Raw genomic sequence first — 72,089 nt, 5'->3', positions numbered from 1 at the left:
AGGAAAAAGGAAAAAGGAAAGAATGAGAGAATGAGAGAGCCTTCTGGAAGGTGGAGGTGTAGGAAAAAGGAGAGGGTGTGGACAAAAGAGTGTACACGTGTGCGGTGGGATAAAATACAAGAGAAAAAAAAAGAAGAAGGAAAAGGTAACATATGGAGGGGAAAAAAAAAGGAAAAGTATTAGAAATCACAATTTCAAAATATTACCACAATATTTTCCCAATATTTTCACAATAAATTTTAAGTAATTAGTTAATATTGATGAGCAAAAATATAATTTTAGTAATGGGTTCAAATTAGAACTAGTAATAACTTTTCATATAAGATTTTGTTATGATTCTTGTGAAAGTATTGCAAAAAATATTGTGAATGTAACACTTTTTGTTGAAAAATATAATTGTTGAAAATGAATAGAAAAAGAAAAATAAATTTTAAAAAAGAATAAATTTGATTACAAAATTAAAATTAAAAAAGTGGATAGGCAAAAGATAAATGTCATTATTGATTGTCCAAACAGCACAAAAATTTGTCTAACCTGCTGGAGATGCTCTTATATATACATTGTCCTTTTTGGTAATTTATCCCTTAAATTGTTACTTTTATAAGTGCTAGCCAAACACTCAGCTTTTTCAAAAAGCACTTTTTAACAGTTTTTACCAAACACTCAACTTTTTGAAAATGCACTTTTTCAATTATGCACTTTTTGAAAACTCCACTTTTTCATTATGCACTTTTACAAAAAGCTGAACCAAACTCACCCTAAAGTGTGTTGTAATATAATAACTAAACATATTCATTAGTTTGGTTGTGAGTTATAACATTAGAATGAAACTTAACATTTATTTTAAGAAATATCTTACTCATACAATTATATCTCCTTAAAAATTGTTATTTTTAAATTTAAGAGAGATATGTGTTATTTTTTTTTTTTTTTATGATTTTTATAATTTTTATAATTGTTAGTTGTATATGAAAAGTTTTTTTTATTTGGAAATATATTAAATTTAAAAATTATTGCACTTACTAAGGAATAACTAATACCACCTTTTAAAGAAGAATAGTTATTCCTCATTTTGAAGAATAACTATTCATAAGGGATGATTATTCCTTGTAATAAAAATATAACTAAACTAAAGAATAACTAAACTATAGGAATAACTATTATATTACAACGCCTATTACAGTTTACCAAACATGCCCTAAAATGCAACTTTCACACATGTCAAAATCAATGGACTTCAATTCTGGTAGTTTTCCTTTTGACAATAGTATCTTCATCCCTTTCTCACTCATGTGACCAAGTCTGTGGTGCCATAGGCTTGTATCAGTACTTGCATCAGCAACTGCAATTGTGTCTCTTGGACTTGAGGTCATATATAGAGTACCAATCTTCTTTCCACGAGCCAATACCCTAGCTCCTTTTATAACCTTCCAAGTACCACCAATAAACAGTATTGTATGTCCTTTATCATCAAGTTGTCCAACAGAAATCAGATTCTTCCTTAAGTCAGGAATATGTCGAACCCTCTCCAATAACCAAACAGATCCATTGGGTAACAATATTCGGACATCTCCCATACCCACAACATCCAAGGTTGAACCATCAACCAAATACACCTTACCAAAATCACCTGAAACATAATTTTGTATGATTTCTCGGTGTGGAGTGGTATGAAATGAAGCTCCTGAGTCCAAAACCCAATCATTAAGTGGACTGTCTATTGCAAGAAGTAATGTATCCTGTACCTCTTCTGTTACAGCATTAGCGGAGTCATCTACATTCTTCTTCTTAGGACTTTTGCATTGCCTCCTAAAGTGACCTGTTTTCTCACAGTTCCAACATTGTACTTGTTGGCCTGATCTAGATTTGCTTATGTTCCGATTAGAATTTCTGGTTTTTGATTTGCCCCGGTTTGAATTTCTGTCATTACCTTTGCCTCTTGTCTCAAGGTTTAGGACAGAACCAGATCATGAGGTTTTGCCTGCATCTTTTCTGTGAATCTCCTCAGCTAGAATTAAATCTCGGATGTCATTGTACTTTTGCTTTTCCTTTCCCATAGAATTGCTTACTGCTATCCTTATTGCCTCCCAATTGTTTGGCAAAGAAGCCAAAACGATTAATGCACGGATCTCATCATCAAAATCAATTTCTACAGACGACAATTGATTTGTGATAGTGTTAAATTTGTTCAGATGTTGTGCTATTGATGCATTCTCTGCCATCTTCAAATTGAACAGTTTCTTCATCAGATGTGCCTTGTTGTTTGCTGACGGCTTTTCATACATACCGGACAAAGCCTTCGTCAAATTTGCTGTGGTCTTCTCCTTTACAACATTATGTGCAACAGACCTAGACAGTGTTAACTTGATAACTCCAGTACTTGTCTGTCAAGAAGAGCACATTCCTTAGCCTTCATAGCCTCAGGTTTTGTCCCCTAAAGAGGCAGGTGCAATTTCCTCCCATAGAGATAATCTTCAATCTGCATCCTCCAATACGCGAAGTCTGTGCCATCAAACTTTTCTATTCCAGACGCCTTTCCTGCTTCCTCTGCCATTGCTCCCACTTAAACCTAACCCTAGGCTCTGATACCAGTTGAAGGGAATTTAATCGAAATCCCAATCTGTGAGAAAAAAAAAAAAAAAAAATAGAGAAAACACACGCCAAAGAAAGCAATCAAACACACAAGACAATATTTACGTGGTTCGACAATTTGCTTATGTTCACGGAGTTGTAGAGATTTCACTATTATCAGGGAAAAGTACAAAAGTGCAGCTTCAAGATTTTTCACACTAAAAAAACATGGCAACAACCCTATAAAACCCTAATCACCAAAGTTGGTTCCACAATGGGCTAAACAGGCCAAATTTTTTTTTCCTAGGGGCATTGCCCCCGGACCCCTAAGAGGCTTGTCCATGAGCGCTCCGGCTTGGGCCCAAGTCTCAGTAAATCTCCCATTAAAAACCACGCAATATTATTCAAGTCGGGTCGGATCGTCAAACCGGATCAAACAAAACTAGGCTCCACAAAACCCAACAATATATATATATATATATATATATATATATCATTAACCCATGACCAAGTCTAGACTTAGGCCACTTAGATTTCGACCAAAGGCCCCATCATTCAAATTTTACATAAAGGTTTTAAGGTCCGCCATTTAAAAAGCAGAAGACCCAAATTGTACAAAAATTCCTAAAAATGGTAGGATGATAATTAATTCTACTATTAATTTTTAAAAGAAAAAAAAATCAAGCAGGCTTTGTGTTCTTTCCTGACCTTCAAAAAGACCCTAAAATTGTAAGGAAAAAGTTATTGGTTTAAAAAATATTTTTTAAAAACTTTTTATGAGAAAAAAAATGAGAATTAATTGATTTGATATTTTTTTATATTTTCAACAAAAGTGATATTAAAATATAAAAAACTTACTTTATCCGAGTGTGTATCTAAATATTTTTACATCCATGCTATAGTGAGTTGGTAAATATACTAACTACTAAAGCATGGTTGTATAATTTTTTTATTCACTTCTCTCTCCTTCATTTATTCTCTATACATTTTCTCTTCCCCTTTCTCTCTCTCTTTTATAGTTATTTTATTAGATTGTATGTAAAAATAAGAGTTGTGATGTTGAGTGTATTGTTAAATGAGTTAGTAAAATAAATAAAGTAGTACTTTAGAGTGTAAAATAGATATATTTTTACAAACACCATTAACAAAAAAGATGTTAATAAATCTAAAAAAAAAACTTAATTATTAATTTTATATCTCAAAATATAAGAAGATTTTTTTATAAATATAATTTAAATATTTAAATAGAGATTATTTAATTAATATTAAAATATTTCTCTTATGGGTTTCAGGTAGTTCAATTGGTAAAGCGGACGCCATAGATTGAAACTCTCTTAAAAAAAAAAAAAAAAATCTCTCTTAAATTTATTGTCTAAGCCTCAAACTATATTAAAGCGGCCCTGCATTCAATAATCAGCCTCAACGTCTCTAACATTCATGTGCTATTATTTAATTAATATTCCATTGTTCATGTGCTAGTAGAACTTTCACATAAATCATTAAGGTGACCACCTAGCTAGTCAAGGCAAAATTTCTCTGTCAATTGGTAAAAAACTTTAAAGTCCTTTTTATTGTCGATTTGTTTGTAGAACTTGAGATATATGACTAGAGTAATAACTTGTCGATTTGTTTGTAGAACTTGAGATATATGACTAGAGTAATAACTGAAGAGCCGACACACGCAAGACATTTCCCATGGCAAAGTTATGCCATCACACCTCTATCACCCAAGTAGAAAAGTTTATTGTCGAGTTATGAGTGATAGAAGTTATATCATTTTATGTGTTTCTAACATTATTCTTACCCTTATAGCGAGTGTTCCACAGGGTTCAAATCTTATCTTTTCCTAAATATCGAATTATCTTTAAAAAAAAAACTTCAAAAGCAAAGCTTTCGCACTCATTCACTCGGTGTGGCCAGATGTCTTTATCTATTTAATCCTAAATCAATTTGCCCGTGGGAATCCCATCCCATGTCACAAAACAATCTTGTGGCTAATATCCGTTATTCTAATAGCATATTTTCCACTTAATTAAGCCAAAAGCAGCTAGTTAGGGACAGTAAAACCAACAAGTCGTATGCAAGTTATATGTTCAAAAGGGTCTGATCTTTATGCAAAATGCACATGCAGGATCAAATATCTTTAATTCAGATGGCAGGAGTGTACATGCTTCCTAAACTAATCCTACACAGGTAATGAATACTATCAATGCAAAATTCTCTATACCTTTCACCCATTAATTTATAAATTACTGATGCAAAAAACCAATGCTCATCTTCTCATGTTATAATCCCTTGCTTGTACAACTTATCACCACCTTCTACCGGCGAGTAATTCGAAGCCGGTTGCCTTGTGATGTGATCTGCACTATCTGATGCAATCACTGCCTTGGAATTCCAATACCAAGGTTGAATATAAGGTGAAGTGATAGATGAGGAATATGAATAAGGATGAAGTATTACAGAACCCCAATCTCTAGCTCCAAAGTTTGCTTCTTTTAATCTTCTCCTAATTAACAAGCATCCCAAATCGTCCTTCTTGATCTCTGATACACTTCTGAGTATCGAAATGCATAGAAGAAGAACCAATACTGCGTCCTCTTCAGGCAACAGTTCAACTACCAATAGCTTCCAATTTAAAAGAGCTGTTGCTCTTCCAGTTGGGTTCTCCTCTGTGAACCTAACCAGTGTTACAAACCCCTCTTCATCTTCATCTTCCTCTTTCTCTTCTTCTTTTTCATCCTTGCGTCGGCTTTCTTCATCTTTCCAGTCTGACTTAATGTTCTTTACTTGGTACAGCATTTTTCGCCCTTTCAATAGCTTCACCTGTGACTAATGGTTTCGAATCTAATTATTGACCAAAATATTAAGATAAACAAGATTGTAAGAAAGAAATAAATTTCCCCCCTACCGATGGTTCTGGAGACATTTGATTTTTCAGACAGAAACTCAAGCCAGATGTAAATGTAGATGATTCCCACCCTATCATTAGTTCATTCCCAGTTGAAAATTTCCATGCAGCTTTCCATTGTTCTGGTGGTTCTTTTGGCATTGCCGTTCCTACCACTTTCTCTGTACTAGATGGCAACAATGACAGGAAAAAAATGTTTAAAATTTGATGTTAAAGATGAATAGAAGAGAGCATAAACATATTAGATTTCTTAAGAAACCAATGTCAGATGGTTGTCACACACCTTTGGTAAAAGTAACTGAAAAATCTGTTTCTCATGTATTTTTCCTAATAAGAAAAGGCAAAAATTTTATGTTGTCCTTGCGCAAATGTTGTGAATCATATGCATGATGGTTTTTCTAACTCTTTCATTTGTTATAGTTAGTGACTTATAGTCCAGTTGGGTGCTGAGACAGACAAGGAAAGAAAAGAAATAAAAGCTTTGAATCTTCTTTTCCTAGTCTTTTATCTTATCTTTTTTTTAGTGGCTATATAATGATATAAAGCTTATTTGCTGAAAGTTAAATAAAAGTATAGTTGTACATAGAAAAAATTAAGGTAAAAGGATTAGAGCTGTTGCCAAACAGACTGCATTTTTACTCTTCAATTTCAGAAAATCAGATTCTGCTCTTGCATCAGATCTCAGCCAGGTACATGTGATGCACCTTGTTAAAAACTAGTTAACTGAAAATTTTTATACATACCAGGGGCTCTTCCAGTGGAATCAGCAACATAAGACCATGAACCTTCTCGTATCTCTATTATCCTATCCTCCCATTTCACAGCCTTGGGAGCTTCAGCTCCTCTTCTCCAAAACCCTTCTCCCACTCTACAAGTTGTGTTCAAATTGTGTCAATAAGTAACAGACACAATGCCATCATTCATAATATTATCTCAAAAGTACCAAAATTGTCTTCCCAAGAACAAATATAGAAGGTTTGAAAGATTACCTTATTCTAATGACAAAACAGTCTCTCCCTGCATGATCAAGAACAGTCCGAGACAACCAACGCCCTTCTTGAGGCCTATACTTACTCATTCTGAGAATAACATCTGATATCATGGCCCCTGAATCATCAGTGACTCGGTCAGGCACACATTTCAACAAGTATGGCGCTTGAACAGGTGGAGTTATTGAAGCATGTATTCTCAATTGTTGAGCAACTCCTCTTTCCAGAGTTAAATAAGATGCTCTTAGTAAATCATTCCAATGGAATGTAACAGTCTCTTGCAAGCTACTTCCTTTGAAACAGTGGCCACCGCGGTGACGTAGCTCAAGTATGATTCCCTTGGTCCCAAACTCACAATAGAGATGCCAAGCTTTTTGCCATGAATCATACTGAAAGTTGGAGATGGATTTTTCAAGCTTCAACTCCCTGTGACATCTTAACATACCAAGGCGGAGGAATTCACTTGACTGTTCTGTTGCCTTCATCCTAGAGTTGAGCCTTACAAACACACAGACCTGTGTTTAAAATAGCAGTGATGGTTTAAGTAAGACAAACATGAAGTGCTTCTACGTATCTTTTGGTGCCCAAAAAAAAGGCTACTTGGATTGAAATATCTCTAATTTCATAACAAAAACTCAATTGATTGGGGCTGGTTTTTGTTGAAAACATGAATCTCCCTAATAAATAACAAAAGCTCTCATACGAAGCTGGCTTTCCCAAGTGAATTACCTCTAACTAGCTTGCTTATGAAAGTACTTCAAATTAGAAAAATCTTGTTCAATTAAACTGAATTTTACCAAACTTCATTCACCATCTAAAACCCATGGCAACATGTTGAAGTATAGGATTCAATTGCAAGAATCATGAATGTAAGCCCCAACAAAGAAATCCCAAAATTAGCATACCAATATTAAATTAGTTACTATTCTCATAAATTTCCCAATGACGATGAAAATATCTAGAAGATATATATTTTACAACATTGTCAAATTATTAGTAAGAAATATATTTCATTACTTCAGCACTCTTCCATTGAATCAATAAATATTGAAATGTTTGATCTTAAGATTAACTCACTTCATTTTTGTGAAACTGTCAAATCCTTTAATGTGGTTTTATTTTGACCACAACTTATACTGAATGCACTTTCTCTATTGGTTTACTGAATAAAAAGTAGAATTCCTTTTTAGCAAAAAAAAAAAAGTAGAATTCCTTAATTATTGCAGTCAAAAAATTGACCATGATCCTCTTGTAATTCACAGAATGGTGAACTTCATGTAATGGCACCAGCCCAAGCTTACACAAAACTGATGCTGTTTTAGAACAAGTGGCCCATCTAGGAAACCTAAAGCACCTTTCCTTTCTCTAACATTGACATTGAAATGGGGCTTTAAGGGTTGCCATTTATTAGCCCACTATTTTTGGCCATATCCACTGATGGCAAAAAGCCCGCAACCTTCTTTTTTTTTTTTTTGAGAAGAAAAAAGCCCACAACGTGAACATTATAAGAAAAGAAATTACCATTTAAATCCCCATGAATTTAAGTATCTTGTTTTTGTTCTCTCCTAACTAGTATATTAATATTATATGATGTTAAAAGACTTTTTTTTCTGTCCTAAAATATTTTAAATGAGGATAGCCTTTTTATAATGGAATGTCGATTTTGGTTTTTATTTTTTATTTTTAAGTTGGGCCCATTGGTGGCATCAAGTCAATTTGGCTTTTCCTGTAGATGGGTTTTATTTAGTAAAATTAATTATCCCATGATTACCGAATCTTGCTGAATCACCACCATCATGTCAAGATGAGCAATAGATAGGAATAGGAATAGGAATAGTGGAATACCATGTGATGGTTAATAGATTTTTTTTTTTTTTTTTTTGTGAGAATAAGTGATGGTTAATAGATCAAGTGCATAAAATATTGGTACAATAAAAAGAATCTTAAGGTTGCCATGAGTCCTGCCAATCTTGGTCACAGACTACATTATGAAGCAATAACTTTTGGTCTTTTGCCTCACTGTAGAAATTACTTGTAACTTTTTTTTTTTTTTTTTTGATTAAAAGGAATTTCATTAAGAAAGACTAACGAGAAAACAAAAGCTTAGGACAACGCCTGTTTACAACCATCCCCTAGCAATCAGCCATAACAAGAGGCAGCAAGTCCACAGGCGGACAAGAATAAGAAATGAAATCTACAGCTTGACAGCTACCTAAGTTAGCTAAATGATCAGCACACCTATTAGCTTCACGATAGATATGCTTGATACTTAGATGGGGAATCTGAGCAGCTAGATGTCTACAATCATCAAAAAGCAAGGAGACTATAGTATTAGCATATGAAGGATTTTTGAGAGCATCAACCAGATCTTTGGCATCAAGCTCAACCATGATAGCATTAATTTTAAGCTGATTACAAAGGAGGAGACCATCACGCAGAGCCTAAGTTTCAGCTAAGAAGCTGTCAGCTTTACCGATTTTTCTAGTGAAACCCATGATCCAACTACCCCGATCATCTCTAATCAGCCCTCCTCCTCCAGTAGTCCCTGCAGCGATATCCGCAGACCCATCAGTATTGAGCTTGACCTAACCAGTGGTTGGCTTTTCTCATTTGATTTGTTTGATAATCATTTGGCTACTGCACCTTAGCTGAGTAACACAATGCACAAATTCCATTGCTTGCCTAATTATCAAAATGGAGATGTTTGGGTTGACTCCTCTGTTATTGAAGACAACTTGATTCCTTTGCTTCCATAAAGACCATATGGCAAACGAAAAAGGAGTGCTAGGGAATTCCTTTGACAAGGTGAGAAGACTTGCAGTTAGAAGTCAGCCAAAGATTAAAATCTTGAGAGAAGAAATTAGCATTGCAGTTATGAGACCCCAGTTGCTGCCACATCGGTTTCACTAGGCAACAGTCACGAAGGGCATGGGAGATAGATTCAGGTTGCTCTAAGCATAAGGGGCATGAAATGTCTAAAGAAATACCTCTTTTTGCTAAGCACTCCTTTACACCAATGTTGTTGTGTATACACCTCCAAATGAACATTTGGATTCTAGGCAAGGCCTGGAATTTCTAAATCCAAGAACCCGAGAAGGAGTCAGCTTCCATTTGATCTGTGGCGAGAAGGTAAGCACTCTTCATATCAAAACTTCCCTTAGTAGAAATCTTCCAAGCCAATTTATCACTACTTCTAGCAACTACCGGCAAAGGAACCGCTTGAATGTCAGCTTTAATTTATGAGGGAATGTCAAAAGGGATGGTAGCCCAATTCCACCCATATGGAGCACGGAGTTCCTTCAAAGTGAGACTGGCCGAACCTTGGGGAAGGGGGCCTTGAATGTTAGATCTAATGGGACGGGTATTTAACCAACAATCCTCCCAAAAATTGAGATTGTTCTCATAACCTGGCACCCATGTAATCCCTTTTTTGAAAATAGCTTCTCCTTTTTTCAAACCCTTCCAGGTAGAGGAGCTTGGAAGCTTTGACTCATTTCTAGAATTTATTCGTTGGTTTGAGCCGTACTTGAATCTGAGAACTTTGGCCCATTGCGATTCCTTCTTGTTATGAAGTCTCCAGTTGAGTTTAGCTAGGAGAGCCGTGTTTCTCCCTCTTGCAGATTGAAGCCCCAAACCACCTAACTCTTTGGGCTTGGTTACTGTATCCCAGTTGACCCAGTGCATTTTCTTTTTGTGCTCTATTGACCCCCACAGGAAATTCCTATTGACTTTGTCTATGCCGTTCAGGATTTTGTTGGGTAACAAATTACTTTGCATAACATAGCTCGGAATAGCTGAAGTCAATGCTTGAATAAGAACCATTCTACCTGCCATAGAGAGCATGTTGGCCTTCCAACCAGCAAGCTTCTTTTTAACCCTATCCAAAATGGCCCCAAAATCATGCCTTTGCCTCCCTGGATGATTTAAAGGAAACCCTAAATATTTGCCAAGATTGGTGGTTGCACTGAAACCCAAAATGCTAGATAAAGCATCTCTTTGATCCAAGTCAACATTGGGAGAAAAGAAAACACGGGACTTTGCTTTACTAATTTTCTGCCCAGATTTATTACACAATTCTTGGAGAACAGAACTGATGACAGTACAGTTTTCTGGAGTTGCACTAGCAAAAAGAACTAGATCATCTGCAAGAAGAGATGTGAGAAAGTCGGACCACTTCGGGAAGCTTTAACAAAGGTCCATAACTTGGCAGCACATTTTTCCTCAATTAAGTGACCTAGAAACTCCATGCACAAGATGAAAAGGTAGGGAGAGAGGGGGCCGCCTTGCCTAATACCTCTTGAGGGCAGGAAAGGGTTGAGACTGCCACCATTCAAGAGAAGGGAAGTGGACACTGAGGTAATGCAGCTCATGATAAGCTTAATGAGGTTCTCCGGGAAATTAAATAGAGTGAGCATCTCCCTAATAAAGCTCCATTCAATTCTGTCATAGGCTTTTTCTAGATTGATCTTGATGGCCAAGGTCCCTCTACTTCCTTTGGTTCTCCCAATGGTGTGAATTAATTCTTGGACAATGATTGCATTATCAACACCTCTCCTGCCTGGGACGAAAGTTGTTTGGTAAGGGGAGACAAGCTTGTCCAAGTGAGGTCTGATCCTGGCAACTAAAATCTTAGTGAGGATCTTGTAAACTGAATTACATAAGCTGATTGGTTTGTAGTTCCCAATAGTTTTCAGACCTTGAATCTTAGGAATAAGAACAATATGAGTGTTGTTGAGATATTCAGGAACTTTCCTTTCTATGAAGACTTTTTCAACCTCTTTCCTCACTGAGTCTCCAACTATGAGCCAAAACCTTTGAAAGAAATCAGCATGCAACCCATCCGGACCTGGGGCCTTGTAAGGTTTCACGAACCAAAGAGCCTCCTAAATTTCTTCAATGGAAAACATGGTATCGATCAACTGCTTTTCCTCTAAAAGCTGAACATGCCACTGATTCAGACCAGGGGGGTTCCAAGAGATCATCTCTTGGGAAGTAGTGTACAAAGTCTGGAAACCAGCCCTAAAATGCTCCATAACCTCCCTTTCCTAAGTGATCCACAACTCCCTCTCATCTTTGACTGCCGCAATGTGATCTCTTTTCCTTCGGGCAAGGGTAGAAACATGTTAAAAAGAGGTGTTCCTATCCCCATGGATCATCCAGTTCAGCCTAGACTTCAACAACCAGAGATCACGCTCTTGATCCAGAATAGTCTCTAGCTCACCAAGGAGCTGGTTCTCAAGACAAAGAAGAGAGGAGCTAGGATTGTTGGACAACGCCTTCTGGGTACCATGAATTCTAGCCAAAATCCTCCTCTTTTTCTGATGAATGTTGCCAAAGTGGTTTCTATTCCACACTATTGCATCCTTAGAGAAGTAATCAATGGACTCTTCTAACTCCCTATTTCCATTCCAAGCTTTGGACACAATGGTGGGAAAGGAGATGTCGGAAAGCCAAAATTCTTGAAACCTAAACGGCCTGTTGAGCTTTGTACTGACTGGTAGAGCTTCCATGAGAATAGGGTAATGATTAGAGTGGCTCCTAGGGAGGTGGGTTACTTTGGCATTAGGGTACATGATGCACCACTTCGGGTTCATGAAAATATGTCAATCCTTTCAAGAATCAAATTACTGATGTCTCTCTTGTTGGTCCAAGTATATCTAGGACCCGAAAAACCCATATCCACCATTCTACATCTATCAAGGCAATCTTTAAAAGCCAGAGAACAATTGATGTCAACACCTTTACCCCCAAATTTGTCCTCATCAATTAGCGGCTCATTAAAATCTCCAGCCATAACCCACGTCAACTTATGTAATTCTGCAACTTTAGCTAAATTATCCCACAAAATACTTCTTTCCTCACTCCTAGGGCTGGCATAGATAGCAGAAAATAGCCAAGTGAGTCTAGAGTTTCGTACTTGAACTTAAATGTGAATTTCCTGCTTTGTCTTCGCAAGCAGTTCCACCTCCACAAAGTCTGAATTCTAAAGAAGCCATAGACCACCAAAGTATCCGATGGTATTTGTGTGAATGGCACCATCAAAAGGCATTCTGTCAGTAATTGCCTTAGCTCTATCACCCCCCAATTTTGTCTCTATAACCACAAGGATGGCCGGATTATGCTCCTGGACTAAATTACGGATATGTCCCTGAAAATTAGGCTTCAGGGCACCTCTACTGTTCCAAATAATAAAATTCATGATGGACAAGAGGAGTAAGGCCGTGAAACATACTTTAGAGGAAAGGAGTGGCACCACTTCCCTCATCGGACACCATATGATCAACGGCATGACTACCATCATCAGACGAAATTACTTGTAACTTCTAGTATCACATGGCTTGATTTATATATATAAAAGAGCTAGCATGTTGCATTGGTCAAAAAGAAAGTACTCACCCAAGAAAGAAATTATAATTGAGGTTATTGGGTGCACAGAGAAAGTGGCAACAGTACTTAGCCCAACTATAAATTGCCAGATCATACCAGTAATTGTGCTAAGAATCTAAAGTATACAATGGTTAATGCTTGGTAAAAAAATACAAGGTATGTAGTTAATTGTGCTAAGAATCTAAAGACATCTTTAAGCAAGAAGACGGTCTAAGTTCAGTTCACACACTTGGAAAAATTAAAGACTTAAAAGCAAAGAGTCACTGCCCTCTAAATTTATTGACCCAACATGATCCTTTGGTGCTTAGGTCTAATGTAAATTTTGTTGAAAATCTATCTAAGAATAAACATTTGAAAAAAAAGAAAGTTATACTTTAGATCTGAATTGATGGAACTTAAAATAACATGAAAAAAAAAATGAATTGAAGTCTAGGCAAACAGTTGTGGTCCTCAACATGAAAACAATCTTTTAAGAAATAGGAGAACCAAATAAAAGACCAAAAAATAGTGAGTCTGAAACTGACCTCTAGTAAGAACCTTGGTAGCATAGACTTGTATTTGGTGTTGACATCTGTATCTGATACCTCCCAGTAAACTGATGGCTTGACTAAGTTAACCCTATTCAAATCCAACACAACCTCTCCACCAGCTTTCTCATAAGGTTGATCAAATGCTCTCTCCCACAATATCTTTGTCTCTTTCATTTCCTTTTCCTTCACACTTTCCCACACAGTTACTACCTTCCCCATATCACCCTCCATCTCCTTCAAGTCCTCTGCATATACTGTTGGGTAGCTCTAATTTATTCCACCCCACAAATTCAAAATTGTACTCCTATTAGGGATACTTATTTTGACTTCGAAAAAAAATAAACGTGCATTAAGTAATAGAAAGTAATAACTCATGTTTCATATATTAGAGTACAAAAAGAATTGACACATACCAAAATGAATAGTCTAATAAATGCAAATAAAGTTAATCCAACAAAAATGAGATAGCATTTTTCTCAGTGTGTTTTCTTTTTCTTTATGGAGTAATACTATTACTAAAAATTTCTTTTATGCAATTTTAAAAAATAAAAATCATCTTTGCCTATAAGTTCAAGAACAAGTTTGGATGTGACATTGAATTTTAACAAAAGTCCAAGATAAATTCTATGACATGTTCTTACACGAAATTTATAGTGTAGTTTTTTGGATTGAACAAATAATGAAGTATATAATAAACTTATAAAGCACCGTAAGTCCAAATTAAACCTCTTCTTTAGTTATATATCATTTGACCATAAAATTGATGAGAGATTTATGTGTTTAAAAAGAAAAAGAAAAAGAAAAATCACGAAAGCATCCTAAAAGAAAAGAACATACATATAAACCATAAATGTGGAAAATAATAAGAGAGACCTTAATCATGCGAAAGACACAACATAGAAAAAGGCGTATATAAAGTTAAAGTGATGACATGGATAGTTACAAGTTTTATTAATAGAAACTGTAAATTGATGTGTACCCATTTTTAGGCACAAAAGAAATAATTTAGAAACTTGTTTATTATATTATTGATATGACATCAATTACATTAATTAACACAATATTTCGTGCTTTGTAATTTTTTTAAAGTAAAATTGTTAGTAACAATGTCCTTTAAATATAGAAAAATAACATAGAGAAACCCAATGTGTCTAGGAAAATCAACCTGATGTGTCAACCACATTAGTAGAATATCTGAGGCAGGCACCAAACGAGCACACTCATCACAAAAACTCTGCACCATGTACAAAAATCCCTTGTACCTTTGCCTTGCTGCAATTAAGTACACAATTTCAGACCTATATGCCTCTGAAATTTTGGAATACAAGAATCTATGTTTTGTGACCTCCACCAAAAGTTCTTCGTTTGAGACAACTGGGATTGGCATATCTGAATCCGTTTCATTCTCAAATGGCTCAGATGGGTATTTATGAGTCCAAATATTCTTGCATCTAAGCAGTGCATACTCTTCGTTCTCTTCATCAAAAATTGCTGGCTTTCCAATGAGTTTTGAGAACCTTGATTCGCAATATTGCTGGTAACTCACCTGGAAATTAGTATCCTTACAACTTATTAAAGCTTCTTAGAAAAGAGCAGTGTCACAAGGCAAAGGAAAAAACTAAATAAATCAAAACAAAAAAAGTGTCATATGTAACTTTTGAAATATATACAATGATTTTTTTCTCCGAGTAATAAGTTCTATTTGAAATTAACTAGAGCATGAATATGATTTGAGAGTCTTCTCAAAAAAAAAAAAAAAAAAGAATATTTGATGGTAAAAAATTATATATATATATATATATATGAGTTGGGTTCAAGTTACACTTGGTGAATTCTAAACAATGTTACACCACCTAATAACTTATTATTAAATTAATATTTTGAAAATCCAACCATTAAATTACATGTTCTATATGTTCTTAACATGCATGCTAATTTTCATATCAATCGGATGTTATTTACCATTTGATCCATATACTCATCTTTTATGCATTATTTTAAATTACAAAAATTTGAATTTTAACAATTGATTGATGACATGGTTATTAATTTTTGATCTCCTTGAAATTTTGCAAGCATGAATAATATATGAAGATAATGTAATTTAACGGTGGATTTGTCAATATTCGCATCCAATTAAAAAATATTGGGTGGTGTAATATTATTTAGAGTTACATCAAGTGTAACTTGAACCCAACCCTATATATATATATATATATATAAAATATGGACAAATGATTTCTTCCACAACATTAAAAAAAAAAAATATATATATATATATATATATATATATATAAAATATGGACAAATGATTTCTTCCACAACATTAAAAAGTATTATCTCGCTATATTTGATATATAACTGCTTCCATCCTTCAAAGTGTGCATTGTGCAAAAAATAATGCCCCCTAAAGCAAGTAGCATTGTTCTTCCATATATTATAATATGTGTGACGTTACCAAATTATCTACCTAATATAATAATATCTGAACAGGCCAACAAGATTCTCACATCTGTCTAAGGATAAAATTTAAAAATAAATAAAATAAAATATCACAAGCTGGAAAAGAATAAATGGAGCAATAGTGCAATACTTGATACACTATTTTTGCTACACACTGATTATATAACATGCACCCTCAATAGTTATGAAATAAATTCCGAAAATTTTCGTTAGGAATATTAATATTGTTGTTGCTCAAAAAATAATCTAACATTTTGTTTGGAGAATAAGAAAGAAAAGGAAAAAGCATAAGAAGATAAAACATATTTATTAACCTACCTGGGGTACCTAGCTCACTTGGGTGAGATTTTATTTTTCATTTCAAGTATCCAAAATGTCGGCATCATCGAAACTTTTAACTTTTTCTCATTCCCCATATAAAACAAATAATAATAATAATAATAATAATAATAATAATAATAATTAAAGAATACCACTTTCATTTTCTTCCCCCATGCTTTACTAGCAACCAAACGAAGATATAATGACAAGTTACTTTACAGCTATTTTCTTCCCATTACTCATTAAAAAACAGAAATGACAACTTTCTTTTCTTTTCTTATGCTTTCTGAGCAACCAAACAGAGACACATGCAAGTGCAGTTTAATTACCGGGTTCAAAGTGTGACAAAACCAAACCCACTCAACATCAAGAGGTGGAAGAACCATAGGAGTGGTTGACCCCACCACCGTCAGATCAGAAATCAACGGCATCCACAGCTCATCATACCTGAAAAACAACAACAAACACCATCCGATCAGATTACCTTAACAAAAAGAAAAAAAAAAGAAAAAAAAAACACGATGAGTGTAATAACACACAGTTGACCTTATTATTTACCTTCTTATAGCTTCAACAACGGTTGCTTTCTCATGGAGCCACTGAGACTCGGCCACAGCTCTCAAGAACCCGATATTTCGCCTTGCAGCCGATACGAGATCAACCCCAAGTCGAATAGTCTCCGCTTCTGAAATTTCGGATGCGTTTCGACTTTCCGACATGTCGTACAGAGAGAGAGAGAGAGAGAGAGTTACATGGGACGGTTTGTTTGGTTTAAGAGAATATAAATACGGGGCTTTTAAGGTGGTAATAGTTAGCCACGTGGCAAGCTCGTGTTTATTTTAGGAAGGAGAGCTTGGATGATTCTATAGCTCTAAGAGCATCCACACTATTTCGTGTAAATTTATCATTTATTTTATATGAAAAAAGCTATTTTTTCTATTTTACTCTATCACATTTCTAAAACACTTACATCAGTTTATTTATTTTACAAATCTATTCTAATTAAATAATATTATTTATTGTTTTTTTATTATTAGTTATTAAAATCGTTTTTTTCTCTCTTTCCCTACCTGTTTCTTTCTTTCCTCACCCATTCTCTCTTTCAGCTCACTCACCCGTTTCTCTCTTTCCCTCACTCACTCCCAGCTTGCCGACCCAGTCAATCCAGCTCACTCCCAGCTCGTCGATCCAGCTTGCCGCCGCCACTGCCTCAGCCACCAGTCGATTCGGCCTCCCTTTCGCTTTCGCCCTCCCTCTCTCCTCCACAACTGACCCTTCGCCTCCCTCCTCCAACCGACGACAGCAATGGAAGATCCGGTAGTAGCAATGGAAGACCCGACAACAGCAGTTGCAGTAGATCGGACGGTAGATCTGGCTCCGTTGGGCTAGGTTTTCCGGTGGGTGTGGACTGTTTTTGGGTTGGGTTTCCTGGTGAGTTTTTGTTGATTTTGGATTGGGTTGATTTTTGGGTTTTTGTTGATTTTGGGTTGGGTTGATTTTTGAGTTTCTGTTGATTTTGGGATATTTTTCTGTGCTAGGTTGCGGTGTTTGGTGGTGGTACTGGGTTTGATGGTTGGGTTTGTTGTAGTTTGGTGGTGGCGGTGGCGGTGGCGCTGGTGCTTGGATATTCTTCTTCCTTGCCGCGCTAGTTTGTTGCAGTTTGATAGAGGAGAGAAAAAAAAAAGAAAAAAAAATTATTTATACATTGAACAGTAACCGTGCATATATGCATGGTTACTATTCATTTACACAGTCGGTGTATATTTTACACATCTTTACACCCACTGATGTGGGTGTTTTTTTGCCTAAAATGTGTAAAACTTGCACCTTTTTCTATTTTAGAGGACTTTACATGAGCTGATGGAGATGCTCTAACAATGGCTAATAGGACTTTTAAGTAACGAGATACGAGTAATAGGTTCCATTTATCTAAATTGATATTGTTTTAGATTAAAAATTAATTAGTGTTTTAATTTAAGGATAAAGAACCATCTTCAAGAACGGATGAGGTTAGTTGAAACTCTTTAAAAAAAGAAAAAAAAAGTAACGAATTTAATAACAGTGGATGTGCACTTCACGTATAATAGTGTTGGTGAAATAAACATTACACACTTATTTAAAAATTACTTGTGAGATAATTTTATTCAAATCATTGAATTTATTTATTTATTTTTGTTTTGGTTCAAGTGTCTATATGTGATAAAATTTTATAATATAATTGAATTATTCTAAACTTAATGTCCATATTTTTATTAAAAAAATTCATATTTTCCCATGCCGAAAGAACCCTTTTAAAACATTTTTAATGAATGTATGTGGACAACTAATAATAAAATTTTTTATAATTGCTTTTTTTTTTTTTTTAAAAAGAGACCTAATGATTTTTTCATTGATTATAATTAATATTCAAGACGTGCTTATCTTTACTTGTCATATGTAATTATTTTTGACACCATATTTCGGTGCCATTTATTTATAATAAGTACATGCATGTGTGTGTATATAACATATCTTTTTACATTAAAATTAAAAAAATAAAAATAATTTAATAACTAGCTGTTTGAAGAATGTATTGTGATTTTGTTGAAATGACCAACTTGATTTAAAATTCAAATAATTCTTACCGAGTGAAAAATGAATTTGGAAGAATTCAAATTCTAAAATGTACTACAAAAGTTATGCTGCAGAATGTATAAATATTAATTAATTAGTAGTATCATACACACACACATATATATATATATATATATACTACAACTTGTGGAATCATATATGGTGGTCTGCACAAAATTAAATAAATAAATTTATGTCAAAGGCGGTGTACTTTTTTCTGGGTTTCGAACACAAAAATAATTGAATCCACATGTCCACATGTGGCTGCAGAGATTGATGAGTGTCCAAGACAAGCCAAACCAAACCAAAGTAGCAGCTATACTCATGAGTCGTGATGAAGTAAGGAAGCACTATACAAAAAGAGATGACCCACAGTTGATGAGGACAACCATGCTTTCTTCATCTTTTCATTCTATGATGAATCAAATTCTGGTGATTCACCACACAAGTTGGTGTCAACCCTACACGTAGCACTACCTGGTCCATGTTGATGAGGAGAATATTATCTGTAATCTGATTGCCCAAGAAATAAAAAGTTGAAGAAGTTAGATTTAATGAGAAACTTTGATAAGCATAACTTAGAGGTAAAATTAGTCAGAAGACTCAAAGATCACTTGTGGCACTAGATTAGCAAAAGTCCGAGAAATATATATAAATATATATATATATATATATATATATATATATACACACACAGGGACAGACCTGGGGGGCCAAGGGGGCTCGGCCCCCTGGCCAAATGAAAAAAAAAAAAAAAGGAAAAAAGGAAAAAAAATACTTGGGCCCCCCAGCCCAAAGAAAAAAAAAGAATTTTTTTTTAATGGTTATATATTTTTATTTCTAGTCTCATCTTTCCAAAAACTTATACTCCTTCGCTTTTAATTAGCTTAGCCTAACTAGCAACTACCTAACTCAAAAACTTAACCAAAAAAAAAAAAAATCTCAATCAACCTAGTTGTGGGGGCCAATTAATTAGGGAGTACTATTAAGACAGTGTTAACTGGGCCTATGGCCCGATCTGAGGGCGTTAAACTATCCGAAGAGGTCCAGATAAGATTATAAGGAGAATGGAATGAAGAGAGGAGTAGAGATAATATGAGAGAGGTCCAACAAGCGTCTGAGAACAAAAGCCCTCTCGGCAACATGTGTCCGAGGTCGATCTGAGTGCCATATCATCACAGACTTACTTCGGAGTTACATCATCATTAAGGGTTAGACAACGGACAAAGGAAAAAAAAGGAGAAGGGAAACAAATATCTTCAAAAAGCTGCTACCCCCATATTAAATGACTCCCAACCAACTCTCTAACCGCATTAATGTGGAAGTGACGCCTGAACAGTGATTAAGCAGCCTTACAGCTACTAGTTGATGGTTCTGGGAAGTGTTAGATAAGACAGGAAGGAGTTCTCTGAATCTAACCTACACATGTGTGGTAGGGACGACACCAAGGTTGGAATATATAATATGGAAAGACGTACTAAAAGAAGGGGAGGACGGTAACTCTTGTACAATTTGATTATTCAACAAAACCATATGATACGAACTACTAGGACTATTTCGAGGATAGATTTTTTAATCTGAATTGTGTCTTACAGTCTGAAATCACTAAATCTAATTGTTTTTCTTTTGGGATAGATCTAGTTCTTCCATCCACGCTCTACAAATTTATTGTTTGGGCTGTTTAGGTTTGAGCCCAATCCTGTTTTGGAATCAATCCAATTTCAGCCCTTACAATTGGCGCCATCTGTGGGAAGAGCTTGATCTAGTCTAAAGGAAATTTGGTTACAACGTTCACGATGGAGGAGGCAAGTCCACACCAGGCAGCAGTAGGACTTCACCAGATAGATGCTGATCTACATCAAGCAGAATCAAGGGGCTCCTAGCATGGCAATACGCACAGGAGCCTCAAACAGAGAGGTGGCCGTGAGGGAAGTGTTTGCACAACTCATACCAATAAAAGTCAGTTTCGAGGGAAAAGTCACGTCTCCCATGCAAAGAATGACAGAGACATGCAACATGAAATCGACGAGTTGAAAAGAGAGTTGCGTTATGCTCGGCGAAGACGTTCCTCACCCAGCTCCGAACCGTCCTTTGAAGAGACAGATGGTGCTAGTTATAGGCGGAGATCCAGAACTCTGCCTAGCGAGACCTTTTCCTATGAAGAGGAGCACCACCATCAGCGTAGGTACAAAAGCTCGCCACGCAAAGGCTTGGGGAACGATGCCATGAACAAGGCGCTGAGTCAAGTCTCCAAATCACCCTTCACACGGAACATAGAGGATGCGAGTCTTCCTTGGCAATTTCATCAACCCATATTCACCATTTATAATGGTCGGACAGACCTGGTAGAACACGTTAGCCATTTTAGTCAAAGGATGGCTATTCACTCCAAAGATGAGTCCTTGATGTGTAAGGTCTTTCCATCTAGGTTGGGCCTGGTGGCGATGAGGTGGTTCAATGGTTTAAGGGCTAACTCCATCGACTCCTTCAAAAAACTCAATCGGGCTTTTGGCACTCGCTTTATTACTTGTAGCAGAGTTCCTCGGCCTTTGGGATCCATATTGTCAATGTCCATGCAGGATGGTGAGACTCTAAAGGCTTATTTGGATAGATACTGGGAGATGTTTAATGAGTTAGAGGGAGAGCACGATGATGTGGCCATAAGCACTTTCAAGGCTGGTCTTCTAGCTGAGCACAATTGGAGGAAATCTCTAACTAGTAAACTTGTTACTAGTGTACACCAATTGATGGATAGGATCGACAAGTACAGAAGAGTAGAAGAAGACCAACTGCAGGGGAAAGGAAAGGCTAAGGTGATCCTTCAGGAGATGAGGGATTTCAGGTTGGACCAATACAACAATAATCAACCTTGGAAAGACTTTGTTGGGCAATCAGGTTCTGCCAACACCCAGGTGGTTAATGCTGTGTTTCGAGAGCTAGTGCAACAAGTACTGAAGAAGATTAAGAATGAGCAGTTTTTCAAATGGCCAAACAAGATGGCAGGAGAGCCTACGAGACGCAAACAAAATCTTTATTTCCACTATCATCAGGATCATGGACACACAACTGAGAATTGTAGGAATTTATAAGACCATTTGGACCAGCTAGTTTGAGAAGGGAAGTTGAAGCAACTCTTGCATCATTCCAGTGGTTGGGTAGATCAAGCAGGCTTAGAGATGTAGGGAGATGCTTCTTTGAGACACCCCCTCGACACAATAAACGTTATTTTTGTTGCCCCTGGAAGGACTGGATCTTGTCCTTCCAGAGTAATGTCGGTATCCCAATCTCCAGCCGAGGAGTATAACTCAATGCCTAAGAAAGCCAGGATGGGCGTCCCGTTGGTTTTGGGTTTTTCAGATGAGGACAGGTTGGAACTATACAGCCTCACGATGATGCTCTTGTGGTCACACTGAGAATTGGCGGGTACGATGTGAAAATGGTGATGATTGACCAAGGCAGTGCTGCTGATATAATGTACCCTGTCTTATATAAGGGCCTAAATTTGAAACCTGAGAAATTGGCGGCTTATAATTCTCCTCTGGTGAGTTTTGAGGGAAGAATGGTCGTCCCAAAGGGTCAGATCAGATTACCTATGCAGACCAGTACGGATGTGGTGGAAGTGGACTTCATCGTCATGGACGTTTTCTTTCTATACACGGCCATTATGGGCAGACCTTGGCTTCATATACTGGGGGCCGTTTCCTCTACTCTACACCAGAAAGTAAAGTATCTATCTGGAGGTCAGGTTTTGGAGATTGTAGGAAGTCAGGTTGCAGCCTGATAATACCTGGTAGTGGCTATCTAACATCGGCCAGAAGCGCAGACCTCAGTCATCGCCGATAATGGTTTATAGCAATCAAAAACCTCGGCATTACCCTTAAGTGGACCAGCTGACGAGGCAAAATACGAAGATCTGGAGAGGGTAATCGTTGGTAATGATCCGGAGAAATTCTTTCAGGTTGGGGCTAAACTGCCTTCGTAGGAGAGGGGGTAATTGGTCGAATTGCTTAGAGAAAATGTTGATGTGTTCGCATGGGACGCGTATGAAGCCCCGGGTATAAACTCAAGCTTTATCTGTCATCAACTCAATGTTAATCCTTCCATTACTCCGAAGAGACAGCCACCTCGGCACCCATCTAAAGAGCACGTCGAGGCTGTTAGGAATGAGGTGGTCAATTTCAAGCAGGCAGGGACTATCAAGAAATTTTTTTATCTGCAATGGTTAGCCAACATGGTGGTGGTGAAAAAGAAGACTGGAAAGTGGCGAGTGTGCGTGGATTTCATAGACCTTAATAAGGCTTGTCCCAATGACCTTTTTCCTATGCCGAGGATAGACCAGTTGGTGGATGCAACAGTAGGTCATCCTCGGATGAGTTTTTTGGATGCTTTTCAAGGATATCACCAAATACCGTTAGCATTGGACGATTAAGAGAAGACAGCTTTTGTCACCCCCATTGGAAACTATCATTATAAAGTGATGCCCTTTGATTTGAAAAATGCAGGGTCTACTTATCAATGGATGATGACTAAAATATTCGAACCACAATTAGGCAGGAACATTGAAGTCTATATCGATGATATGGTTGTAAAAAGCAAAGTGATGTCCGAGCATGTAGGAGATCTTACGAGTATCTTTGGAATTCTGAAAAGGCACAAGTTGTGTCTACATGCTTCAAAGTGTTCATTTGGTGTAAGCTCTGGAAAATTCTTGGGATACATGGTGACTCACAGGGGAATTGAGGTGAACCCAAATCAGATTAAGGCTATTAACGGCTTACAAGCACCTCAGAATCCCAAAGAGGTGCAGAAACTGACAAGGATGACTGTTGCTTTGAACCGATTTATATCTAGGTCAGCCGATAGGTGCAGACCCTTTTTCCTTTTATTGCATAAGTGGAAAGTGTTTGAATGGACAGAAGAATGTGCTGTAGCATTTCTGCAGCTGAAATAATACCTATCTCGGCCGCCTATCATGTCCAGTCTTGAAGTGGATGAGGTCTTATTTGCCTACCTGGCAATGGCCTCTCATGCAGTAAGTTTTGTCTTGATACGAGAAGACAGTGACGTCCAAAGACCAGTTTATTACGTAAGTAAGTCACTTCATGAAGCCGAGGTGCGATACTTATAACTAGAAAAGGCCATCTTGGTAGTAGTGCATACTACATGGAAACTCCCACATTATTTCCAGGTGCACACCGTAGTAGTTCTAACTCAGTTACCACTCAAGTCCATACTTAGGAGCGCAAATTATACTGGGAGGATTGCTAAGTGGGGCACGATCCTAGGGGCTTTCGACATCAAGTAGATGCCTCGCACCTCTGTGAAAGGCCAGGTTCTCGCCGATCTAGTAGCCGAGTTCGCTGAGCTTCCAGAAGAAGCTGAGATGAAGCAACATGGCATGGATGAAAAGCCGGTTGGCCTAATCTCCACACAAGACTCCCCATCTTGGAAGTATATGTGGATGGAGTAGCGAACCAGCGGGGAGCAAGAGTGGGGCTAGTTCTGATAGCCCCTGAAAAGATCATAATTGAAAAGTCCTTGAGGTTGGGATTCTTGGCTACCAACAACGAAGCGGAATATGAAGTTTTGTTGGTGGGAATGGAAATGGTCCAGAAAATGGGTGGAAAGGCAGTGGAAGTGTTCTCAGACTCGAGATTGGTTGTCGGTCAAGTAAAAGGGGATCTGGAAGCCCAGGATACAAGAATGTGAGAATATTTGGGTCGGGTTAGGTGTATGCAAACAAAGTTTGAATCTTTTGACTTGTCACATATCCCCAGAGGTGCAAATACCCATGTAGATTCCTTGGCTACCCTTGCCACCTCCTTGGCACCGAATTTGCCCCAGGTGATAATTGTCGAGGATTTGTGCACCCCTACCCCAACAAGGAAGGACTTGCTCCAAATTCATCAAGTCAACTTAGAGCCGAGCTGGATGGACCCCATACTGCTATTCCTCGAAAGCGATATATTGCTTAAGGAGAAACTAGAAGTTGAGAAAATACAAAGGAAAGCTCCTCGGTTTTGGTTATCTGAGGATAAAAAGTTGTATAAAAGGTCATTTTCTGGGTCATATCTGCTTTGTATGCATCCCAAGATATCAGAGTCACTCCTGGAGGAATTGTTCGAAGGAATTTGCGGAAGTCACACGAGGGGAAGATCCCTATCTCACCGGGCTATTACTCAAGGATACTGGTGGCCAAATATGTAGAAAGAAGCGCAAGAGTATGTTAGAAAATGTGACCAATGTTAGAGATTTGCTCCAAACATCCACCAGCCTGGAGGAGTTCTTAATCCTCTTTTCAACACTTGGCATTTTGCTCAGTAGGGTTTAGATATTGTAGGTCCTTTTTCTAAGGCATTAGGGAACAAAAAGTATCTGCTGGTCGGCATGGATATTTTACTAAATGGGTCGAAACTGAACCTTTGGCTAATATTAGGGATGTAGATGTTAAAAGGTTTATCTAGAAGAATATTGTTACACGATTCGGGGTTCTCCCTACCCTTATCTCAGATAATGGCCTTCAGTTCGATAGCAAAGCCTTCAGACAATACTGTTCCGACCTGAGGATAAAGAATAGGTATTCCACTCCGGCCTATCCTCAAGGGAATAGGCAAGCCAAAGTTGTCAATAAGGTTATAGTAAGTGGACTTAAAAAGAGGTTGGACGACGCAAAGGGAAAATGGGTGGAGGAATTGCCACATGTCCTTTGGACGTATCGGACAACACCTCGATGATTAACAGGAGAGACCCCTTTCTCAATGACATATGGAGTCGAGGCCGTAATCCCTCTTGAAACTGGTTTCCCAACATTAAGAATTAGTGCATTTACCTCGGACAGTAATGACGGGCTGTTGGGAAAAAGTCTGGACTTGATTGAAGAGCAAAGAGAGAGTGCAATGGTCCAACTGACTTGCAACTAGCATAAACTCAAGCAAGGTTACGATACTAATGTAAAGCTGAGGCCGTTAGCTGTAGGAGATCTGGTGCTGAGGAAAGTTCTGGGAACCACCAAGAATCCAGCCTGGGGAAAATTGGGGCCTAATTGGGAAGGACCATATTGGGAAGAGTGGTCGGAATAGGAGCCTACTATTTGGAAGACTTAGATGAAAAAGCTGTACTCCATCCTTGGAATGTAAACAATCTGAAAAGGTATTATTATTAATAAAAGTAATCTTGTTTAGTCTTCCTTTAATTTATGCCAATCATACATCATGTATTTCCACATCTATTGAAGTATTAAACAGAAATTAAGTTATGTCAGGTTCCTCGGACCACAAACTTAGTGGAAATTAATACCCTTTGACATCTATTGAAGTATTAAACAGAAACTAAGTTATGTCAGGTTCCTCGGACCACAAACTTAGTGGAAATTAATACCCTTTGACATCTATTGAAGTATTAAACAGAAACTAAGTTATGTCAGGTTCCTCGGACCACAAACTTAGTGAAAATTAATACCTTTTGACATCTATTGAATATTAAACAGAAACTAAGTTATGTCAGGTTCTTCGGAACACAAACTTAGTGGAAATTAATATCCTATAACCTCTATTGAAGCATTAAACAGGTTCAATAGAAACTAATACACCCTCGTACTATTAAAATGCTAGTTCAATACGAACTTGAGCACTTAAGGGGAGTAAACCCTTAATTTCCATTCTCGGGTTGCAAGCTTTATGATCACCTAGTAAAGATATAAACCTCAATAAGCCTATGAGCATTATATAGAGCATACTGAAGTGCCCTGAATTTAACTTTATCTAACCAAATGTTTGGATGTTTACTTGGGTTTAAACTTGTTAGAACAGATATGTGTATTCAAAATATGTCTATATAATGTTACAGACTCAATGGTTATTGTCCATTTTAACTGCTAATTAAAAGCATGTGCGAACTATGTTTTTTCTTTTGTATAAGCAAAGGGCAGTCAAGATGAAAACTACTCAAAAAAAAAAAAAAAAAAAAAAAAAAAAAAAAAAAAAAAATGAAATGAATAGTAACTCAAACAAATTCAAGATGTTAAGAATGCATACTTCATTAAAATATGTCTAAAGAAAAAAGGTGGGGAACAAAATCCCTTGCAAAAGTCTTAATTGTATTACAAAAGAAAGCTCATTTTTTCAGCTTAATTTGAAGCTTGGAAGTTTTGTTGGCCGGGTTATCTGCTTCTGAGGTAGTTGTTCCCTTTTTGTCTTTAGAAGCTCCCTCAGCGGGCATGACTGTAGAATCCAAGTCTTGCTGAAAGCCTTGGGAAGCTGCCCCTACCTCCGGAATGGTTGCAGCCTTATCTGAGGATACTTCTTGGGAAGCACCGATTTCTTTTGTTGGCCCTTGCTGGCTGGGAGGAGGAGGATCCCAAGGCAATACTTTTGAATTTGGATCAACAGTTGTAGAAGCCACATCATCTTGAGCGAAAGGAGGATTCGAGGCTTGAATTGCAGAAGGGTAAAACACATTCTCTGCTTTCCTCAACTCAGATGAAGCCTCAACCCCAGCTCAGTTAAAGGCTTCATCCCAAGTTTGGGCGCAGTAAATGCGGCACACCGCTGGGACTTTTGCCCTAAGGGTTTCCTCAGTCTTAGCTACTCCAAGGTCATAACCCTTCTGCTCGGCCTCGTCCTTTGCCTTCTCGGCCTCAACCCTTGCCTTCTAAACATCGGCCTTGGACTTTTCAGCTTGATCCTTTAGCCTTTGGGTTTCCTCCAATTGTTTTTTAAGGGCTGCCATTTGCTCCCTAGCAGCAGTCAATTCATCAGTTGCCTCGCGTAGACACCTCCTATAGTCCTCGGCTTGCCTTTCTACACCTTCCAAGGCCGAGTTAGGGCTATGGCGAGACTGCTCCTCACTGGTCAATATTTTCTTCAGCTCGGCAATATTATGTTCAGATATGGTAAGCGTTTGTATAGCTGCCGTCCTTTTTTTCCTTTCATCTTCCAACTGCTGATAGCAGTTATTGGTAATCTCTTCCAACCTGAAAGTGGCTTGGATAGCCCAAAAAAAAGGGGTTAATACTGTAGCCAATAAAAAGTATATATGATTACAAATAATAATTATAAATAAAAAAGAAAAGAAAAGGTTAATATTATACCATTCCCAGGTATCTTTTGCAATTGAGGAAAACCTCATTCTTCCTCATGCTCCTCAGTTTGGCCATGTCTTTGGGGAGCAGCAAGGCCTTCACCACGGCCTAGGCTACGTGGCACCCAATGCCACCATTGAAGTCCCTGAGTGATGCATCATCCCTTAGGGGCTCCCCACCATGCATGGGTGTTGGGAGCCAAGCTTGTGGCTCAAGAGGCTGAGTGTCCAACCTCTCCAGGCCCCGTTGTGATGTATGGTTGACTTTTTGCTGCTTCGTAGCTCGTTGGGCCTCTTCTTCCCGGGTCGGACGGGATCTTCCAGCATCAACCATATCTTTCCCTTTCTGCTTCCTTTTCCTTTTTGGATCAACAGGTTCAGGTCTGATTGGTTGAGGTTGGTGAGGAGTAGGAGGAGGAGATTTGGTAAGAGGAGAGGGAATCTGAGACTGTGCAAATCTCCCCGATGCACTTTTTTCAGGCTAATTCTCTATTAGCTTCATTAGACTCCTCTGGGGCTTTCTTTGAACACCCATTTCATCAAAAAGCGTCCTCGGAGTGTATAGTCTAATTAAAAAGCTCGAATTCGTTTGAGGAACCTGTCAAATCTACAACTTCCTCTGGACTTCTTTCTTCTTCTTCTTCTTCTGCTCTTCTTTCCTCCTCTTCCTTGAGAACGAGCTGGGATGAGGATGCTCATACTAAAGGAGTGGCAATGAAAAGTGGTTGGGTACGGGGAGTGTCTCTAGGAAGTGGAACACCCTCTGGAACGATGAACTCTTGGTAGGCAACACTGATACGGTGGAGCCGAGGGTCACGAGCTCTGATTATGTACTTAGGAGCTTGGAAAGCAAATGAGAGAGGTGTGTATCCAAGGATTAAATGGGCTGCTCGGAGTTGACCATCAGCTTCATTCACATATATTTCGGCTTGCAATACCTTGTCCAAACTCGCTTTGTTGACTAAGTTGAGTTTGGGTTTGGTAGAATGCCTAGCTGCAAAATCATTGAATTAGAATGGGGTTTCATTAGAAACAAGGATATTGAGACACAAAAAAAGAAATGTAAACTGAAATTCATGAATCTACGGCTATACCCCCACCTGGTTCTCCCTCCTCTGTTGGACAGGGCAGGCCATCGTGCCATTCTCCAGAAAAGATAAGGAAATCTTCCTTTAAATTTTTGTTTGAAGTGGGAAGGCACTGGATTAGCCTTACATCGGGATACCTCGACTTAAGGTAGTATCCCTGCCCCTTCAAATTGTGTAGATTGTACACCTAATTTACATCGTGATGGGTCAGGCTTAGGTTCATTCTCTCGTTTAAAGTTTCTATACTTCCCAAGACCTTAAACATGTTTAGGGCACACTATGTGGGAGATAACCTAAAAAACTTAAGGTAATTTCTAGTAATAGTACTTATGGGAATGGTCATCCCACCTTCTATGAAGGCGATCATAGGAATGACCACCTCCCCTATTTTCCTAGCGCCGACCCACTCCCCCTAGGCAGCATACCTCGTGCCCACTGTTAGTGGGATCCTATACTTAGCCCTGAAACTTCTCATACCCTTCTCGAACTGAACCAAACATTGGAACTTACCCATTTTTCTAAGAGGTTACGAAGAAAATTAACAAGTTTAAGATGAAAGCTAAAAAGGTTTTAAGAAGACTTATAGGTTTGAAAGAGGGTCCTCGGACAAAATTCTAGTATTTGTAGACGCACAAGGAAATGAAAGAGAGAGAGAGAGGTTCAATCTATGAGCTCTAGGATTGTGTGATTATTGAAAGTAAGAGAGAGAATTGATTTGAAAATCTATTTATAGTGGCGCAGAATTTACAAGCGGGAAAGTTCCTGCTCGTAAAACAAGAAAAACCTTCAACCGTTAGATTCACATCTTACCGTTGAACGTGGGGGACAAGGGCTTCGCTAAAATTTAATGCTGGCACGCTTTGGACGCTGAAGCATCAGGAGTGTGCCCTGAGCAGGCGAAAAGGCATATGCGAGGTCAGGAATACAGAATATGACCAAAAACAAGATGGGCTAAGGATGTCAAAATCATCCTTTCCTCCCGAGAAGTAGAAAAACAAGATTTTGAGGGGCCATTGTGGGGGCCAATTAATTAGGGAGTACTATTAAGACAGTGTTAAGTGGGCCTTTGGCCCGATCCGAGGACGTTAGACCATCCGAGGAGGTCCAGATAAGATTACAAGGAGAATGGAATGAAGAGAGAAGTAGAGACAATATGAGATAGGTCCAACAAGCATCCAAGGACAAAAGCCCTCTCGGCAACATGTGTCCGAGATCGATCTGAGTGCCATATCATCACGGACTTACTTCAGAGTTACATCATCATTAAGGGTTAGACGTCAGACAAAGGATAAGAAAGAAGAAGGGCAACAAATATCTTCAAAAAGCTGCTACCCCCGCATTAAATGACTCCTAACCAACTCTCTGGCCGCATTAATGTGGAAGTAACGCCTGAAAAGTGATCAAGCAGCCTTACAGCTACTAGTTGATGGTTCTGGGAAGTGCTATATGGGATAGGAAGGAGTTCTCCGAATCTAACCTACACGTGTGTGGTAGGGACGATACTAAGGCTGGAATATATAAAATGGAAAGATGTACTAAAAGAAGTGGAGGACGGTAACTCTTGTACAATTTGATTATTCAACAAAACCATATGATATGAACTACTTGGACTATTCCGAGGATAGATTTTCTAATTTGAATTGTGTCTTACAGTCTGAAATCGCTAAATCTAATCGCTTTTTTTTTTTTGGGTTTGAGCCCAATCCTGTTTTGGGACCAATCCAATTTCAGTCCTTACATTGGTATTAGAGTATTAGCATTAGGTGTTTTAAATGCTAAATATTTAGTATTTAGAACACCAAATACCAAAAAAACTACTGTATGAGACATTTCAAATACTATATTAAAGTAGTAAAAGTAAGTTTTGGTTTGTGAAAATATATTTTTCTTGTAACAGTTAATGCTCTTAAGAAACAATATTATTTTGTGTTTTTTTTTTTTGTTTTTGTTTTTATTGATAGATGATTGCATCTTAATGTATTAAGAAACAATGACTTTGTTTATTGATTTTGGTTGATAGTTTGTTAGTACTATATGGATACCTATTTGGATTTTCTTCTTCTTCTTATACTTTGCCTCCCCTAGCTTGAAATTCTAAGTCCGCTCCTCTATGTGTGTGTATATATAATTTTGGTAATTATAGATTTATATTGTGCTAGTGATGTAACTAAGAGGTAAAATTAGTCTGAAGACTCAAAGATCACTTGTGGCACTAGATTAGCAAAAGTTCGAGAAATATATATATATATATTGTGGGTCCGAGAGGTCTGCAATCCGGCCCAAACTCTATCTGGGCCCAGGGCTCGTGCCGAGGAGGTATCTTGCCGAAGACGAATGATCAGTGGCCGAGGCAGCAAGGGGAACGGCTGAGAACTTACCCTGTCCTCGGCATTCCAGAGCTTTAATGGGAAGACCAACACCATGGTGTAGGCAATCCCCAAACAGCCCCCTCAAGGGGATGTGAACGGAATGGGGCCCATAGGGAAGCAGGGTGTGAAATTGGATCAAGGAAAATGCGTCCCCTCTTCAGTAAATGCACCTGCCAATACCCAGAGCTGATTAATGAGAAAAGACGTTTGGACGGTGTAAACTTCGATCCATGCAACTAATAGAAAGTTAGACGGGACGGTTGATGGGATGGATACAGAAATAAGCTCCTGCCTGACCTACAAGTGGAGGGTCAGGATCAACCAAGACGGACTATATAATAAAAAGGAAGGTGCACCAACAGAGGGGTTGGGAAAAATGGCCAAAAACCAGAGCCTCCCAGCCCACCTCCAGGAGAAAGACTCCAGGGGTGAAGGAAAACTTAAACTTGTACGGACACCACGAAAAACCCACCGCCTGTCGATCAAGGCCTAGCCTTCCAAACCCACGCTCTACAAATGATATTGTTAGGGCCTTTTCACGTGCGAACCCGACACTGTTACGGTCCGCCACGAATCGTGTTCTTACAATTGGCGCCGTCTGTGGGGAAGGCTTGTGTGTCGGTATAGGATGTGGGTCAATAGAGTTTCTTTGTTATTTCTAACCGTTGGTTATAGAGTTCTAGTATAAAGTTCTGCTAGGGGCTACGTTTCTTGACTAGGGGCTTGGCTGAGGAGTTAACTCCCTTAAAGCCAAGGTCCCCCGTAAAGAGCAAACTAGGCACTTGATAGCGTTAATCATATGGATAAACTCTAGGGGCTTGGCTGAGGAGCTAACTCCCCTAAAGCCAAGATCCCACACAAAGAGAAAACTAGGTTTTGGACAGAACCAAGGCATTGCATGGTCCACGGACTCAAGCCTATGGGGAAACCAACTACCTAGGTTTTGGGGCATTGCAAACTCAACTACTTGGATGAGGAAAACTAGACAGAACCAAGGCTAGGTCCACGGACTCAAGCCTATGGGGAAACCAACTACAGAAAACTAGGTTTTGGACAGAACCAAGGCATTGCATGGTCCACGGACTCAAGCCTATGGGGAAACCAACTACTTGGATGAGGAAAACTAGGTTTTGGACAGAACCAAGGCATTGCATGGTCCACGGACTCAAGCCTATGGGGAAACCAACTACTTGGATGAGGAAAACTAGGTTTTGGACAGAACCAAGGCATTGCATGGTCCACGGACTCAAGCCTATGGGGAAACCAACTACTTGGATGAGGAAAACTAGGTTTTGGACAGAACCAAGGCATTGCATGGGACTCAAGCCTATGGGGAAACCAACTACCACTGGACAGAACCACATTGCAAGACTCAAGCCTATGGGGAAACCAACTACTGGATGAAAAACTAGGTTTTGGACAGAACCAAGGCATTGCATGGTCCACGGACTCAAGCCTATGGGGAAACCAACTACCTTTTGGACAGAACCAAGCATTGCAACTCAAGCCTATGGGGAAACCAACTACCTGGATGAGGAAAACTAGGTTTTGGACAGAACCAAGGCATTGCATGGTCCTCGGACTCAAGCCTATGGGGAAACCAACTACCTGGATGAGGAAAACTAGGTTTTGGACAGAACCAAGGCATTGCATGGTCCACGGACTCAAGCCTATGGGGAAACCAACTACTTGGATGAGGAAAACTAGGTTTTGGACAGAACCAAGGCATTGCATGGTCCACGGACTCAAGCCTATGGGGAAACCAACTACTTGGATGAGGAAAACTAGGTTTTGGACAGAACCAAGGCATTGCATAGTCCTCGGACTCAAGCCTATGGGGAAACCAACTACTTGGATGAGGAAAACTAGGTTTTGGACAGAACCAAGGCATTGCATGGTCCACGGACTCAAGCCTATGGGGAAACCAACTACTTGGATGAGGAAAACTAGGTTTTGGATAGAACCAGGGTATTGCATGGTCCTCGGACTCAAGCCTATGGGGAATCCAACTACTTGGATAAGGAAAACCAGGCACTAAGCGAGATTTAGCTATTATGCGTGACGTCGAAAATGGTGCTTATATCTTCGTAAGACGAAGGTTAGAAATGAATCTAAGGCCTCTGTGGGTGCAAGTAAATTAGGGTTTGGGGAACATGATGATAAATGTATTGCATGCATAGCTATTTGTACATGTTAAAATAAATCAGCGCAGAGTTCATAAGCAAATAGTGCGCATCAACGAGGGCGGTTAACGATGTAATCAGAAGGAAAAAGGAAAAACAAGATTTCATATATACATGTTCAAATGCTTGTAAACCATCAATAAATTAGGAAGTTTGTGAAAGGAAAAGAAACAAGTTAATCGTTCAAATAGAAACGAATACAAAAGCCCAACCAAGGCTTCTACTTTTCTGCTTTTTTGTCGGTGACATCTTGGGAGATGGGAATAAGATCAGCTTCGATGCCCGGAATGACGGTTCCTTCTGGGGAAGGCTGAACAGGGCCAGCACTGGTACTCTGAGGGACCACAGCAAGGGGAATAACCTGTGGCGGCTGTGCAAGTGTGGCTGGTTCTTCTGTACTGGACACCTGAATGCCAACCTTGGGCTCAGTAACCTCTGTAGGTGCCCCAGGATCCGCATGCTGCGATATCACTATCACATCCTGAAGTTTTCCCTCTTTAGGCGCCTTGCTAGAGGAACCACTGGCTTGTAAGTTTTCCGACGGGGTGACCTCTTCCTCGAGTTGATCATCCGTGGTCGCAGAGCTGGTGGAAGTGGTCTCGCGGATGGCCGCCGGGTAGAATACGCTCTCTGCCTTCCACAAATCTGATGAAGCGTCCACCCCAGCTCGCTTCAATGCTTCTTCCCAGACCTGGGAGCAATAAAACCTGCACACTCTAGGAATCTGCGCCTTAAGGGTGGCTTGGGTTTCGGCTACTCCCATGTTGTAACCATCATCCTCGGCCGTATTCTTGGCAGCCTCTGCCTCATTCCTGGCAAACTCGGCCTCCTGCTTTGCCCTTACGGCTTCATCACGGGCATATTCTGCCACTCCTTTCTCATGCAGAGCCGCGGCCAGCTGCTTATTTAAATCCTCGATCAGATCTCTGGCTATTCGCAGCTGGTCCTCGGCTTCAATTGTGCGCTTGGTTTGGTCCTTGGCCTATTTTTGGGCACTAGCAAGGCCCGCCGAGACGTTATCCTTCTCGCGGGTAGTCATTGTTAAGTCATCCTTGACTTTGGCAAGTTCCTTTTCAGAAGTTTCGAGAGTCTTTGAGGCCGTTATGCGCTTCTTGCGTTCGTTCTCGGCCGCCTTACTCCTGTCATGCACTTCTTCCTCCATCCTATAGGTTGCCTGGAGAGCCTGTCAAGAAAGATGAACGTGTAGTGAGTGACAAATCGGTGACAAGAGTTAATAAAGTGTTAGGTTTCAAGAAATCTTACCATGCCCAAGTATCTTTTAGTACTGAGAAAAACCTCCTGCATCCTCATTCTCTTAAGCTCATCCATGTCATTAGGGAGTAACATGGTTCTCCCTAATGCATCCGCCACGTATCCACCCTCGCCGTCTCCAAGGTCCCTCAGAGGGGCAGTTTCCAGTAATGGACCCCCGTGAAGCATTGGGGCAGGAAGCCAGGCGCTCGGTAGGGATTGGGAATCAATTCCTTTTCCCTTGCCTTGAGAGGTTTGAACTGCGGGTCCTTTGCCCTTGCCTTGGGGTCCGATCTTCAGTTGTTTTGTGCACGGAGTCTCATCCTTCTCCTTAGGAAGTTGGGATTTTCCCTCGTCCATGATGTCCTTACCCTTAGGGCTCCTCTTTCTCTTAGAATCAGCACCTTTAGGTCGAGGAGACCGAGCTGGTTGGGAGGAGGTGGGAGGTTCGGGGCTGGTGGATTGTGGCTGAGACTTGGTGGAGGATGACCTGGTTTGGATTGTAAGGGGCCGAGGTGGTGGAGGAGGAGCATTGGGTTGTGGTGCCTCCTGGGTATCCTTTCCTGGTTGGTCCTCGAGGAGTTGAAGAAGGGGGGTTAAAGGTATTCTCTTGACTCCCATCTCGGCTTGAGAAGAGGTGCCTATTAATGACAATTCCGCCTCGGACAAGGCTGGGTCACCTAGGTCACCAGGAGGGTCCTCGGATTGGTAGACTAAGTCAAATACCCCGAACCCTTCCTCCGGCTGATCTGGCTCACCTTCGTCCTCTGCTGCTTGATGAGACGAAGAGGGGCCCACCAGGGGGATGTTCTTGGGGACAGCTGGCTCCTGCGAGATTAAAAATCCCTTCTCTACCACGGTAATTTTTGGAAGCCAAGGACGGCGGGCACTGATCACGTGCTTCGCGTCCCCGAATGACTTCTGAACCGGAGGGTACCCTAGTATTTTGTGAGCTGCACGGACTTGGCCATCACTGTCATTCACAAAAACCGCCGTTTGTAAAACGGTCTCCAAGTCTGCCCGATTGACTAAATGAAAATGCCATGTATAGGCGCGTTCATCTACAAAAACAACAAACATATATGCATGGTTAGTTATCGGAAGGCGTTAGGTTAGAATGGTTTAAAGGGTTATCCCTCTTCCATTCCTAATACCCCACCTGGTTCTCCTTCTACTACGGGGCATGGATCGCCATCATGCCACTCCCCAGAGACGATAAGGAAATCCTTGTTCAGTCCCTTATTGGAATCAGGGAGGCACTGGATCAACCGAACCCTATCATCCCTCGACCTCATGTAGTAGGTTTTTCCTTTTAATTTCTGGAGGTTATAGCACCAGTTTACATCATGGTGGGTCAGTCTTAAACCCATCTTCTCGTTTAAAGCGTCCACGCAACCCAAAATCCTAAGAACGTTGCCGGCGCACTGGGTAGGGGCTAAACGGAAATGCCTGAGGTAACCCCTCGTCACTGGTCCCATAGGGATTCTCATACCTCCCTCTACAAAAGCGAGGACGGGAATTACAACCGCGCCCGTTCCCCTCTTAATGTGCCATTCCCCCATCTTACAGTGCTCCAGACTTACGTTGGGGGGAATCCTATAATCAACGATGAACTTATTCATCGCCTCTTCAGTATCGACCAACTTCCTCAATCTCAATTTAGTTGCCTTTGTCATTTGCTAAAACAAACCTAACCCGCGACGGAAAAGAAAGGGAGCCAAAGAGAAATAAACTCAGAAAAGAAAAAACGCGAGTTAATGGAGATAGGGAACTTACATAAAAGGAGAATTACGCTTCGGATGGGCTATATGTGCTTGAGATAGACTTGAATTTGGGCGGAAGTTCGGATGAACCCTGGATACACGCACTAAAACTCTTAAGTACAGAACTGGAGAGACGGATCCATCTCCAAAAAATCTTTTATACTTTCTAGGGTAAACCGCATGCCCTTTTTCCCGCCCAAAGAGGCCAGGAGATCACCACCGTTCGATTTCCATCACACCGTTGAACGTGGGAAGCACCAAGCCGCCCGTATTTAATGAGGCCACGTTTCGCCTTCCAACGGCTCTAGGAACGTGCCTTGGGCAGGTGAAAAACCTCGGGAATTGATAGATGACAAGGATTGATAGGCATTGGCAGATCCCTGATGTCATCAAAACCCTCCTATCCGTCCCCTCGGACGGATAGCAGGATTTTGAGGGGCTATTGTGGGTCCGAGAGGTCTGCAATCCGGCCCAAACTCTATCTGGGCCCAGGGCTCGTGCCGAGGAGGTATCTTGCCGAAGACGAATGATCAGTGGCCGAGGTAGCAAGGGGAATGGCTGAGAACTTACCCTGTCCTCGGCATTCCAGAGCTTCAATGGGAAGACCAACACCATGGTGTAGGTAATCCCCAAACAGCCCCCTCAAGGGGATGTGAACGGAATGGGGCCCATAGGGAAGCAGGGTGTGAAATTGGACCAAGGAAAATGCGTCCCCTCTTCAGTAAATGCACCTGCCAATACTCAGAGTTGATTAATGAGAAAAGACGTTTGGACGGTGTAAACTTCGATCCATGCAACTAATAGAAAGTTAGACGGGACGGTTGATGGGATGGATACAGAAATAAGCTCCTGCCTGACCTACAAGTAGAGGGTCAAGATCAATCAAGACGGACTATATAATAAAAAGGAAGGTGCGCCAACAGAGGGGTTGGGAAAAATGACCAAAAACCAGAGCCTCCCAGCCCACCTCCAGGAGAAAGACTCCAGGGGTGAAGGAAAACTTAAACTTGTACGAACACCACGAAAAACCCACCGCCTGTCGATCAAGGCCTAGCCTTCCAAACCCACGTTCTACAAATGATATTGTTAGGGCCTTTTCACGTGCGAACCCGACACTGTTACGGTTCGCCACGAATCGTGTCCTTACATATATATATACAAGATCGAACCTGGGGCCAAAGGGGCTTGGGCCCAAAGAAAAAAAAAAGGAAAAAAATAATTGGGCCTCCCTAGCCCAAAAACTTAGACCCCCTCCCTTTTAATTAGCTTGGCCCAATTAGCAATTACCCAACTCAAAAACTTAACAAAAACAAATTTTAAAAAATAAAAAATAAAAAATCCTAGTCAACCCAGTATTAGAGTACTGGCATTAGGTGTTTTAAATGCTAAATATTTAGTATTTAAAACACCAAATATCAAAAACACTACTGTACCAGACATTTTAAATACTATATTAAAGTAGTAAAAGTAAGTTTTGATTTGTGAAAAAATATATTTTTTGCAACAGTTAATGCTCTTAAGAAACAATATTATTTTGTGTTTTTTTTTTAATTTTTTAATTTATTGTTAGATGATTGTATCTTAATGTATTAAGAAACAATGACTTTATTTATTGATCTTGGTTGATAGTTTGTTAGTACTATATGGATACCTATTTGAATTTTTTCTTCTTCTTATACTTTGGCCCCCCTAGCTTGAAATTCTAGGTCCGTTCCTGTGTGTGTATATATATATATATAATTTAGGTAATTATAGATTTATATTGTGCTAGAGATGTAAATCTAATATTGTAGATTAAACAAATGTGTATAACATTGTACATTTTTATTTAGTTTACAACATGAAACAATCTTACATTGCAAGAACAAAAATATAGAATGTTAACTAAAAGTTTTCCACATCTTTTTCAAATTGATAGGAAAAAAATTGTAAGGCATAAATGAGTAATTGGAAACAACTTTATGTTTGTCTAGTTAGTAAAGGAGGCAAGTTCAAGCCCAACTTTAGGCTTAATAAGTCAAATTCAAACAAAATAATGTATTTGTGAATAAGATTATGAGTATGAGACTTGATTTAAATATATATAATATATAATATTTATATGTAGACATGTTTTTTTTTTTTTTTTAAAAACATATCAATACAGACTTTATATTGGATTTTGTGTAAGCCTGCAAATAAATTCATAAGATATCATATTATTATTTGTAATTTATTTGTAATATAAATAGTTCATTATGTAGAAAAAGTTATATATAAATTTCAACAATAAAAGGTTGGTGAATATAATTTTTATAAATTTATAAAAGAAATCATTTTATCTATGTAGTTCAAATAATATAATTTCCACTATAATTTATTTATTAATTGTTAACATAGATTTTTAAAGTTAGAAAAATTTTTGTCATATACTCTTAGTATTTATTATATAAAAAAGAATAAGTTAATTAATTAACTCGTGAAAAAATTCAAGCTTGTTCGACTATAAAATGAGTCAAAACTTGAATATGTGATCTAGTTTGTTGATGAACTCGATTTCATTCTCAACTTGTATTTAAAATAAGATGAAATGAATAATTTTAAGGGAGAGTAACAAAATGATATTATTTGTTATTTCTGAAATATAGAAGAGTACATTATTTGGTTTCAAAGATTATGAGAAAATTTGTTAATTACCCCAAACATAAAGGGGGACAAATGCATTTTTTCCTTTAAAAAAAAAAATGAGATGCATTACTAGATTAATATGTTAGTGTAGTTGGGACAATGTTGTTTTCAATATTCCCTAGAAAATGAAGGCTAGCCACTAGCTTTATTTATCACACCCTTATTTTTTTGTGAGAATCAAGGAATGACCCTATTTCGTAGGATTGTTAATTGATTATGATAATTTAACCTATGGTGATATTTTCAGTACTATTAAAAAACTTGGTATCAATATGTGTAATGATGAAAAATTGCTAAAACACCAATTGAAGAATAAAAGAAAAGCTAAATATGAAATGGAAATTTCTGTGAACAATATGGTTTGCCTCCTATTGCTCCTTCTAGGCAAAAAAGTAAAAAACATGATAAAAGCCATAAAAAATACAGAAATAACTTTGTTAAACCGAATGAATTTTATGCTAAGAAGAAAAATGTTTCTAAAAAATATGTTAAACAAAGGTCAGGTAAAGGTAGATGTTTTAACTGTGGTAAATCTGGACACTTTAGTAAAGACTGTAAAGAAAAACCTAGTAATTTAAAAAACAAATTTAACATGCTAAATATTGATGATCCTTCTAATTCTCCTAATATTAAAATTGGTAGTAGAGGTTCTTGTTGCAATGTTATTAAAACTAATGTTCTCACCGAGAATAAAGAGGATAAAACTTTGGAAAATTTTAATAAAAATAAATCTAAAGAACTAACTGTTAATGATTTACAACATGAAATTAATATTGTTAAACAAGAGATAAGCGAATTAAAACATGATTTTAAAGGTATTCCTGATACTTTCACTAATTCTCAACTTGCTCTTGTTAATAAAATAAATTCCTCCAAAATGGTTTACAAAAGTTAAAATTGTTGTTTCTCTTGATTATCATTTCACTGTTATTGCTATGATAGATTCAGGTGCGGATATGAACTGTATCCAAGAAGGACTGATTCCTTCAAAATACTTTGAAAAATCTACTGAAAGATTGGTTTTTGCTAATGGTTCTCAGATGAAAATTAAGTATGAATTGAATAATGCTCATGTATGCCATGCTAATGTTTGTTTCAAGATTCCTTCTGTTCTTGTTAAAAATATGATTGATAAAGTGATTCTTGGTTTACCTTTTATAAATGCTCTATGTCATTTTCTTGTTGAACATGATGGAATTACTACTGATCCTTTTGGACAAAAAGTAAAGTTCAAATTTGCTTCAAAGTTTGATATTGATACTAATATTGCTTCAAACATGATTCATGCTAAAATTAAACATCTTAAATTCCTTCAGCAAGAGGTTAGATACAAGAAAATTGCTGAACAAATTTCTGATAAATTTTGCAATCCAAAATTGATAATTTTCAGAAAATGTTGATTGATGATGTTTGCTCCGATGTTCCTAATACTTTCTGGCATAGAAAGAAACATATTGTTGATTTGCCATATGTTAAAGATTTTGATGAGAAAAATATTTCCACTAAAGCTCATCCTATCCAAATGAATGTTGAAACCGTTGAATTTTGCAAAAAAGAAATCCATGATTTGTTGCAGAAAAAATTGATTAGGAATAGCAAGTCCCCTTGGTCTTGTTTAGCTTTTTATGTCTAAAAAAATGTTGAGATTGAAAAAGGAACCCCAAGATTAGTCATTAACTACAAACCCTTGAATAAGGTTTTAGAATGAATTCGGTACCCTATTCCCAATAAGAATGACCTTGTCCATAGGCTAAGTGAAGCTGTTGTGTTCTCCAAGTTTGACATAAAATCTGGGTTCTAGCAAATCCAGATTAGTGAGAATGATAGGTACAAGACTGCTTTTACCACTCCTTTTGGACATTATGAGTGGAATGTTATGCCATTTGGCCTTAAAAATGCCCTAAGCGAGTTTCAAAATATCATGAGTGATATTTTTAACTCCTTCAGTCATTTCACCATTGTTTATATTGATGATGCTCTTGTTTACTCTAGCTCTATTGACGAACACTGGAAACATTTGAATTCGTTTCTAAATACTATTAAAAGAAATGGTCTTGTTGTCTCAACCAAGAAGGTTAAACTATTTCAAACCAAAGTTCGTTTTCTTGGCTATGATATCTCTAAAGGACAGATTCATCCTATAGATAGAGCCATCCAATTTGCTGATAAGTTTCCTGATGTTATCATTGACAAAACACAGCTCCAAAGATTTCTTGGGTCATTAAACTATGTTGCGGATTTTTACAAAGATATGAGGAAACAATGCAAACCTTTGTTTGATCGGTTAAAAAGTAATCCTCCTCCTTGGTCTGATGTTCATACTTCTATTGTTAAACAAATCAAATCTCATGTTAAGACATTGCCTTGTCTTGGTATTCCTACTGTTGGTGCTTTCAAAATTTCTCCTAAGTCACCTGAACAAATTGTTCGTTTCTATTCTGGTATTTGGAATAATGCACAGTTAAATTATAGTACTATCAAAAAGGAAATTTTATCTATAGTACTATGTATTTCAAAATTTCAAAATGATTTATTAAACCAAAAGTTTTTGTTACATATTGATTACAAAAGTGCTAAATATGTTATTGAAAAAGATGTTGAAAATATTGCTTCAAAACATATTTTTGCTAGATGGCAAGTTATTTTAAGCGTTTTTGATTTTCATATTGAATATATTAAAGGATCTCAAAATGCTATCCCTGATTTCCTTACTCGTGAATTTCTGCAGTGTCCCAATGGCAAGTAGACGGTCGAATGACAAGACACCTGCCACTGCTAATCCAATTGTTAAAAAAGAACTTGTTTCCTCTTTGGATATTGTTAACCGTTTCACTCCCCTAGGTACCATTCCCAAGCCTAAATATTCTTCTATTTTAGCTTCACAATATGATCCTTATGCTTTAGCCACTGTTCACCAACTTGTTAAAACTATTTACCCTAATGCTTCCAATGCTTCCCAGTATGTTAGAAAACAATATATCCAAAACTTGTTCTCCGTAGAGCCAAATAGGGCCTCCATTACTAACCCTTTTAGGCCTGCTATTAGTTATTTTCCTCCAAAATTTCACTGGATTCCGGGGCACAGCCAAAAGACTGTGCAATATTATTTTGAAATTCTTCGACATGAGAATTCAATCATTATCAAAGCCATAACTGACAAGGCTAATAGTGATAGGATTATTTACCACAATGTTTACTTAAAAAACATTATTTCTGAAGAGATGTGGGGCTCCAACCCTGCCGCCACAAGAAGATTACCAAAATTCCCTATTCCCTATTCATATCATGATTATGTTATTGCCTGGTTCAGATTCATGCTCCACCAAAATGAAAATATGTCTCATTCATGGTTTGTTAATTTTGATAAAGATTTTGATTCTGAATTCCCTCTCTGGTTTGTCCGTTGGTGGTCCCAGTTTGGTTCAATTGTTGAAATATTCCCTATGCCATTGAAGGATTCTTTCCAAAATTTTACATTAAGGTTCAGAACTGATGATCATGGAGCTAAGTTCACTCCCCTGCTTCATTTTGCTAAAAAATATAAGGTTCCTTGGATCCTAAAATGGCAATATGTTAAAGAAGGTGATATTCTCACTCGTTGTTGCTATGTTAAATGGTGGGATAAGTTTGCTCACACCCAATCCATCATTAACAATGTTGCTAGAGATTTCTCTTCCCCAAGTGCTTCCCCATTAAGAATCACTACTCCTATGCGAAAAGCTGTGACTGATGCACTTGCTTCCTCATCTGCTAAAAGTGTTAAACCACCTGTTAAGACCAAGAAGAAGAGTTCTCCTTTGGATGCAATCCACAAGGACCTTGATGCTTTATATGCCTTGCTCACTAAAATGGTTAAAGAAGATGAAGCTGCTGATTCAGATGATGAACGATCCTCTCAAGCCTCTGTTTCAAAAGACCCTTACTACCCTTACAATCAGGAGTGGTTTGGTCATGATGACGAAGATACTGATGACTTAGAGAAAGATTGATTGAAAACTTAATTCCCCTGTTTGTCTGGCCTGCATAATGGCAAAAAATGTTGCAATGTTTACTTTCTGGTCAAATTCTACTGTTGATTTCCACTTTTGATGATAATGTTCTGAAAAGATGATTCTCCATGTTTCCCGTGACTTTTAGTCACACCAAGATTGCTTTCAGAAAATTATTACTATTAACTTTTACTTTTCACTGTTAACTTTTACTGTTCATAAGTACTGTTTACTTAGAAATTTTGCCTATTTAAGGGGGGTTGTCCCTTAGCGTTTTTCAAGTCAAGTTTAGTTCAGATTTCTCTTCCCTTAGAACTAGCCTTCTTAGAGAGAGAACTCACCCTACTTCCACTACTACCTTGTTCATCCTTGCTCACTACAAACTTTGTAACTCTACAAACCTTGTAACTAGGATTAGTTTAAGCTTTGTAACTGTTAACTTGTACTGTTGAGATCTTGTATTCACTACTACTACTGTAAGTGTTTATCCTACTTTCAATAACAAGTATTTTCAGTTTTATGTTCATTATTCTACTTATTGCTACCGCCACCTTGGACGGATTACCGCCATACCGGACGGTTCTAAATTGCTTTTATTTACTTTGAACTATTATTTTCATTTACTTTGAATTATTTTGAAATATATTGCTTGGTTGGTTCTACCGCCTTATAGTTGTTCTTACTTTCAAGTTATTTATTTTCAAGTTTCAAGTTACTTACTTTATTTTCATTACAATATTATTGTGCTTCCGTCTCTTCCCATCTACTGTGCGTCCCCTTCCCCCTTTATGGTATCAGAGCCACTCTTTTCTGGCCGGTGGTAGTGTTGTTGTGTCTTTGTTTCTTGTCCGTGTCTACCCGAATGCTTGATATTCCGTTGTTGTGTTCCCTTCTTACCGTCGTTGGCGCCACCCTAGTCGTAAAGTGAATTCCTAGAACCTAACTGTAAGACCCGTTTGAGCCAAGTGAGGGCGTGTAGGGCATGAGAGGTATAAGGTTGGTTAGGGTATGTGTTACGAAATGCAACAGTTGTGAGAAAAACATGATAGCTGAGTGTTGAACCTAGGATAGTATGGATAGGTTGTGGAGATCCAACTCCTTTATCAGCTCCAAGACTAGTTGTCCTCCTGATATTGTAAATGAAGAAGATCACACTATTGATGATAATGAGTTGATCCCTGATTTTTGTAATTGGAATATTCCTAAAGTTGATATTAAAACTGTTTATAAAACTAGTTTTGTTGAAAGTACTTTTCATTCTGCTTACGAAGCCAGAACTATTGAACAAATTTTCTCTATTTCAAAAGTTCATGAAAAATGTTGTTTGTTCACTAAAAGAAATATTAATGACTTCCTTACTGCTAAAAAATTCAGTTATTTGAATATTGGTATGGTTCAAGTTGCTATTAAACCACTTACTCGAAAGGGTTCTTATGTGTTTAAGAGATGCTAGATTTAAGATTTTTAAAGATAGCATTCTTGGTATGATTACTGCTTCTATGTATGATGGTCCTGTTTATTTTAACTGTTATCCTGATCTTACTCTTGCTTTGGATGATCCTAATATTGTTAAAGTTTTGACATTGAATATTTCTTCATCTGGTTATCACATGGAAGAAGGTAGTAAGCCTTTTGCTTTGATCTATCGCATTTATTATAGACTAATGGGTACTCAAATGAATCTTTGTGCTAAGATTCCTAGAGAACCTTCGGGTAAAACCATGTTAATTCAATGTTCAACTCCTGATGCTAAAATTCAAGTTCCAAAAATGATTCAATGGCAAGATGTTAAACTTCCTAATGATTGGTTATTGGAACAAGAAACCCCTCCTGCTAAACCTGTTTTTGATGAACTTGATCTTACTCATATTCAACAATATCTTGATAGTATTGTTAAAATAAGTTTTCAAAATAATCCACCTTTGAGGATCAACGAAGGAAGACATTCCTTTGCTGGATCTGAAAGTATTTCAAAAAGAGATCAAGAGATCAATGATCTTTTGAAAAGAATTTGGAAAAATCCTCTGATTTTTTGAAAAAGAATCTAGAAAAAACTTCTGATTTAAAGCTAAAAGGAGTTTCCAGTACCAATTCACAAGTTAGCACTCCTTTCTATTCTACTAAAGCTGAATCTTCTCCTTATGACAATGTTGCTATTAATGATGAAGAAGACTCTGTTTCTGTTACTCCATCTGACTTTGATTCTCCCCCTATTGAAAATCCTCCTGTTTACCAAAATCAATTACGAGTTTTGACTATTTTGGATGAACACTTTAAAGTTGATTTGGTTTCTTTGTATGATGAATTTATGCTTGCAAAAAACAGAACCAAAAGAAAATATTTCCAAAATAATTTTGCTCAGTTTGAAAAAGACCGTGTTAAAAGAAAATGGTTAGAAAAGATGAATCAATGGAAAAAACATATTTTGTTTTTTGATTTTCTTGAAAACCATTATGTTTCAAAAGATGAGGTTTGAAACCAACATTTAAATGTGATAAAAAAAATCAAATTTTGTTAAAATTGATAAAACCATTATTAGGTCTAGTCATCCTTCTCTTGACTCAATTTTGATAACTACCAAGAAAGATGAAGTGACAAAAGAAGAAGTGAAGGCTTCTCTTTTCAAAATTGCTGATGATCAAACTCCTATTGTTAGTTTTATTGAACAAAACAATTTTACTAATCAATTGTAAGGACTCAATTTGTAACGACCCCAAACTGGTATTGGGTTCGTACGTTAAAGGCCCAAACAATAAAATTTGTAGAGAGTGGGCTGAAAAGTTAGGCCTTGGTCACTGGACAGTGGTTAGTCATGGTATTCATGGTGGACGCACAGAGGTGAACTAAGCTTGTCCATGGTCCTTGTCCATTGAGCTTAATGTTTTTATTATTCCTTCCCCTTTCTGGGCGCCCCCTTTTTGGCGCATGGATCCTTACATTATCTAGCCATTCTCAATTGATCCTGACTTTCCATCTGTCGATCAGGCGGGTAACTACTCGAGTGCCTGTCCCGTCAGCCGCCTCCCCCCCACTTTCTGTTAGTTACAATAACCGAAGCCGCACTGTTCAGGGGTCTTTTCCCATCAATATGGCCAGGACGTTTGTTGGCGCATTGAATGCGGAGGTGACGTCTTTTCCTTGAACCACTCCTACACTGTACCCCTGTGCGAGTCCCATTCTACTCGCCTTTTCTTTTGGGAGCGCTTTGGAGGTTGCCTTTGATGACGTGTCGTTCTTCCCTTTTAATTCTTGGGATGCTGAGGACAGGGTCATCTTCGGCTGCAATTTTAGGCCATTTGGATTTTCGCTGCTTGTCCTCGGTAACTACTCTCCTCGGCGCGGGCCTTGGGCCCTAATGGAAAGTGGGCCGGGACCACAAATTCTCTGGCCCCACAATAGCCCCTCAAAATCCTACTATTCGAATCCTCGGACGGAGAGGAGGGTTTTGATGACATCAGGCCTCTGTCAAAACTTGTCAATCCTTGTCATCTATTAGTTTCAGAGACTCTTCGTTTGCTTGGGACACGTTCTTGGAGCCTTGGAAGGTGAAACATGTCTTCATTAAATGCAGGCGGCTCTGTGCTTCCCATGTTCAACGGCGCGATGGTGATCTAACGGTGGAGATTTCCTTACCTTTATGGGCGGGAAAATTCGTGCAGTTACTATCGATGGGAGGTATAAATAATTTTTGGAACTGATTTGTCTCTTCACTTTTGCACTTAAGAGTTCTAGCGCATATATCCTGGGTTCAGTCAAATTTTCATCCAAATTCAAGTCTATCTCCAGCACAAAAAAGCCTGTCCGAGGAACCTTTCCTCTTTTTTGTAAATTCTCTGCCTTCACTAACTCGTGCCTTTTCTTTTCTGGTTTTCTTTTTCTCTTGTTCCTCTTCTTCTCCCATCACCCTCTGAGTTTGTTTAGTAGTTCCTAAAGATGGTTAAATTGAAAAAGTTGGTTGAGACCGAAGAGGTGATGGAAAAGTTCATTGCCGACTATAGGATTCCCCCCAACGTAAGTTTGTGGCACTGCAAGGAGGGGGAGTGGCATCTTGAGAGAAGGACGGGTGAGGTGGTAATTCCCTTTCTCGCCTTCGTAGAGGGGGGGGTATGAGAATCCCCATGGGGCCGGTAATGAGGAGTTACCTTAGGCATTTCCGATTAGCTCCCATCTAGTGTGCTGCCAATATGTTTAGGATTCTGGGTTGTGTGGATGCCTTAAACGAAAAAATGGGGTTAAGACTAACCCATCATGACGTAAATTGGTACTATAATCTCCAAAATTTGAAGGGCAAATCCTACTACATGAAGATGAGTGACGATAGGGTTCGGCTAATCCAGTGCCTCCCCGAGTCCAACAAAGGGTTGAATAAGGACTTTCTTATTGTATCTATGGAATGGCACGATGGCCTTCCTTGCCCAATTGTGGAGGGAGAACCAGGTGGGGTGTAGAAATTAGGAAGGTGCTAATCCTTTGTGCCGTCTTAATTTAGTGTGGTTCGGTTGCTAACCATATACATGCCTTTTTTTTTTGCAGATCCACACGCCTTTCACCGACACTTTCATCTGGTCAACCGGGTGGATTTGGAGACTATTCTTCAAGCGGCTATTTTTGTAAATGACGAGGATGGTTAAGTCAGAGTCGCTCACAAAATCTTAGGGTATGATCCCATCCAGAAGTCATTTACCGACCCAAAGCAAGTGATTAGTGCTAACCATCCTCGGCTTCCGAAAATCACTGTAGTCAAGCACGGGTTTTTGATATCCGAAGGATCTCCTGTCTTGGAGGGCATCCCGTTCGCGGACTCTTCCTCGTCTCACCAAGCAGCGGAGGACAAAGGTGATTTGGGTTTGTCCGAAGAGGGATTTGGAGTATTTGACCAAGCTGACCCATTTGAGGATCCTTTCGGTGATTTGGGTGACCCTGATTTGTCCGAAGCGAAATTGTTGTCAGTGGGAACATCCTCTTGAACTAAGATAGGTCTTAAGAGAAAGCTCTCGACCAGCTTATTCGATCTCATTGAGGGTCAGCTGGGGAAGGGTGCACAGGTAAAGTCGTAATCCAGTGTTCTAACTCCCCTACCCCAGCCCCAGCCTGTCCAGACTAGGTCTTCCTCTTCCAAGTTGTAGCCACAATCTCCACACTCGAAACTTCCTGCTCCTCCTTAATCAGCTCTGCCTCCTCTGCTTGAACCCACTGACCCAAAGAGAAAGAGGAGTCCCAAGGGTAAGGAACCAATGGATGGGGGGAAATCTCAATCCTTTCAGGAGGGGGATGAAGCCCCGCGAGCTAAAAAGCAGTTAAAGATTGGGCATTAAGGCTAGGGGAAAGGGGTCGATGCCCAATCCGCGCCGAGTGCTTGGCTTCTTGCCCCAATGCTCCACGGGGAGCCGTTGCTGGAAGACGCATCCATGAGGAACCTTGGAGATGGCAAAGGCGGTTATATAGCCGACGCGCTAGAGAGGGCCCTGCTGCTTCCCACTGATATGGGAGAGTTGAAGAACATGAGGATGCAGGAGGTTGCCCTTAGCATGAAGAGGTATCTGGGTATGGTAAGGCTCCTAAAACCTATAACTCCGTCGATTCTTGCTCCTAAATTCTCGTTCATAATGTGTTTGTCTCAATTGGCAGGCTATCTAGGCTACCTATAGGATGGAGGAAGAAGTTAAGGAGCAGAGTAAGACCGCAGAACTTGAGCAAAATAAACGTATAGATGCTGCTCGAACCCTTAAACATTCCGAGTCCGACCTTGCGAAGGCCAGGGAGGACTTAAAAGAGGCAACCAGAGCTAGGGATAGTGCTGAGACAGGCTTGACTGGTGCCCAAAAACAAGCCGAAGTACAGACGAGGCGCCTTCTTGCTGCCGAGGAGCAATTGGAGATTGCTAAGGAATAGATCAGTGATTTAAAGAAGAATCTGATCAAAGCAGACAATGTTAAGGGTATGGCAAAATTTACCAGGGATGAAGCCGTGAGGGCCAAGACGGAGGCTGAGTTTGCCAGGATTGAGGCCAAAACTGCTAAGGACAAGGCCGAAGAGGAGGGCTATGAGGCGGGGGTGGCTGAAACCCAGCCCCTCCTTAAAGCTCAAATCCCTGGAGTATGCAGGCTATACTACTCCTAGGTTTGGGACGAGGCTCTCAAACGAGCTGGGGTGGAGGCTTCGTCTGACTTGTGGAAGGCGGAGAGCGTATTTTATCCTCCAGCCATCCGTGAGACCGCCTCCGCCAGCTCCGAGACTATGAGCGTTCCACAGGAGGCTGAGGCTGCTCAGTTAGAAGTTGCTCAGATCATTGTCATTCCTGGCGAGTCAACTGAGGGAGAAGAGCCTCATAAGGCGACAGAAGCACCTGCAGGTCTGAATCCCGAGATGCCTCAAGAGGTTGCTAAGTGTATAGTCAGTGCTCAGATCTCTGGTGCCGAGGAGCCAGCCATCTTTGTTCAGCCTCTTCAGGCCATTCCCCTTGCTGATGTCCCTAAGGGCACCGAGGCTGATCCTACTCAGCCTTCCTAAGAAGGAGATGTCTCTCAGGACCCCGAGGCTAATCCTGCTCAGCCTTCCCAGGGTGTGGCCAAAACAAAATTGAAGAAGTAGAAACCCTGACCAACTTTTGCATTTGTTTCTAGTTTAACTGTTAATTAGTTTCCCTTTTGTTTTGAGGACTTTAGAGTTTGCGTGTAATTAAACTCCTTAATCACATGTATGAAATTCTTTTCTTCATTTTTCCTTTAAATTATATGTTCGTTATCCTTGCCGATATTTACTATTGTTGCGAATCTCATGGTTTTTGAACTAGTTATCTTAACATGTATGAATAGTTATGCATATGATATACTTGGGATCATATCCTAGAGTTCTAACTTACCTGCGCCCATGGGGCGTTGAATTTGTATCTAAACATACTTCTGAGGGACTAAAGGCATCATTCGAGGTGCCGTGCGCGTTGTTGGGCCATGTCTGGTACTTAGATTTTCTTGGAGTATCTAGTTTCCCTGTAGGTTTGAGTCCGAGGATCATGCAAGACCTTGATTCTGTTCAAAACTTATAACTTTTCTTTAAGTAGTTGGTTTCCCCATAGGTTTAAGTCCGAGGACCATACAAGACCTTGGTTCTGTCCAAAACTTATAGTTTTTCTTTAAAGTAGTTGGTTTCCCCATAGGTTTGAGTCCGAGGACCATGCAATACCTTGGTTCTGTCTAAAACTTATAGCTTTTCTTTAAGTAGTTGGTTTCCTCATAGGTTTGAGTCCGAGGACCATACAAGATCTTGGTTCTGTCCAAAACATATAGTTTTTCTTTAAAGTAGTTGGTTTCCTCATAGGTTTGAGTCCGAGCACCATACAAGATCTTGGTTCTGTCCAAAACTTATAGTTTTTCTTTAAAGTAGTTGGTTTCCCCATAGGTTTAAGTCCTAGGACCATGCAAAACCTTGGTTCTGTCCAAAACTTATAACTTTTCTTTAAGTAGTTGGTTTCCCCATAGGTTTGAGTCCAAGGACCATGCAAGACCTTGGTTTTGTCCAAAACTTATAGTTTTTCTTTAAAGTAGTTGGTTTCCCCATAGGTTTGAATCTGAGGACCATGTAATACCTTGGTTCTGTCCAAAACTTATAGCTTTTCTTTAAGTAGTTGGTTTCCCCATAGGTTTGAGTTCGAGGACCATGCAATACCTTGGTTCTGTCAAAAACTTATAGCTTTTCTTTAAGTAGTTGGTTTCCCCATAGGTTTGAGTCCGAGGACTATACAAGGCCTTGGTTCTGTCCAAAACTTATAGTTTTTCTTTAAAGTAGTTGGTTTCCCCATAGGTTTGAGTCCGAGGACCATGCAATACTTTGGTTCTGTCCAAAACTTATAGTTTCTTAAAGTTTGGAAGACTAGCCCCTCGGCCAAGGTGTGAGGCGTTGACTTGATGTTGGAAGCCCCTATAACTGCCCGTGCCACTGGCGCTTCAAAGCATAGCTCCTAGTGAAACTTTATACTAGGGCAACAACAACGAGTTGCTGGAAATGATGGAGGGGTTTTGGCAGGCCCTTGTTAGACAGGGGCTTGATCCTATCACCGCCTGTGCTAACACCAATTGTAAGGACTCAATTTATAACGACCCTAAATTGGTATTGGGTTCGTACGTTAAAGGCCCAAACAATAAAATTTGTAGAGAGTGGGCTGAAAGGCTAGGCTATTGTGGGGCCAGAGAATCCTGCTATCCAGATCCTCGGACGGAGAGGAGGGTTTTGAGGGGCTATTGTGGGGCCAGAGAATTTGTGGTCCCGGCCCACTTTCCATTAGGGCCCAAGGCCCGCGCCGAGGAGAGTAGTTGCCGAGGACAAGCAGCGAAAATCCAAATGGCCTAGAGGTGCACCCGAGGATGACCCTGTCATCGGCATCCTAAGGACTAAAAGGGAAGAACGACACGTTATCAAAGGCAGCTTCCAAAGCGCTCCCAGAAGAAAAGGCGAGTAGAATAGGACTCGTACGGGGGTACAGTGTGGGAGTGGTTCAAGGAAAAGACGTCACCTCCGCATTCAATGCGCCAACAAACGTCCTGGCCACATTGATGGGAAAAGACCCCTCAATAGTGTGGTTTCGGTTATTGCAACTAATAGAAAGTGGGGGGGAGGCGGCTGACGGGATAGGCACTCGAATAGTTACCTGCCTGATCGATAGACGGAAGGTTAGGATCAACTGAGAAGGACTATATAATGTAAGGATCCATGCGCCAAAGAGGGGGTGCCCAGAAAGGGGAAGGAATAATAAGAACATTAAGCTCAATGGACAAGCTTAGTTCACCTCTGTGCGTCCATCATGAATACCATGACTAACCACTGTCCGGTGACTAAGGCCTAGCCTTTCAGCCCATTCTTTACAAATTTTATTGTTTGGGCCTTTAACGTACGAACCCAATACCAGTTTGGGGTCGTTACAAATTGAGTCCTTACATCAATATTTGCATATTATTGGTCAACAACTTGACCGTACTGAAGAAAAAATTGTTGAAAAACCTGTTTCTGAAAAGTCTGTTTCTGTTAAAACTGAGAAACCTTTGATTGATTTACCCAGTCAAAGAGAAAAAGTTATGTTTAAAACTTCTCAGTCCAAGACTCTTGGAATTGTTGAAAAAATGCTTTCTGATTTAAAAGTTAAAATTGAGGGTACTCCTACAAGTACTTCAGCTACTCGAACTATTTCTAAAAAAGAAATTGTTTCTGAAGAAAATACAGATTCTGATACTGTTTCTTCTGTTTCTGCAAAAAGAATCTTTGATGATGATTTCCCAGAAATTAAAAGATTTGTTGGAAACTCCAAACAGATGCCTTTTACTAAAAACTGGTATTCAAAACCCACTCCTCCTAATATGCAGTTTGAAGAGAGATCTTTTCAAACACAGTTTTCTGTTTTTGCTGATAAGCTTTTTGAATGGAAAATTGATGGTTTGTCTGAACTAGAAATCATTAATAAAATGAGTCATATGTCTATGGTTGGTATTGCTTATCAAAATAACCATGATCTTGATCAACTTGAAATTGTTAATTTACTTGTTACTGGTTTTTCTGGTACTTTTCGTGGATGGTGGGATTCATACATCACTAAAGAATCCAGAGAGTCTATTAAACATGCTGTTAAAAAGAATGATGAAGGTTTGTCTATTTTTGATGAAAGTATTGGTCGTGGTATTCCTGATGGTGTCAATACCTTGATCTATACTATTCTCAAACACTTTGTTAGTACTCCATCCAGTATTTCATCTCGTGTTTCTGATTATTTGAATAATTTGAGTTGTCTAACTATGTCTGATTGCAGATGGTATCAAGATGTTTTTAGTTCTAGAGTGATGCTCCGGAAAGATTGTCATAAGCCTTATTGGAAAAAAAAAGTTTATTGACGGTCTGCCTCCTATCTTTGCTCATAAGATAAAACAAGAATTAATGGGTAAAAATGATTCTATTGATTATGATAATTTAACCTATGGTGATATTTTGAGTACTATTAAAAAACTTAGTATCAATATGTGTAATGATGAAAAATTGCTAAAACACCAATTGAAGAATAAAAGAAAAGCTAAATATGAAATGGGAAATTTCTGTGAACAATATGGTTTGCCTCCTATTGCTCCTTCTAGGCAAAAAAGTAAAAAACATAATAAAAGCCATAAAAAATATAAAAAATACAGAAATAACTTTGTTAAACCGAATGAATTTTATGCTAAGAAGAAAAATGTTTCTAAAAAATATGTTAAACAAAGGTCAGGTAAAGGTATATATATATATATATATATATATATATATATATATAGGCCGAACTAATCAACTAGATTGGACCAAAAATCAAGCCTAGTTTGATTTTCTGATGGATTCGATCTGATCGGTCCTCAGTTTTAAAATTCTTGGGTTTCTGTCTCGGTTCCAAATTTGCAAAAAAATAGAATAAAGCATACTAAACTTGTAAGTATATAATTTTTTTTTTTGGTATTTGATATATTTTTTTTTTAAAAAAAATCATAATAACCTAAGTACCTAAAGTTTCTTAGTCTCTTTGCGGGACTCTCATTCTCAGACGACCATTTGAGTTATGTAATTAAAATGAATAAAATTTAGCTATAAAATTGGTTGTAACGTAAAATTATAATCTTACTCAATAAAATAAATATTACTACATATTTTAAAAATCGAACCATTGAATTGAATGTTCTTTACATTCTTAATACATATGTCAAATTTTATATCAATCAGATATTATTTACTATATAATCTATAAACATATATTTTACGCATAATGTTAAACTATGAAAACTTACAATTTAAACAATTTATTAATAACATAGCTACTGATCTTTAATTTTCTAAAAATTTTGCAAAAATGGAGGATAAAAGAAGAAGATGTAATTCAAAGGTGGATTTGTCAAAATTCATTTCTAATAAAAAGCTATTGAGTAAGGTTATCGTCTAAAATTATAACCAATTTTAAGTAAAACTTTATCTAATTAAAATTGAATTTAGCCTTTTGAATCAATTTTTTTTCTTTAAAAAATTACCCCAAAATTGGAAGGGCAACTGTGCAAGCCCAAGATTGAAATCTGGATCAAACTGACTTGGACCTATTGGACTCGGACTAGTTGAAATTGGTGGCCTATCCGGTCAAGTTATGTAGAAGATTTTTTTTTTTTTTTTTTTTTTGAAAACAAGTTTTGTACAAGATTTTAAGAAACCAAAAAGACTGATCAGACCGAACCATTTTTCAACCCTACATTTTCCTTAGCCAAAAAGTTTAAAATGTAACTTAGCTGCTTGTATGTTTTTCTAAGAAAACTACTCTTTTGTCACTCATAATTATTAGTGGGGAATTCTCATATGATCAAAATGCTTTTTAACCTGGGACAAATTTTAGGTACAACTATATTGTTGTATTGACCAATAAAATAAAAGACATTTTATTTTTTCAATGACAATTAAAACTAAAACCATGTGATTTCATTAGCCAATATAAACATGTTATTAGATTTAAAAATCAATGGTACTCTGCACACCATATTTAGTAATTACAACGATTGATATTTTTTTACCACTTCACAAATTTATGCTATTAATCAAATGAACATATTTACTAAATAACTTGACATAGGTAAACTTTTTCTTGGACTTAACCCGAGCAATCTAGATTTGTTGAATACCATAACTATGAGTGGGCCAAACTTTGTTTTGAATAAAGTTTGACATTACAAGAAAGCTTAACATGGTCCGAGATAAATGTTAAATAAGTAATTTTAGCTCAAAATAAAATGGCAAAGCGCTGAAGGAATTCTAGGAATCAAAGGAAAGAATTATTATTATTATTTTTTTTGTGAGCAGAAATGATAGTCTTTATTAATTAAGAAACAAAATATACAATGGGGAAGAGAAAGAGGGACATATGACCCCCAATTTTCTCTTTTGCATCACTAGCTTATGCTAGCGTGGCACGATTACATCATTAACAAAGAAAGAAAAGGAAAAAGAAAAATCAAGATAACAAATTCAAAATCCAACTACTGCTAATCATCAATTGGATGTCCAGAAACCTAAAAAACTGCCAAATGACACCTTCTTGATATACCTGAATAGCAAAATGATGAGTTTTTTTATTTTTGTTTTTGTTTTTGCTTTTAAATATTTAACCATCTAAGGAGTGTCTTCATAACCAGCATGGTTGCCTTGCAACCTCCATCAATCCCATGGTTGAACAACACCTTGCTCATTCTCCACAAATTTTTGTTTCTTTTCTCCCTTAATATCCATACCTTCCCTATTCAAATTTCTTGTTTGCTTCCTTTTGAACCCAGGTTCCACATTAACAATGGAAGATTTATTAAGAATGTGAGGTTTTGTGGTAAGCCTCTTCCAATTCTTCATTGTTGTTTGGCTTCCAATTGTAGACTCCTCCATAGTTCCAACTTCTTTTGGGCCAGGCAAAGATTGACTCCCACTTTTTTCTTGGCTACCACTTCTTTTGGGTCGGCCCTTACTAGTATTCTTGTTTCCATGCACGTTACCACATCCAACCGTAAAACCTATTTCTAATCCCTTAAAACCCGATTTTTTCTCAACTTGTTTACCCATTAAACCACGATTGAGGGTGACAATATCCTTACCCATGACTCCCACATCAATCAAGTCCGAGGAAGTTGCACTAGAATTTGGCACGTAGACAGTTGGAATCGCTTTTGAATTTGAAAAATCTAAATCGGTTTTGATGGCATGATCAATCTCTGCAATCACCTCCTCCAAAACGGGAATGTGATTCTTCACAAGCATGACTGAATCCTTCTTAATTGTAACACCACCATCTGACGGAGGACCGGCGACGATACCACCTTTAGGTAGATTGCCCGACTGCATTGAAGACCTCTGTCCACTTCCACTGCCAATTTTTGGAACACCTTGTTCATTAACCCTCCATTATGGAGAAACCTGATCACCTTGATCCTCTTGAGCATCACCGCTCGGTCGTCCCAGGCTACATCTTGCTTTTTTTTGCATTCCCATGATTTCTACGATACCTGCCTTCAACCACCCCCCATAAGGAAGACACCCCTATTTTCGATCTCTTGGAACAGAGCACTCCTTTGCCTCATGACCAATCCGACCACATTGATAGCAAAGCCCAACTAAACGTTCATACTTGAAACCAATGCAAAACTTATCTCCTTCAGGATTGATGACATCTCCTCCTTAGCTTAATGGTTTATCCAACAGCAACTCCACCTTTACTCTGATGAAGCAAGCTTGGTCAGACGAAAATGCCTTCAAATCAACTTCCAGTACTTCACTCAAACCACTGCCAATATCCTTGCCCACCTCTTCCAATAACAGATCAAAAGGTAAACCCCACACCTATACCCACATCGGCATTGAAGAGAATCTAACCGAAGTTGCTGTCATACCTCGCTCCCATCTTAATAATGCCAGAGGGTGATCCTTAAAACTCCACAGACCATTTGCTAGCACCCATTTCAACTGACTCTCCATTGTAAACTTGAATTGAAAAAGATCATCCCCCACATCAACAATGTGTAAATCCGAGCCCATCCTCCATATAGTAGGATACTCTTAGTTGCACGCTGGTTGAAAGCTTGTGTTGTGAGAAACCTCCCTAACAAATTGAGGGAACATTCTTCTAGCATCATTTCCCTCTGTGAAACCCCAATGATAATGACTTCTCCCTCATCCTCTGTAAACATTATACTTTGCAACTTGTCTATAAAATCCGAATCCATCATGTGAATGGGGAACTCTAAATAGACCTCACTGAAACTCTAAAAAAAATTGCAATCAGACTATGAGAATTACCTAAACCTCACCCAGAAATGTGAGAAGAAAAGTCTCTCCCTAGAAAGAAAATACTCACCTATCGTGAGAAGAAAAAGCTCAAATTCGGAAAGAATTATGTTTAACCAAATAGCGCATGATTGTATTAATCAATGTGGTAAAAATAAAATTTTTATTTTATTTTATAGATAGTGTTATTTTCTTTAAGAACAATTGACTTCAACTATGTGATTCATTCAATAGCCAATACAACTGTACTCAAACACCTCTACTAAACAGAACCTAAGTGTTTGAGTTTCAGGTTTTTCCAGAGCTATAGAAAAAGCAATCAGCATTGAGGCAGAGTTATGGGCCTTGAGAGAGATGGTTTTCAGATTTGCATTGCAAAGAATATGCAAGCTGTCAAAGTAGAATTGGATGCAAAAGTAGTCATGGTTTTTGAATGGTTTGCACTTACATAGCTCATTCTCTCCCCATCTCGTATCTTTTGGGTCAACTCCGAGGGTGAAGGTTAGCTATTACTTCTAGGAAGCTATTTAGTGTCTAGATAAACTCACAAAGAATAGGGTCACTCGGCAACAAGATTTTACGACCTTTGACTATCCGCCTTCAAACATTATTATGTTGTTGTATTTTGATGCTATTAGCAGAGACGGCAGCAAGTGAAGCTTTTTGAACCCCTTGAGCTGGCCAAAAAAAAAAAAAAAAATACTTATAATAATTTTAAAATAAAATTTTGGATTCCTAACTCTTTTTTTTTTTTTTAAGTCCAATTGAAATAAGTTTAAATATGATCCTCTTGATAATATCTTAGCTTTTTTAAACAGGAAATGTTACACTAAAAAACAATTAAACAATTAGACAAAAGTGATTCTAAAAAATAAAAGAAGAAAATAGACAAGAGGCATGAGACAGGGGAGTAATTGAGTGAAGATAAATGCAAATGTTAACACAACAAAATTTTTTCTTAATACAATTATAAAGGCCACTAATTGTCAAAGTTGAGTTGAATTGGTAAATAAAATAATTGTAATGAGTAAACACATAAAATAATAGAAAAAAGCATTCCAAGCAATAATAATTAAAGTTCACTTATAACAACAATGATTAATATATTTACTATATTTAGAAACAATAGATAATTTCTAAAATTTTATCTTAGCAACAATAATTAATATGTTTATTGTATTAAGAAACAATATCTCAGTTCGTTTAGACCCTTGTAAACCAGATTGTTTAATCTAATTACTTAACCAAGTTGTTACTTAAGTTTATTATTCAGATTTAGGTTAAACACAAACAATCATATCACTAAGTGTGAAAAAGTAAAGAAGACAGCGATATGATAACCCAGGAAAATCAATGAAACAAACAATTTCAAAGTAAAAAACCTGGGGAGAATTTAACCTAAACTATTCTCAACGCAACAAATTCATTATGATAGAATGAAAGTTTTACAATAGATTTTTCCCTAAATTTAAAGCTAACTCTTTTAGTACTTACTCACGTGATCACTTGCATCTCTGAATTTATGAACTCTTCTATCTAAGTTTGTTGCACACAAACACCCTTGAGAGAAGGTATTTCATGCAAAAGCACACAAGTTTTAAGCAAGTAGCCTAAATGTAATAATTGATAGGAAAACACACAGGGACCACAAAGTAAAATATCACTCAAGAAAAGTTTAGCACGAAATTTGTCATTATCGTTCAATGATTAACGCGAGATGCATATAATCGATATATGTAGTCTGTTTATAGTTTATACTTTATATAGTTCATTTTCAGCCTTTCACAATTGTCACGTCATTAGAGTAATAATTTGCTGCCGCGTGGAAAGCCTTGAAAACCACAGTTTCAATACAAACATTCCCACCACCGTGCACCCTTAATGCGGTTGTTACTCTACAAGTATAAGTGCTTGTAGGGTGTAGGGGGGTAAAGGTTGGGGTTTTAGTTTCCAGAAAAGAGTTTCACACACATAAACACTTAGATTAGGGTAGAGTAAAATTTCAACCAGGTATTTAAAAAAAAAAAAAATACAAACATTCCAATATATTGCCTAATTATTTGTATATAATTTATCAAAAAATTTATTCATAGAGATATATAGCTTTCATAGGGGATTATATTACTTTCTATTCTTAAAATAAAATTTTGGCCAAAATTCAAAAATTAGCTTTTTTAAGTTTCACAACTTTTCATTCCAATTCTCTAAGTTTGAAATTTGTCATTTTAGTTCTCTAAATTTAATTTATTCTCAATCAAGTTCTCCTTTAGCAATCTGTTTGTTACTGCTATTATCTATAGCAAAACTACGCCATTTTTGTCATTTAATTAATTAATTAATTAATTAATTATTTATTTATTAACTTTAAGAAAATGTTAATTAAAAAAAAACCATAAATTAGATTAAGAAACTACATCCTATTTGGAGAACAACATTGAAGAACTAAATTGAATCCCCACCCACCCAATACTGTCAGATACTAAGAGGGAGAAAAAGGGGGAAAGAGAGATCGAGAGGGGAAAAAGGGAGAAGGGAGACCAAGAGAATTTGAGTTCGACCTCAAGATTATCGAAATTCAAATTTGGGAGATCTAAGTAGTAAGGGATCAAAGTAAGGGACATGGTTCTGCAACAATGTTGGGTATTGAAGATGAGAACTGAGGCCATGAAGGAGCATGTGCTTCTTTTGTTTGCGCTTATTGTCATCATCATTGTCGTGACTAGAGGAACATTTTCTACCTTCACAAACCCATCACCACTCTTGCAAATAGATTGTCACACCCTAAACCCGAAAGGGTCCAAAGCATGAGAAAAACATCTCAAAAGTACCTGTAGATTTTGTTCCTTTTGGCAATTCAATCCAAATAAAATTATATCAAGTACCAAAATAAAGAATTATTATAATAATTCCATTAAATATACTCCCAAAGTAAGTCAGAGCTCTATGCAATAAATACAATGACCATTGGTCACAAAAGAATGGAGGTTTGAATAAATAATTACATGTCATCAACTTATCCCATTAGTGGAAATAAAGGCATAACCACTGTTAGATACAAAAGAATTGGGTCAAGCCTACTCTAAGTTATACATCATCAATTATCTCCATCACAAAAGTCAGCCTTCATCAACGGTTAGTCTAACTACTGCTAGCCACCAAAAAGTTGTCTCAAAACGATAGTTGCCTACTCTGAAAAATATTGTAAAATAATGAAATGAGACAAAGCCCAGTAAGTAGCATAATTAATAGGGGTGGGGAAAATGCAAATTTAATGATAATAAACATAATGAACATTTTACAAACATGCTAAAATTTGGGAATTTCCATTTGAATTTTGCAAAATAAATTTCCTTAACATCATGACAAGAATGATAGACATATTGTAGCACCAAGCTTTCCAAAGTAATTATGAAACTACATATTATTCATTGTGAGCCATAAAATATCCAATACCATTTCAAATCTAGAAACCTCACCCAAGGCCATATGACAAGGTCGTCATATAGACGGGGTCGTCACACAGACGAGTAATCACCAATATCATGGCACAATGACAAAACCACATCAAAAGCTCACAAGTTAAAGTATTTGAAATACACAGTTCACTTCCAAGTAATTTCATAAAATATTTCAATAACCAAATAGCCACAATATTCTTAAAGTCTTCTAAACTATTTCTTGTCATAAATATTTTGCGAGAATTTCCCAAATAATACAAGCTAAGATAAAGCATTTTTAGAATTTGCAAATAATGCAATAAATTCATAAAATCCATTCCCAAGAATTATATCAAAGATGCTTATCTCTTCCATACTAACAAATCATGCATTTCCCCATATATATGCAATATTAAACATATGCGCTTTTCATATATAATCATATATAATAGGGTCACAACACAATACTTTTTAAGTAAATATAGTTTCACAAATAATTTTCCAAAATGTATTTGACCCAAAAACAAAGTTTATACAACATGATTATTTTCCAAAATTCCCATTAAAAGCTATTTACCTTGCAATCAACAAAAAGCTTAGTTCCAAAACTCCAAAGGAGATTAGCTAGAACTTAAACAATACCAAACAAACCTATCACGATAAGCATAAGGCTTGACATTTTATCTAGCTACAAATTATAAATCACTAGATAAGAAATTAATTAGGCAAGCCCAAGTACTTAACCTCACAAATAATGTATTTCACTTCCAAAGTTTATCAACAATTTCATTTACATGGCTTAGACTTATCATCATGTCATTCCAAGTTTCACCTTTAACATAAGAGATTCTAACACTTTATATGAATTTCTTCCTCAATATACATGTCATTTTCAAGAGACTCATAAAACAACAACATATATAACAATACACACCAATACAAACCCCAAATGTAAATCCTCCACTAGCTCCAATACACAATAAAAATTCGAGTCATTAGCTATTTCACATTAGAAAGCCAAAACTCCCAAATCTTCACCACTTAGCTAACCACCATTGCAAAAATCATAAACCCACTCATAAAATACATCCACAAAGACCAAAATCCATACATAAAAACACATAAATATCACTTCTAATGCTCATAAATCACATGGATAATATTATTTAAACTTAGATAAACATAACCTCAAGCAAAAGTATATAAACCCACCAAAAGATTAGAAATTTTTACCATAAAAAAGGATGCGAAGGTGCTTATAGGTTCTCAAGAATTTTCCGGTGATCTTGCCAAAAAATGATGGTGGAAATGGTGGTGGTGGTGGTGTGGAAGTACCGGTGAGAGAGGATGTAGGAGTAGAGAGGAGTGTATGAGAGAAAATGAAAAAAAAGAAAATAAGGGGAGTGCCAGCCAAAGAGGGGAGATAAGGTGGAATGAAATGTGTGGTGGGAATGGGTGGGGTAGGTGGGGCACATGTGGTCCCAAAAATATCTCACCTTACACTTTTTTCTTTAACTGACTGGGACGTTACATTCTTTCCTTCAAAAAAAAAAAAAAAAAAAAAAAAAAAAAAAAAAATTTGTCCTCGAAATTATACATAGTAAACTTAGATCGAAATTTCATTATGCACCTTATCCATATCAAATAAGAGTCACTGCCTTGCAACAATTTCATTCTTTTTACTAGAGTTGATTGAACTTTCAGCTAGCGAAGTAGGCCTCTGAATGGCCTATTCAACCTCAACTTCCAACCTTTCTATTTCAATAAGGATCTTCCTCTAAGCGGTATGCAGAGCATTTGAAAAATAACTGGAGACTTTCGACTAAGTGCATCAATAATGACGTAGCCTTGCAGAGATGATAGTTAATAGTGTAATCATAGTACTTAAACAACTCAAATCATTTCATGGTCTCATGTATAGCTCATTCTAGCTCATGAGAATCATTGATGCTACTAAGATTCTTGAAGCTCAAATAAAATCTCATGATGTTTCAAAGAAGATGTTTAGGGACCAAATTACGCTTCCCTAGCCTTCTTATAATTATCAATTTATTAAAACAGAAAACCACTTATGCTGAAACTTGGAGATGCAATGTTGTTTGCTCCAATGTATCTGCTGACGACACCTCAAACCTCTGACTCTGAGCCAAGGAGAAACTTGTAACATTTGGATGACTGATTTTCAGTTCGTAATCTCCATGAGATAATGAAGCCTCAAAGAATCCATCACCGTCTGCTGTGCCTTTCAAGCTAGAACCCCACTCTCGCAACAACTTGTCTACGACATTCCCAGTTGGCAAGTTATTGAAGCTATTATCGGTCAAGCACATTTGGTAACATCCCCCTGGTTTCCATGCAGACCACATTATGATTCCATTGATCTTAGGGTGGGCATGTAATTCCCTTAGAACTTGCTCTAAGTACTGTGCCTGTGCCTGCACACATAGTCCAAGAAAATTAAAGAATAATTCATAGCAAACCTTGGATGAAGGCATCTATAAAGGAAGAATTACCACCAAAAAAAAAAAAAAAAACCTGGAAAAGGACATGGGCTTCTATTCCTATAGTCACTAGTCAATATATAACCCAAGCAATATTGCACCCTAAAGTTCAACAAAATATGATATATTGTTTCCTATCACATATATATATATATATATATATATATATATATGTATATATATATGACATTTTTTCATGACATTTTATCAATGTTTTTTTTGCCCTTCTAAAGATACAATTTGATAATTATGCTAGTAAATAATAAATATTTATTATGATTATATTTATATGAAATTATCTTTTCATCTATGATATGGTAAAATTCTAATGGAGAATGTAAATATATGAAATTTTTTGTAGGAAATCTTAACTAGAATTTAAACTCAATTAAAATGTATGTATTAAAATAATAACTTGAAAAACTGTAAAGCTTAAAAAATTTGTGGTGAGGTTTTATAGATTTAATAAAGTAAATGGCTTTGGTTTTAATTATACCATAAATGATATTGTGCAAAAAAAAAAGTTCCATACTTTTGCCTCTTGAGCATCTTAATTACCTGTTGACCAAGGGCACTTGCAATATCAAGTTCTGTAATCCATATGGGCAATCCTGTGGAAGCAAGAGTATCAATAGAAGATCTCACGTAAGCAAGGTCTGGAGCAATGCTGAAATGAGACTCAAGTCCAATTCCTTGTTTCAGATTGTTGTTTCCGGCAAAGCTTTGAATCTGTTTCAGCTTCTGTATGTACTTATCCGGCGTTGATAACCTGTCACGGCTATCCTCTATGGTATTATAGTCATTCATAAACAAGGTAGTTGTTCCATCAATCCCTTGAGCACCATTGTAAAAGGTTGCCGAGGCAGTAGATCCAAGCTTATCTTCGAAGAAAGAGAAGTGCAAATTTTCATTCACAACATCCCATGCAATAACCTGGCCTTTGTACCTTGACATAACGGAATTGATCCTTTTTTTCACAGCCACAGCAAGATCAGTTGGTGAAAGTGAAGAAACCCAACCCTGTACCTTCGAGGGATCATCCCACAAAACATTGTGGCCTCGGACCGGAATAGAGTTTTTTTTTGCAAACTGAAGCAACGCATCAGCGGCTGTGTAGTCCTCTTGGCCAGGGGAGGGTTCAGTGGTATACCATTTCATTTCATCCTCAAATACTGTGACTGTGAACCTTGAGCTGAACCAATTTTGGTATGCTGTATTGGTGAGGATGTTTTTATTTATGGCAGTGCCAAATGGGAAACTTACTTTCTTCTGTATAATTGAGATAGATGCGTTAGGTAAGGGGTTGCCTTGTTCATCAACTGCATGGATCCTCACCTTTCTCTTACGTGCCTGCAAAAATTGAAGTGTTTTTACTGATACATAATTTCCCATTCATGTTTTACAAATTTCTAAGTTTTTATATTAGTGACTTCAGAAAGTGGAACCTTTTTGATACTGTCATTGTTATACATTTACCTTCTCAATGCTTTGATCTTGATGGGACTTCCACTGCTCTTGGGTGAATGGTTGCAATGAAATGCTATCTACCCATATCTCCACCGTTGCATTCTTGCTCTGAAGAGATTAGCAAATGTTAGATGCTTGGAGAAACCAATAAAAAATAAACATGGGACTTTAGCATTAAATTGAAAAGTTAGGATTAAATGGACAGCATCTATTCCTCATATTACTTTTTTATAATAATCCAAGTTTTATTATGATAACAAGACCGCATCTTATCATAAACTAATAATGAATAGATAAAGTTTTGCTCTTAGCAAACTGCTAGTTTAATTAGGCATAGGGAACCTCTATATAGGAAAGGAAGGAGTCAATTTTAAATTCTTATCAAAATTGGATCATCATCATTATTATTTATAGTAGGAAACACACATAATAGGCAAAAAAAAAAAGAAAAAAAGAAAAAAAAAAGAGAGAGTGAAAAGTACCTTAAAATAGAGCTCAGCTGGCCCTGATGCATTTACAGTGAGTCCACCCTTGAGCATGGACCAGCACTTTGACTTTGCAAAAACAGCACCAATATGTTTGAACCCAGTAGTTGTTTTTAAAACAGCTCTAACTGGAAAATCTCCATCACTGACTTGTATCCAAGCTGTAGTACACTAAGCAGATTAGTGAAATTGGAAAAAGATTTTGTCCCAATTTTAGGACAATGCTGTGAAGGTGAGAAGCAATGTTACTAGGTAACTAGAGAAGCCTTAAACCTATGTTTAAGCAAGAAAATTTTGTAAAAGTTAATTGATGCAAATTTTTATTGATGGTAACAAGTGTTTGGGGAATTTCAAAATCGATGTGAAAAAGATAATTTACCAGAGAATGTGTAGAGCTTGTCCTTTTGCAAATAATGCTTCTGAGATATGCTATCTTCTGGCTGATTTCTGCTATGAGCGACAATGTATTTGTTGTCTTCTAATACTCTTTGTTCAATTTTTGCATTCCCAAATGTAGACCATCCTCTCAGACCATGATTCAACTCAGGGTTTATGATAATTCCTCCACCATATTGAGGTTTATGAGGATTTGCCAAACACTGAGGTTGTGAATAAAGAAGAATTTTTTTTTTTTTAGATTTCATATAATACATATATCCTAGTGTCCTACTTTCATTAAACAATTTACAATATAGGATAATAATTAATTGCAAGAAGCTTACCTCAATGCTGGCAGTGTAATCATATGTTAAAGCATTAGCTCTAAACCCTACAAAACATCAAAAAAAAAAAAAATTCCCATCTTTTTTGGTTAACAATGTGGAGGAAAAAAAAGGCTAAACGGTTTAACAATTAAAAAGTAAAGGGAATATTATTATGCTTTGATTTACCAAGATGTAGTTGCAATCAATTTTTGAAAATTAACCTTGCACTTGGCATTTTTTTTTTGATAAGGCACTTGGCATTGTTTTGTTCTTATCTTTTAAGTATATATATTTTTACGATAATTCCCTTTTACGCACTAATTCCCCTTTTATTTATATTATTATTCATAGTTAAAGGGCATAGAGAGATGATGCTGTTATTATATGTGCCACCTAAATTCCTTTTTATAGGAATTTCTACAAACTGATTTGTAAAAAAGGTTTGTCAAAAATTATGTTAATGGGGAAAATCCTTACCTTACCTTATAAAAGAAATCATTAAAGAAATCCTGACGTGAGTATGAAACTCTTAAAAAACACACACTAATTCTTGTTAAGCAAGAAATTATGCTAAAATGGGGAAAATCCCACAAAAGTTGTAAAATTGATAAACTTACGTAAACTAATACTAAGGGTAAATAATGGGATTTTATTCTGACTTTTTATTCTAAAGTTAATAAAAAAAAAATTATCCCAAAAATAAAATATCGTAGATTACGGCCATAAGGCTTATTAGGATTTCTATTAATTTTTTTTCACCGTTCGAGCTTCTTGGATGCCTTGCAATTTAATAGCTTCTTGGGTTGCCCATTCTACAAGGTATTTCTATGCTATTGTAATATATTTAGACCTAACTAGATGGGTTTCCAACCTATTGATGCCTTTATTAATTGTGGTAGTAGAACTACGACGAATGCAACACAATTGCGGCTATAGTTTAAGGTTTGAGAAAATAAAACTAATATCTTGTATCTGATTAAGGTTTAAGAGAATTAAATTAGACATGTCATAATGAAAAACCACAAAGAAAAGAAACCTTTTGCAAAAAAAAAAAAAAAAAAAAAAAAAAAGGTAAAATAATCCAACAATAGGCTGGCGCTCACTAACAAGGTTTTTGGCAAATAATAAACAACAACAAAGTTCAAAAACTACCAATGAAAAACTTGTAAATTAACCAAGCCCTCACGACAAAATATTCATATATATATATATATATATATATATGCACAAACATAACACTTGGAGAAAAAGGTCTTGAGTTTTGGTTTTATATTTACATTAGTATTATTATTATTACTTTAATTTAACTAATAGATAACTGTAGATTTAAGTTTGGGATTTAAACTCTTCATACTACATAAATATGGTAGAAGAAACTCATGTTATTTGCAAGAAAGAATCTCATATAAAAACACACATAGAGAGAGCAAACCTGCAAAGGAGAGAGTAAAAAAGAACAGCAGCAGAAGCATAATGTTGCAAACCCTGAATTCAATATAGGAACCAGAGAATGAAAACCATGTAATAATAAAATGCAAGAGAGAGAGAGAGAGAGAGAGAGAGAGAGAGAGATGATTATGAGGGTTTTGAAACACGGGAAGGAAAAAATAATGAAAAGAGATTGAAAAGTAGTTAATGAGTAGAGGCAAAACATTACTAATATAGAATGAGATACTCTTTACATTTCTTTCAAAAAAATAAAAATAAAAATAATCATACTCTTTACATTAATTGCGGAAAGTATGTTTATTTGGAAGTATTTTCGAATTAGTTATTCCATCGCAGGTGCAATAATTTCCAAAATTAATATACTTCCAAATAAACAAACTTTCCATATACATGTAACAATTATAAAAATAAAAAATCATAAAAAATAACTCATATCTCTCTCAAATTTAATAAATATTAGTTTTAAGGAAGAGAAATGATATGTCTACAACATTTTTATAACAAATCCTAAGTGGTAAGTTGTTACTAGTTGTTATTGTTGGGACAAAAAAGTAATATTAACATTAGTTTGAAATTTGAACCAATAACAACTAACCACCTGTGATTTGTTGTAAAAATATTGTAGACGTAACATCTCTCTTTAAGGAAATATAATTATATGGGTAATATATTTTCTTAAATAAATCTTAAGTTTTATTCTAATGTTATAACTCACAATCAAACTTATGAATATGTTTAGTTGTTATTACAACACACTTTATTCCCAGCAATAAAAACTATAATTCCTATTGTAATCCTCATTCAGTGTACCAAATGTGTCATAAATATAAGTTATACTTGGAAAATATACGTCATAATTTTATTTTATTTTTCCAAAATCAGATAGAATATTTCTTTCAAAAAATAAATAAATACCATATTTAATACTATTTTCGACATGGACCAAAAAAAAAGAAAAAAAAAGAAAAGAAGAAGAAGAAGAAGCCAAACAACATGGAGTCATGTGTAGTACATATGTGTGATGATAAACCAACTTTCCATATATATATATATATATATATATATATATATATATGAAAGGACATGATTCGCGACGGACCGTAACAGTATCGGGTTCGCGCCACGTAAAAAGGCCCAAACAATATCATTTGTAGAGCGTGGGTTTGAAAGGCTAGGCCTTAGTCACCAGGCGGTGGGTTTTTCGGGGTGTTCGTATATAGTTATGTTTCCTTCACCCCTGGAGTCTTTCTCCTGGAGGTGGGCTGGGAGGCTCTGGATTTTGGCCATTTTTCCCAGCCCCCTCTCTAGGTTACTGATTTTTCCTTTTATACTCGCCTGTGTTCACTGTCTTTCGTCCACGTATAGGGTCAACATTTTCAAGGCTGATATTTGTCCCATCAGCCCATACCCAAAGTCGTTGGGGGTGGTTGTAAAAGCCAAAGAATGCGGCTATGTCAGGTTAAGAGTATTAAATGGTAGTAAGGGCAGCTTTCCCTGGATATTTTAGATATTTTAGATATTTTAGATCTTTCTTCCAAGTTTCAGTCCTATACCGTTTTTACCCCTCTTTCTGGGGGGACTTTGGGTCTGCCGAGGACTGAACTGCCCTCGGCGGTATCCATAGGCTATCTTGTCGAGCTTGGGCCATAGCCCTCCTCGGCTTGGGCCTTTGGATTCTCCCCGGGTAGATGGGCCTGGCCCATAAATCATTTGGGCCCCACAATAGCCCCTCAAAACCCGGCTGTCCAACCTCTTGGTTGGAAAGGGGGGTTTTGGTAATGCTGAGCTTTTATGATGGCTCCTTTAATTCGGCCTTTCATTAATGCTGACGGTTTTCCATCTGTCCAAGAAATATACTGATCTACGAGGCGTTTTTTGATTTTACTCCTGACGCGTTCTCGTCGTTTGATTATTCAAAACACGCTTTTAATGACTTCCCTTTACGAGACTCATTTACATTCGACGGTTCGTCTGACGAGGCGGAGAAATAGAACGAACACATCTTCGTTTTCAGATTCTTTTGGAAACCTGAACGAATTTAATGCCTTCCGTTTTGCCTTTCCTATAAGAAGACAAGTAGGAGGCTATCACTTTCGTGCAGAGACCCTTTTATTTTTCTGAGATTTGAAACCCTTTGCCTCCCTTAGTGTTTACTTAACCCAGTAGTTATATACTAAATCACAGTACATTCACCATAACAAATGATAAAGAAACCATATCCCTCCTCAAAGCGTCATGTTCTAATAAAGCTCGAAATGGCTCGGTCAGGGCAAGGATAGCGGAGGCTTAAGATTCGTCTTACCTTCCTTTCAGCCAAAATCCGAAGCAGGGACTCGTCACGTCAAACTTTCGGCGTGACTGAGTCGAGAACACCCATCATCAGTACAAACCGCGCTCTCCTGAGCATACCTAATATGGCTCCAGTGTGTTGGGAGTCAGGATCGAGGCAGGGACTAAGTGCCCCTACTTCTTCCTCTCTTCGTTCACTGGCGCCTCCTTTTGCCACCCTTTCTTAGTCTTCCCAACACCAGTTCCATCCTGGTGCTTTTCTTTCTCCCTCTTTTACTCCTTTTTCTTTCTTTTCATCTCTTCTCTCTTCTTCTCCTCCTTCTTTACTCATGTCCTCCATCTTCTTCATTCATCTCTTCCATCTTCTTCTTCCTTTTCCTTCAAATTCTTCTTCCTTCTCCTTCAAATTCTTCTTCCTTCTCCTTCATCTTTTTCCAAAGAAGGTTCTTCTGTCGATATGAGCAATACTGAGGCAGAGATTGGAGAGACTTTGAAAGCGAGTTTAAAAGACACCTGGCTGTTTACTTATCTGTACTGCGCATGTTAGTGTTGCTTCGGCAGCTCACCTTTTGTATAGGCTTGTTTGAGTCCCTCTTTGTACGTTGTAATAATTTTTCATATTAATAAAAATTGTTGTTATTTTACTTCGCATGTTCTGTCTCTATGTTTTTACAAATTTGCAAACGCTGCTCAGCACAATAATATAACATTTGAATCGATGACAACTAAGGCCAAAATACTTGCTAATAAAAAGAAGCCACCACAACTTTAACAGAATTGCTTGAACTAGCAATGCGTACCTGTGAATAACGATAATTGCCCGAAACAATGCCGAGATTAGAACTGGATGCTCTATGCGGTGTAGGAAGTAATCGTTCGAAGACATATCACCCGCAAAAATGAACAGCTCCCTTAGGCTACCGAATAGTGGAGTGCCCCACCATCATCCTAACACTTTTATTGGCCTTAACATTTTACAGTATCTGAGCCGGGGACTTTTCCCATCCGAGCAGTTATAAAACTTGTAATAATTTTTTTTTTTTTTTTACTTGGTTTCCCCATAGGCTTGAGTCCGAGGACCATGCAAGGCCTTGGTCCTGTCCAGAACTTGTAATTTTTCTTTTTTTGTACTTGGTTTCCCCATAGGCTTGAGTCCGAGGACCATGCAAGGCCTTGGTTCTGTCCAGAACTTGTAATTTTTCTTTTTTGTACTTGGTTTCCCCATAGGCTTGAGTCCGAGGACCATGTAAGGCCTTGGTTCTGTCCAGAACTTGTAATTTTTCTTTTTTGTACTTGGTTTCCCCATAGGCTTGAGTCCGAGGACCATGCAAGGCCTTGGTTCTGTCCCTGGGCCCCCATGCAGAACGGGCCTGGGCCGCGAGTTTACTGGGCCCACAAATTAAGAGGTATTTCCGTAGTGTTTGGTCACGCGGTACTTTTTGGCGTCCCAGTGTTCGAGGTGCGCCTTCACGAGACTCCTTTAATCTCATGGTTGCAGATGGTGTGGGAAATCGAGCCGGAGACATTTTTTCTGTAGCGTTCCTTGGGACGCTGCGTGAATTAAATGCCACCACCTTATCTTTTTAAATAAATAGGAGAGCAAGTTGCCTTACCTGCACGCAAATCCTTCAGTTTCCTCCCTTAGTATATCATGTTTGTGACGAGGGTTGGGGAAAAGGAACTCTATCCGCCACGGAGGCACCGTGTCCTCCTGAGACTCAAAGTAGTGAGGTACGGGCAAAGGAGGCGTAAATTCAAGGGAACATTGCGTTTCGACAGAGGGGAAAGGGTGTTTCTCCCCCTTTTAGTCAAAATCTGAAGCAGGTTCTGTTCATGCCAGAATTTTGGTGTGTCAGAAGAAAGCTTCTCCGCCATCAGTGCCTCTGCCTTGTTGCAGGTAAATTTTTGGTGAAGGCTCCTCAACTTCCGGCTCCCTGCACCTTTCCTTCAGCGGTGTGAGGCTCAAGTTGGGTTCTTTTGTTGCCTGAGTTATGGGCGTGCAAAAGCATTGAGGAGGAATAAGGTCTCGAAGCAGTAGCCAACCTCTCCTCTGTGCTACCTCCTCGGCTTTATCTTCATTTTCTTCTATTTTTCTTTACTTACGTAGTTAGCTTTAATGTAAGCTTGTTTCAGCTTTTCATTGTACACTGTACTGTTCCTTTGTCTTAATAAAAGATGTGTTTATTTCTTTATACATAATTTTCTTCTCTGCAACAACTACTTGGTGCATGAATATTAAATGTAAGCTTGCCCCTAATGATATTCCAGGCAGAAAAATGCCTTAACACAGATTCTTACTGGTTTAAACTCACAAATATTATCAAGTATAACAAGGTTAATCCTCAATAAATTAAACTCTTGGAACTAACCGGGATAACCGCTGAGTGCTGCGCGATGCATACTAGACCAATGTCCGAGAACGATAAACTCTAAATAATTCGTCCGAGAGGGTAGCCGAGTAGCGAGGGACTTTGATTGTGCTTTTGGGTAATATATTGCACCGTATCGCATCAACCCCTTTGGTACTGGGGATCCGAGGGTAGACCGGGGAATCCGTGCAATTAAGGGATTAACCTATCTGTTAACGAGGAGTTCTCTTCGGATGGACATTGAGGTTTATGTGCCATAGTTTTTTTTTTTTTTTTTTTTAAATAGTTGGTTTCCCCATAGGCTTGGTCCGAGGACCATGCAAGGCCTTGGTTCTGTCCAAAACCTAGTTTTCCTCATCCAGGTAGTTGGTTTCCCCATAGGCTTGAGTCCGAGGACTATGCAATGCCTTGG

The 72,089-nt window shown here is 37.8% G+C and overlaps 2 protein-coding genes across 3 annotated transcripts; both read right to left on the bottom strand.

Annotated features, from left to right (window-relative positions):
• Nucleotides 1-4,652: 4,652 nt before the first annotated feature.
• Nucleotides 4,653-16,918, bottom strand: LOC115979928 (glycine-rich domain-containing protein 1). Of its 2 annotated transcripts, XM_031102046.1 has the most exons (8): nt 16,731-16,918; nt 16,502-16,619; nt 14,554-14,934; nt 13,383-13,655; nt 6,472-6,986; nt 6,226-6,350; nt 5,483-5,643; nt 4,653-5,403 (listed from the first exon to the last, which is right to left on the bottom strand). In XM_031102046.1, the coding sequence occupies exons 1-8, from the start codon at nt 16,889-16,891 to the stop codon at nt 4,852-4,854; spliced, it is 2,286 nt and encodes a 761-aa protein (XP_030957906.1). In that variant the 5' UTR covers nt 16,892-16,918; the 3' UTR covers nt 4,653-4,851. The 2 variants fall into 2 exon arrangements, with proteins under 2 accessions (XP_030957906.1, XP_030957907.1); XM_031102047.1 differs by lacking the exon at nt 4,653-5,403 and having other exon boundaries at nt 5,553-5,648.
• A 45,140-nt stretch (nt 16,919-62,058) lies between these two features.
• On the bottom strand, nt 62,059-67,124 carry LOC115982351 (endo-1,4-beta-xylanase 5-like). The gene is made up of 7 exons (XM_031104926.1): nt 67,003-67,124; nt 65,589-65,635; nt 65,246-65,465; nt 64,864-65,027; nt 64,391-64,489; nt 63,473-64,264; nt 62,059-62,848 (listed from the first exon to the last, which is right to left on the bottom strand). Exons 1-7 carry the CDS (start codon nt 67,040-67,042, stop codon nt 62,483-62,485), a joined length of 1,728 nt encoding a protein of 575 aa, XP_030960786.1. The 5' UTR covers nt 67,043-67,124; the 3' UTR covers nt 62,059-62,482.
• Nucleotides 67,125-72,089: the final 4,965 nt, after the last annotated feature.

This window comes from Quercus lobata, chromosome 3, assembly GCF_001633185.2.
Source record: "Quercus lobata isolate SW786 chromosome 3, ValleyOak3.0 Primary Assembly, whole genome shotgun sequence".
NCBI lineage: Eukaryota > Viridiplantae > Streptophyta > Magnoliopsida > Fagales > Fagaceae > Quercus > Quercus lobata.
The sequence above is the reverse complement of the archived record's forward strand: the minus strand, read 5'-3'. Positions and strand labels throughout refer to the sequence as shown.

What these genes read in the sequence shown, in the direction of transcription:
- LOC115979928 (XM_031102046.1), bottom strand. Translation starts at nt 16,891, where the DNA reads ATGTCGGAAAGTCGAAACGCATCCGAAATTTCAGAAGCGGAGACTATT. An exon ending in TACCAAGGTTCTTACTAGAG is followed by an intron (nt 6,987 to 13,382) that starts GTCAGTTTCAGA and finishes TTTTAAACACAG; the next exon opens with GTCTGTGTGTTTGTAAGGCT. An exon ending in TTCCACTGGAAGAGCCCCTG is followed by an intron (nt 5,644 to 6,225) that starts GTATGTATAAAA and finishes CATCTAGTACAG; the next exon opens with AGAAAGTGGTAGGAACGGCA.
- LOC115982351 (XM_031104926.1), bottom strand. Translation starts at nt 67,042, where the DNA reads ATGCTTCTGCTGCTGTTCTTTTTTACTCTCTCCTTTGCAG. An exon ending in TTTTACTCTCTCCTTTGCAG is followed by an intron (nt 65,636 to 67,002) that starts GTTTGCTCTCTC and finishes GATGTTTTGTAG; the next exon opens with GGTTTAGAGCTAATGCTTTA. An exon ending in CAAGCTCTACACATTCTCTG is followed by an intron (nt 65,028 to 65,245) that starts GTAAATTATCTT and finishes AGTGTACTACAG; the next exon opens with CTTGGATACAAGTCAGTGAT.